This window comes from Gossypium arboreum, chromosome 8 (assembly GCF_025698485.1).
Source record: "Gossypium arboreum isolate Shixiya-1 chromosome 8, ASM2569848v2, whole genome shotgun sequence".
NCBI lineage: Eukaryota > Viridiplantae > Streptophyta > Magnoliopsida > Malvales > Malvaceae > Gossypium > Gossypium arboreum.
This window is the reverse complement of record NC_069077.1, coordinates 135133993-135203035: the sequence shown is the minus strand read 5'-3', so window position 1 is coordinate 135203035 and position 69043 is coordinate 135133993. Positions and strand designations below refer to the sequence as shown.

Genomic DNA, 69043 nt, shown 5'->3' with positions numbered 1-69043 from the left:
AAGTAGTTGTGGAGAAAATGCCATTCTTGTAGAAAAATAGAAATTAATGAAAAACCCAATTAGAGCCATAGGAATAGACGGTAAAGAAATCATAATCCAATTTAAGGCTAGAAATATACCAATTTACATAAATAATGTAAGATTTGTAATTCCTAAAATATTGTGTTTTCATGAAATGTATGGAGACATATTATTAGGAAATAATTTTATATATCATCATTTACCGTTTTCTATAGATAAAAATTTAGTAATATTGTCAATGAAAAAACTTCGTAGAAATACCTTTAATAGAAAACCATAAATTTATATGTGATAAAGGATTTAGACCAATAAGAAAGGAACAAATTAAACAACTAGAAACAAATCATTAGTTGTTTAAAATTCTAAAAATAATTTTAGTGAAGAACCATTAAAATTATGGGAAAATAGTCCAAGATATTGTGAAATAAAATTATTAGAATTAAACCCATGAACTATACTAGACAAGATATAGATGAATTTGATATACAAAAAAAGGAACTATTGGAAAAATGATTAATAGAAAAAACTAATAATCCACACTCAAGCCCAACTTTTATGGTAAGAAACCATGCAGAAATAAAAAAGGGGAAAAGGTAGGATGGTAATTAATTATAAAAGATTAAACCAAGATATTATTTTTGATGGATACTTTATTCCAAAAAAAGATGTTTTGATTAATCAAGCTAAACAAGCAAAATTTTTTAGTAAATTTGATTGTAAATCAGGATTTTGGCAAATAATGCTAACTGATGAATCTAAACCATTAACAGCCTTTAGTGCACCTAATGGTTATTATCAATGGAGAGTAATGTCATTCGGGTTATGTAATGCACCTAAAATCTTCCAAAGATGGATGGATTCTATATTTAATAAATATAAAAAATTTTGTGTAATTTATACAGATGATATTTTAATATTTTCAAAAACTCGGAAAAACATAGAAAACATTTAAATATTATCTCTCAAGAATTCATAAAACATGAAATTATTTTGAGTCCTAAGAAAATAGAATTAGAAAAAATAGAAATAGAATTTTTGGATTAAATTTATCTGGCGATGGTCTTAAACTACAAGATCATATTATAGTAAAAATAAAAGAATTTCTGAAGAAATTAGAGATGAAAAACAACTTCAACAATTGTTAGGAATAGTTAATTATGGAAGAAACTTCTTTCCTAACTTATCTCAAAAAATAGGTGACTTATATGAAAAATTAAAAAAAGATAAAACTTTTAGCTGGTCTAAAAGAGACTCGGAAATTATTAAAAATGTAAAATCAGAAATAAATAATACCCCAAAAGTCTATTTACCAAAACAACGTGATAGATTAATTTTAGAAACAGATGCATCACAAAATTATTGGGGATGTATTTTAAAGGCTAAAACAGCAAAAAATAAAGAACTAATATGTGGATATAGTTCGGAAAATTTAAACCAAATGAAATTAATTATGCTATATATGAAAAAGAATTCTTAACTATTAAAAGAAATAAAAACTTTTCTCATATATATAGCATCTGAAAATTTTATTATAAAAAGTGACAATCAGGCAGTTAAACAATTTCTTATTAATAATAGTTTAGAAACTGTACCTAGAAGAATTAAATGGTATAATGAATTATGTAGTTTTAATTTTGAAGTTCTATATATAAAAGGCACTGATAATATTATTGCTGATTATCTTAGCAGGCCTTATGGATAGAGATAAAAAAACCTCTAGAACAAGTCGGGGAATGGACTACTGTCCATAAAAAACCCAACAAAGGAAAGCAAATAAATCCTAATCAAGGATTTACTCCTATATTAACATCATTCTATCCTAACCAAGGATATTATCTTCCTTATCCAATGGCAAGACAACCAACTGGATCTCCTTCATCATATGCATCAAGAATGGTAAGCCAATACCATCCAAGAACAATAAGCCAATCTTCTTGGTCTCAGGATCCGAATTTAGCATTTCAGGCTAGCTATTTTGAAGTTATAAAAAGAGCAAAAAATTTGTTGAAACAACAGCAAATTCTAGAGATAAAAGATTTTTATAATCCAGGATTATCAAGTGAAATTTATAAATTCATCAATGAAATATGGAAAACCCATATTTTAGAACAAAGAGCAAACTTTAGACGAGCTCTTACAAAGTTTTTGCAATTTTTAGTTGAAAAATAATTAAAGAAAACGAAGCACATGATTTATTATTAAAAGCTATTTTATACATAGATTGGGAAGAACTCGAAATAGAGTATATAAATATCAATGAGATAAATAATCTTATTGATATATTCTAATATTTTATTCATAAAGGAACAAATAGTCCCATTATGAATAGAATGTTCAGAATATGTTTATATAATAAAGCTAAGAAAATATTGCCAGCAGAAATTTTTGAAAAAATCAATAGAACTATCTGCAACCAGCAGGCTCAATTTAAAAAAGTCTTTTCCGAATACTTTTTACAAACATATGTTTATCTAAATGAAATAGGAAAAGAAATTCCTACTATAAAATTCAGACTAGATCATGAACCATTTGATATAAATAGTATTGAATGGGGTTTTGTTAGAGAAATAGTAGTACAAAAGTTTTCTTTTCATCTATTAAAAAATTTTCCTGCTATTATAAAAGCTCTATTATCACTTTTAGTACATGAAGATGATTTTTATTACTTTTTTTATCCAAATAAGTAGTCTTATTGGCATTACTGAAAAAGAGCGATTTTATCAACTATATCAAATTTGGATTATTCAAAGAATGATTGATAGTCATTATTTATCAGCAGTCAAAGAAGATAAAAAACACTTGAAAGAAACCATTGACAAGTGTTATAATAATCCAAAATATTTTCAAATTCAAGCCGGAATTGATTTAATGTCAACAGCTCAACATGTACTTCATAAACAAACATACAAATTATCCACTGATGAAAAAAAGAATAGTAGCTGATGACACTGAAGTAGTTCAGAAAATAAGAGATGAAGAATCCATACAACTGCTAAAGAAAATAGCAGATATGGAGATAGAAGATTTTCCTTCAGAAATAATCGAGGAAATCAAAAACACATGGGAGACTTGGAATTCACCAAGACTATCACCAGAATCTCTACACTTGGATGAGATAGAAACTTGGAACCTTGACAATATCCAATAAGGATAAAGACAAAATAATGACTACGTGGAGATTCAAGAAGACTTTCAAGAAGATTTTCAAGATTGGCAGTAAATTGAAAATCAAGGCATCCATACGTGGAAGCAACAATAAATTCATCCTTATCAGAATTACTGTTCGGGATTGAAGAAAAAATTAAATAGAGCCTAGAAATTCTACTATAAAGAGCAATGTAAAGAGCCTAAATAAGGCATCGAAAAATAGCTTAGAAATTTTTCCTTTTACTTTCAGTATTCTCTCTTTGTAAACACTCTCTCTTTGTAAAACCCTTCTTTTTACTTTTAATAAAATAACGATCTAATACCAATTGTCAATACCTATTGGTGTTGTCGAATTTGTACTAATATTATCTTCTTCTTCCTCTATTTGAGAATTAGAAGGTAAAACTAAATTATCATTTGTATTTGTTATAGCATTATTTTTAAAATATAGTCTATCTCCAGATGACATATATTCTATAATACATACAGGTTTTGAAGTACTAGCACTACTTATTCTATCAATCATCCAATCTTTTGGTATTGACAGATCTTTTAGATGTAGTAATTTTGGTTGTATTTCTGTAGTAAATTTATTGGGTTCAAATAACTCAATTATTTTATTATTAATTTCTTTAATTTCTACTTCTGCCGTGTTGGTATATTCATTAATAGAAGTCCAACTTATTGCCAGATCTTATGCTAAATCACTAATTTCAGAGTTTTTTGTCTGAATTCTTAAACATAAACACTCTTCTATTAGAGGATCTGTAATGGATATAAAATAGTTTGGTTTAACTTTAAATCCTATTACCTTAGTGTGTAAATTAGACTGAATACCACCAATAAGTGCTTTTATCGAGTTTTCAAATCTTTTATCTAATAGAACTGCTAATATAGATATATCATGACCTTTTCTAAATAAAGCTTTAATTGTTATCATAATTATACCTAAATGTATATATCTAACTTGAGGGTATTTCTTTTAATTCTCTTAATTTTTCTTTAGTAAATAATGGGATTTCATTAATCCACCTCTAGTATCTTTAGCGATTGTGTTGCCACTAATTTTCTCTATGTGTCTTTGACTCTATATTTTAAATTTAGATATTTTATATATTTCTTCTTTAGAAATATGATTTTATTTATTTTTCTATCATTTCATCGAAAAGTCTTTTCTTCTCTAATCAAATTTCCTAATTTTATATCTTGTTGTTCGACTTAGGAATTTCTTCTAATTGATTTTTAGAACTACTTCCTATATTTAACATAAATATATATTCCTCTTCTTCTGAATCGGAATCTGTTTCTGATATTAACTCATATAATATTTTCTTAAGATTTATTTCCTCTTCATAACAGATTTCTAAATCTTGTTCTTCAAAACTTTTAATCATTTTTTTAGTACTTTTTCCTTTAGTAGGGGAGTTTGGTGCTATATGACATTCTTCATCACATATGAAACATTTACGTATTTGTTTTTTAGATTTTTAGAAGTTTTTCTTCTAACAAATTTTTTCTTTTCTTATTATTACTAGTATATCTTTTATTTCCTGGTTTCCATCTAATAAATTTATATTTTCTATTTTTCTTTCTATGTTTTTGTAAGTATTAGGACGTATTATTTTACATCTAAATTCCCATTCATTTTCTAGAATTTTTGTACAGTGACTATAACTTAATTTATTTTTTACTTGTTTAGCATCTTTAGTTTGTAAACAATGTAAAGTTATTATTTCTTTTGCAACATTGATCCTATTTCCTATAGAGTCTATATTTTCTTTTACTATGCCTGCTTCTTTACTATGTTTATCTAAATAGGATACATATTTCTTTATACATATCTCGTCCCATGGTGGGGGTAGTTTATGAAAATATTGATTTTTTCAAAATTCTATGTTTTCATTTTTTTAACTTTTGATATTCATGCAAAAATTTTTTAGAAAATTCTTCTAGATATCTAATATCACATAGTTTAATTTTTGACAAAGTATAACTGGCTATACTATCTTGATCTTTTTTATCAAAATAACCACAAAATTTTATTTTTAGAATATTTGTTAATCCCTTTAAAAGATCTTTATGAGTACCTATTTGATTAATTAGTTGTCCTTTTTGGACTTTTCCTACTTCTGATTCTTCCCAACGTCTTAAAAATTGTAAAACATCTCCTTGAAAAGTTCCTACAAAATAATTTAAGAATTTTTCTTTTGACCAAGTACCGTTGTTGTTTACAATGATTGTCATTGACTGTGCCCAATTGTCTATAATTTTTTCATAGTCTGATATTGAAATATTAGTTAAGTCTAAATATATTCCACCTTGAGTCACATTTCTTTTATTTAAATCATCTATCCTATGTGGTATAGTTATAGTTTGACTTGATTGTTGATTAGAAGATTCTCCCGTATATTCGGTTTTAATTTCATTAGTAGCTATATTTTCGGTTTGATTACCAAAAATTCTAGTTGTATTTTCAACTGTCTCAAAGTCTTTATTTAAAGCTCTCAGATAATCATCTGTTTGAATATCTGATTCTAGTTTTCTTTTACCATAAGGATCTGTTTGATCAGTATCCATTGGTTCTGGAACTTTTATATTTTCATCTTCATCTATTGAAGTATTTTCTTCATCAGATTTATAACTAGTTACTTTTAAATCTTCTTGATTATCGAATTACTAGAACTACTATTTTCGTAGTATCATAATTTAACATATAATGATAATTAAATCGAGTAAATAGATCTTTATGTTTTCATAAAGTTCTTACGTTAATTTTAAGTATTTTATTCTTTTATTTTTATCATTACTTTTAGTAAATCTGATTTTCCAATGTTCTATTAATTCTTTATAAGATTGAAAATCATATTTTTGTTGAGTAATATTTTTCTTTTCATTTTTCAAATTTTTATTTCTATTAACAGAGAAGATGACTCTTCGAAGAAGTTTCTTCTTCATCGATAAAGTTAAAATTATATTGCTATTACCATAATACAAAGGTCCTAAATCTATATCGATTCTATATTATTATTATTAATAACCTGTTCTAATTTATTATTAACTTCGATAAAATTTCTTTAGATTTGTTGTTCAAATCTAATTCTTTGATATCTCCCATATAATTTACCTTTTCTTCTATATTACTAACTTTATTATATAATTTATTATAATATATAGAGGTTATATCCATTAAACTATTAAATCCTTTACCGAGGGCGAAAGATTATTTTTTTGCTTAGAATCTATATGCATAATATGATTGCAGATTTTATTTTTATATAAACAATTTGTTTCTTCCATGTTATTTATCTTTGGTACCTAAAACCGTCTGTTGTATTATTTTGTCTTATCACACAAAGGCCTAACATCTCTCACTTAGACTTAAAAAGGCAAAAGTAATACAAAATAATAGATATATGGGTTTTAAGATAAATAACCACAGAATTAACTGAATTGTAAATTAAAGATAAGAACTTACAATGGATATTATGATATCAATTCTTCCTAGAATCGTTACTTTGGGGGCCTCTGATACTAATTGTCAATACAAGTGCGGAAGGTCGTTATTTTATTAAAAGTAAAAGGAAGGTTTTTACAAAGAGAGTGTTTACAAAGAGAGAATACTAAAAGTAAAAGAAAAGATTTCTAAGCTATTTTTCGATGCCTTATTTAGGCTCTTTACATTGCTCTTCATAGTAGAATTTCTAAGCTCTATTTAATTTTTTCTTCAATCCTGAACAGTGATTCTGATAAGGATGAATTTATTGTTGCTTCCACGTATATTATCAGTTGTCTCATCATATCTTTGTCCGTACATGAATGCCTTAATTTTCAATTTACTGCTGAAAATCTTCTTAAAAATCTTTTTGAATCTCCACGTATGTTATAATATTTAGTGTTTTGTCCTTATGCAGATTCATTGTTCACGTGAATAGTGTATAGTTTCATCTTTAGCTTAGGAATTTGTCTATAAATAGGCAACAGTCTTTGACATCTTTTAGAGACACAAGTTTTCTTTTGTAGAAAAAAACACTCTCAAGCTATGTAATTTCTTTTTTCTTTTGACTGATTAAAAAAAAAGGAATCTTGTAAGAGAAAAATATAAGTTTCTAATTTCTTTCTCTTGCTCTTCTAATTTTTAGTTATGATCTTATCTAATTTTCACTCAAATTAATAATAACATGAGATATATACTCTGCAGCTGCTACGTAGGTGAATTTTCTGCATAAAAAATCTCATTGCATTGGTTATCAACTATGAATATGAAAGCTGCAGCCAAGCATCGTAGCCAGGTAGACCATAGTTTGTTAATGCAATGAAATTTGATCGCTGACTACTTAGTGATACCATCGACCCTGTATCATAAAGCTTGAGTGAATTTAACTTATATTTGACTCAATTCAACTTCTAAAAATTTGATGAAAAGACTATTCAATCAGCCTTATTCTAATAATAAAAAAATAAACACATTATTAAAAATTGAATGAATCGAAGTTCGAGATTTTTTGTCACCTCTTGCAATGGAAAGCATGGTAATTGTTATTTCCTTTTATATCGAAAATTTAAATCTACCGTGCTTTGACTACTTTTCTCCTCCATTACAGTAACCGGTGGGGTGCCATTTTTAACTTGATAAAGCTTCTTTCGTCTGAATTTTTTGTTAGGTAAGTGTTCGATCGAATCAAATTAAATAAAATAAAATTTTTCGAATTAATCGAATTGACAAATCTCGTTTTATCAACTTAATTTGATTTAAATTTTTAATCAAATCGAGTAAAAAGAATTCAAATTGAATCGAGTAAAATTTTTAAGTTAAATTAAAAATAAAACATATCAAATTAAAATTTATTATAATATAATCAATTTCATGTTAGAACATATAAACTTGAAACCATATATATTTGAAAACTCTTTCAAGATAAAAAAAATACATAATATTTTAATATGATAAACTTAGATTGTTGGTTTATTTATTTAGGTCTAAAATTATTGTTTTAAAATCTTAACTCTTTTTATATGTCGTTTAGAATTTTTAAAATTTTTAGTTTACATATGTTAGAATATAATTTTTCACAAATATTTTGAATTTTTTTATAATTTTGTTAAAAATAAACTAATTTACTCGTTTTTAAAATTGACAAGGACCAAATAAATAATTACACCAACTTATTATTTAAGCTGTAAAATTCAACTCGACTTGCTTATTTGGGTTGACTTAAAAACCAGATAACTTAATTGGATTAACTTGAAACTCAAAAAGATTTTTTATTTTCTCTAATCAAATCGAGTCTTACTCTTCTCTAAGAAAAAAAAAATGTTCAGCACATTGAACCGAAGAGTTGCCTGTTTCTTGTGCTTTCTTTCGTTATTTGGGAACCAGCTTTTACTCTAAATGAGAAATAGGGTGGCGCGTGGACTCCTGTTTTTATATGTTTGGGTGTAATCTTTGACTGAAAATGTACTCCATCAGAGCTAATATCGAATCTTTTACAAAATAGAAAGTGATTCCCAAAAACCTAATATCAACGCTAAACAGTTTTTGACCCCTCTTTCATCTTCACTCATGCTATTGCTGCAAAACAAGAATCCGTCCATTTGAAAAATAAACAACAGTAAAGTCGAAGATCATGTGTTCTAAAAGTATGGAGAATACTTGTATTATTTTCTATTTAGATCTAAAAGAAGATACTTTTGGATATAATATGAACAAATATATTTTTTTCAAAAACGAAAAAAGAGTGTTTACTTTCATAACAATGACCTGAATGTTCCGCGGCCGTCTGATTTTGTGGGCAGTGGATCCAGTCTAATAGAGAGAGCCCCACCTTGAGCACTAAACACAAATAAAAGATTAAAACCCTGTTATACTCAAGAAAGCCGAATTTCCGAATTAATAATTATATCATTTGAATTGAATATATATATGAAAAGACCATGAAATATTAAGGTTCAATAGTTAAAATATAAACCATATAAAAGGTTATGCAAGTACAAAAATTTTATACTAATGCAAATTTATCTCTCTCTCTCTATATAAATGTACGTACGTGCGTGTATATATATTGCAAATGACGTTAGAGACAACCACCATTAGAGCTAGAGTTCAAAATGCATGTGCTGTTATAGAAGATCGTACCCTTAAGATGCAAGTCTACACTTCATACTAAGTTAATCCCCTCTAACACTAGGCTATATCTGAGAGATCACTGCCGGTTTTTGACTATTTTGCCCATTTTCTTTCACGAGATAATAAGCATACCTTGCAGTCATCACTTTAGCAGATGCCATGATAGTTTCAGCCTTCATCTAAATGGCACCCGTACATAGCATTCTGTGTTGCAAAGAGCCTGGCAATGGATATTTCAAAATGAATCCACCTTCCATCCATTTTAAATGTATTCTTTGCAGTGACTTTCGAAAATCAAACTTCCAACTTCCTCAGCCTTCATGTATTAGGTAATAACCTGGAAAATCAGAAATGAACATAACTAACTACCGAGACTTTTCTATGAACAATCTTTAACTTTGAGAAAAATGGTTGACCTTGCGTTCTTCAACTTTTGTGAGGTTGGAAATACGGATGCCTCAAAGCATCGCCAACACTTAATCGATCGTCCTACAAAATAAAAAATGCATTTCAAGCCCCAACACGTCATATTTATGATCAATTATATATAACTCTCTTTTGTACATAAGCGGATAGTAAAATCAAGGAAAAGGACAAATTGCATAGACACATCATTTGTCAATCTAATAGCTATACAACATTCAACACCTTACCAATTTGTGAAGGAGATACAAAAGCAAACGATGTGATGGAAAAAGCTTATTTATCTAAATAAGGTTGAAAGAACCACTCAACTACTGCCTTTTATGGCTAAAATAACCAAACCTCTCAATCGGTCGAGTCAAGTGTTTTAAACAGTAATTTGAGGTCAATTTGGATTTGGACCATTTTGAGTTTGGATTACTTTGGTTTCAAGATTCAGGTCCAGTTTGACACTGCAATTATTAAGGTCAGATGGGTTCAAGTTTTTAAAATCAAATCAAACTATATTTGACATATCTAAATAATGCTCTTATATAATTTGAAATGATTACATAAGACTGTTAAAAAGAAATTACCCGCATTTACAGAGAAATTATAGTTTTTTTTATTATCTTCAAAATTCTCAAAAACTACTTTTATCATGTTTTTTTCTTGTAACAAATGAATTGAAACTTGATGCTATTCTCAAGCGAACAAACAAAAATAGCTGACAAAAAAACAATTCTCATGCTCTTGACTACTTCAAAGAACAATGAAAGTTTTATGGAGGCATTTTCCCCTTAAAAAGTCACTTGAGCCTATGAATATTACAAAGAAAAAGTTAATGATTTGTAGTTGAGCATGAAGTTTCTACTAAACTGAAAGAAAAAAAAACATTTTGTACAGTTCCCCACCAAAAGCATTTTTGAATAGAAGCATAACTGCACAAGTAACATATTAAAGTTTCATTTATTATCTATCATTAGATTTTAAAAAGCAAATGCATTAATAATTTTCCCCTGAAGTTGTAAATATGAAAACTTACAGGGTCCCAGCGTAACAAGTCACGCACTAACCGCAAAGCCCAAACATTTGGAAATCTGCACAAAATTTTGAAACAAAAATATAAGCAGGCAGAAATATTAAGACGTAGTGAAATCAGATAATCATATATTACAGAAAGAACCTACCCAAGCTTCAGAGGGTCTCTACTCCTTATTTGACGGGAGAAAAATTCTTCAGAGCATTTCCAAGAAGCAGGTGACATGCCAGCCTATATCAAATGAGAAGGTAAACTACTAAACATAGGAAATCAATTTCATGACAGGGATACGAACATTAATAAAGGCATCCATGGAGCACCATCCATTTTAGGATGCATCGTTTGTCTTAACTATGACTTAAAATTTCATCTCTAGGCCTTTGTTAACTGTCTTCTGAAGAAATAAGAATGGCATACCATAGGAAGTAGCACTGAGCATCTAAATGAGTTCAATACAATTTTTATTCATTTGAACATTTTCTTACTATCTAGTATGCAAGATAAGCCTCAAATTAGATGGTGTAAAATATTTTCAATATTTGGATTAATTTTCTGCAAAGTGATATCAAGTATTTAGGTTGGAGGATATATCAGTCATTTGAACTATTTAATGTTCTAATATAGATACATAAGAAACTGCAACGTTCGGAGACTACTTTTCCCAAATAACATGGTCATACATTCTTGGAGGCAAATTTATGATTATTAAACCCTAACCTTTTTTCCCTTTCCCAAACAAATACAAAAGAACATAAAACCATCAAACAGTGTCTTTACCTATTGATCCAAAACCCATGTCCAGTTTTTGTTATTCAGTGATGAGACAGTTTTAATATGTTAAAATTCAAAAATTCTATTCTTCGTGTCAGACTTGAACAGATCTGATTTCCAATAAAGAAAACTCAATTTAAAGTTGTGTAGTTTGCTACAGGCAAGCTCTCTCACACTGTCTTTAAAGAGTAAAAGATAAGACAGTGGTTGCAAGATAAAGGGCTGAATCGGTACACTGCCCTGGCAATACTACTTGTGAATTGGTTTGGTTGAAACATCAGATGTTGTATTTAAGCAATAAGAGACTGTGACTCTTATTCGTGATAATATGAAGCTTCTCTTATAGCCTCAAATCCAGTGTGCATGAAAGAATCAAACAGACTGAGGTGGATTGTCATCTAAAGGCAAACTTATGCAGATGTGTTTCATGCACAGTTAATGAATTCTACCAACCAATAAGCAGAACTTGTTTATAAAATCCTTATCTGGTTCCAAAATACGATAAATTTGTAACAGCTGGGTACACATAGAGATGCTCCAGCTTAGGGAAGAGTGTTAAGTATTCTGTATTTGGGATTAAGGGCATATTCGGGATTTGCACTATTTAATGTTCCAGTATAAGTTCATAGGAGACTACCACATTGTGAGACTACTTTTTCTCAAATAACAAGTGACAGACTAACTTATAATGAACTACTAATTTACCTACTAATTCAGTTAACCATTGCTTTATTTTTATTTTTATTATTCCGTCACATGAAAATATATTACACCCTAAATGCATGAATCACACCTTCATACTTACTAGCTTAGACATATCGACAATATCTAATTGTGGTATTGCAATTTAATTCATAATCTACAGTGAAAACCTCAAACCAGATTAAGAGGATTCTACCAAGAAATGGTTTAATCACCGATGAGATGACAAAAAGGAAATATAATGCTCAGAATGGTTGAGAAATTGAGCAAGGAAATTGTCAATCACAGAAATTGGCTTCTACTCGATTCACAGCCTGTACAACAAGAAAAATTCAAACCATGGGGAACGGTAACTGAAGGTGAAACATCAACCAAATATATTACTGTGCAATATTCTAACATGTTCTTGCAATAACATACATATGGATTCTTTTAGCAATGAGGATTGGAACTTACTTGGTTCATCGCATGATGATGTTTGGAGGAACTCCCAGTGATTAGAATGCACAATTCCATGAAGGATCTAAGCCTGAAACCAAGACTTAAGGAATTATAAGGATACTAGACACCATTTCTTCCAAGTAGAACATAGTCTATTATTTGACAAATCCTCTCACAAACGTTAAAAGCCTAGATGATATGTTTGAGCATAAAATTTGTTGGCTGTTTCAAATAAACCATTGAGTTATATAAATAAGAGCCTATTTGCTATATCAGTTGGCTGAAACACTGAAGAATAAATATTAGAGATCCATAGGTTCTTTAAACATAATAGCTCATCTACTTCTCTCCTAGGGGTGAGCAGTAGTCAGATTAACCAACTAAACCAACTGAAATCGACTATAACAGCTCCATTAAGTTTGGTTTGGGTTTAAGTCAGTGGGAGTGATTGGTTTGAATATGTTTATTAAATCGGTTTGCCATTTTATATTTTCAAACCAAACTGATTAAGTAAACTGACACTTGGTTAACTTGTCTTATTTATAAGACCAAATACCCATACCCATACCCAGTTATCCTATGATAACCATGTCAACACTATTTCATAAAATAAATGAAAAATCCCCAACTTCAGTCTTCAAATCAGGTTCATTCTATTCTTCTCTTTTCTTCCTCAAGTTCCTCTGTGCCCACTCCCTCACCCACACCATTCAGCAGCTGACCAGTCAGGTCCAGGCCACAACCCTCACAGCTCTCAATGTTGTACGGCCAACACAAACAAGCTACACCAATCACCCTTCACCTCCAGCCTCTGCAATGCAGTCCATCACCTTAAAGGCCTTAAGTCGGTCAGTTTACTTTGAAAGGTCAAGTTGATTTTATTTGTTTTCAATACTTGTAAACCAAATAAAGTGAACCGACAGAACTCACTGCTGGTCAACAAAAAACCATTGAAGTGGCATAAAAAGTAAAGGACAAGAACGCAACAACAATAAGCAGAATGTTTCTAGACAGTACAGTGTATGCTCCATGCATGCCACAGAAGCCTGAAATATCTTCAAACTTTTGTTCTTTTCTTTCCAAAAGTTCTAACCTTGTATATATACATATCAAATGAAACCCCACATTAGAATTCATCTAAGGTACTAACACAGCCAGCACTAACCTCCCAAATCCAAAGAATTTGCATCTAATAGTATCAGATTTCAGAATATTTGAGTATATCAAATACGATTCTAAAAATATTCTATCCCTAACTTTTAAGGCTGTACAGTATCCCTGCAATTATTCTGTTTTCCTAACATAAAGTTACCTTAGTTAGGCTAACTATGTGTATAAATATGTATGTAATCTCTTGTGGAAAATAAATAAAAAATATCCTGTTTTTTTTTCACATGGTATCAGAGCTTGTTATTTAGCCCGATTTTTGGGTTTTTTTTAGCCGGTTTCTTTAGCCTATTTTTTTTCTGACTCCCAGTCCTCAAGTCTATAGAACTTGTTCAGACACAACATGACTGAAATTGTCAAGACCAGTAACACTAGGGAGGGCTCAGAAATTTCTGTAAACAACTCAAACCCAATGAGTGAGTTTCAGAATATCCAAGTAGCCTACAGGCTAAATGAAAAAAATTATCTGAAATGGTCCCAACTGGTTCGTACCTTCTTGAAAGGAAGAGGAAAGCTGAGTCACTTACTCGGAATTGGACCTAAAGAAGGGGACCCTAAGTTTGATGCTTGGGATGAACAAGACTATGGTAATGTCTTGGTTATGGAACTCTATGATGCCAGAAATCAGTGATACATGCATGTTTCTTAGCACATCCAAAGAAATATGGGAAGCTGTGAAGCAGACTTATTCTAAAGTTCGAGATGCTGCTCAAATCTATGAAATCAAGACTAAGATTTCATCCACCAAGCAAGGAAGTCGATCAATCACGGAGTATTCCAATCTGTTGCAAAGTTTGTGGCAAGAGATGGATCATTACCAGTGCATTCAGATGAAATGCAGTGAAGATGCAGCACTTCTAAAAAGGTTTGTTGAAAAGGATCGAATTTATGATTTTCTTGCTGGATTGAATGTTGAGTTTGATGCAGTAAGAGTTCAAATACTTGGAAAAGAGGAACTACCATCACTAAATGAAACAATTGCAATTGTTCTTGCTGAGGAAGGAAGAAGAGGAGTTATGGTGGAGAACAATCAAGTGGATAGTTCAGCCTTGGTTACTAATGCAGTAAATGAGAGGAGATTTGGCCTGGAGCAGCCAACTAGTGAAGATAATAGACAGATAGAACGTACAAAGTCTTTTAACAAGGATTCCGTATGGTGCACCTACTGCAAAAAGGCTCGTCACACTAAAGACAGATGCTGGAAACTCCATGGGAAGCCACAGACAACAAACAAAAATTTTTCAGAGAAAGGTGAACAATCAAAGGGACAAGGATGAGCAAATACAGTTAGACAGCTAGATGAAAAAAACAATTCTCAGGAATTACCTATTGAATTCAATAAAGAAGAAATTGAGAAGTTAAAAAATTTGCTGGGATCATTGGAAAAAATTTCTTCAACAGGTACTTGTAGTTTGGCCTTTTCAGGTATATCCTCTCCTCAAAGTTCTAAAGTCTCAAATGCAGATACCAAAAGTTCTTAGGTCATTGACTCAGGAGCTACAGACCACATGACCCACTCCTCACAAAAATTTGTTTCATATACACTTTGTTCTAGTAGTAGAAAAATATCAGTAGCTGATGGTTCTGTGATCACAGTTGCTGGTCAAGGTGATATTGTTATAAACAAAAACCTTACACTTAAAAATGTCCTTCATGTTCCAAAATTATTTACCAATCTTTTATCCATTAAAAAAATTACCAAAGACTCTAACTGTAAAGTGGTTTTCTATCACAATCGACGTCTTTTTCAGGAACAGAATACGAAGAGGATGATTGGACATGCTAAGGAAATAAATGGCCTATACTATCTTGAAGAATCCAGTGAAGAAGTTAGTGTTCTGAATTCCTCACATTTATCTCTCATATCCGAGTCTATTAAAACCAATAAAGACCAAATTTGGCTCTATCACCTTCGCCTTGGTCACCCATCGTTTAGAGTCCTTAAAATTATGTTTCCTTCACTATTCAAAGAATTAACTGTTGAAAAATTTCATTGTGATATCTGTGAACTTGCAAAACATAAACGTACCTCTTTTCCAGTAAGCAATAAAAGAACATCCACTCCTTTTACTCTTGTTCATAATGATGTTTGGGGGCCATCCAATATTTCAAATATTTCTGGAGCTCGGTGGTTTGTATCCTTTATTGATGATTGTACTCGTGTGTCTTGGATTTTTCTTTTAAAACAAAAATCTGATGTTAGGTCTGTCTTTCCAATTTTTTACAACATGATCAAAACACAATTTGGGGTCGAAATAAAAAGGTTTAGGTCAGACAATGCCAAGGATTATTTCAATCAATTCCTCTCAGCATATTTTCAAGAAAAGTCATCTTGTGTTAGTACACCCCAACAAAATGGTGTAGCCGAAAGAAAGGTATTTCCTTGGTATTGAAGTGGCACTCTCGGGAAGGAATATTCATATCTCAGCAAAAATACATAGTTGATTTGTTGACAGAAACAGGCAAGTTGGGCTGTAAACCAGCAGAGACACCCATAGAGGTGAACCACAGACTCGGAGATGTATTAGAAGATACAGCAGTTGATAGAAGGTCATATCAAAAACTTGTGGGGAAGCTTATTTATTTGTCCCATACCAAATCAGATATTGCCTATGCAGTAGGTGTTGTAAGTCAGTTTATGCACAATCCTAAGGAATCACATCTTAGTGCTGTATATCAGATTCTACAGTACTTAAAAGGTACGCCAGGCAAAGGAATCTTATTTAAAAAAGGAGAAAATTTAACCCTTGAAGCCTATACTGATGCAGATTATGCAGGATCTATGGTTGATAGAAGATTAACCTCTGGTTACTGCACTTTCCTAAGAGGCAACCTTGTGACTTGGAGGAGTAAAAAACAAAACGTTGTGGCTAGATCTAGTGCAGAAGCTGAATTTAGGGCAATGGCTCTTGGAGTTTGTGAGTTGTTATGGCTAAATATTATATTGGAAGACTTGAAGATCAAGTGGGAAGGTCCAATGAAGTTGTATTGCGATAATAAGTCTGCTATCAATATCGCACATAATCCAGTTCAACATGATCGAACGAAGCACGTTGAGGTGGACAGACATTTCATAAAGGAAAAACTGGACAGTGGCTTAATTTGCACTCCATTTGTGTTCACCGATGAACAACTAGCAGATATACTTACCAAAGGATTGTCTGGGAAGTTGTTTCAGAAATTAATAAGCAAGCTGAGAATGGATGATATCCACTTCCCAGCTTGAGGGGGAGTGTCAGATTTCAGAATATTTGAGCATATCAAATATGATTCTAAAAATATTCTATCCCTAACTTTAAGGCTGTACAGTATCCCTGCAATTATTCTGTTTTCCTAACGTAAAGTTACCTTAGTTAGGCTAACTATGTGTATAAATATGTATGTAATCTCTTGTGGAAAATAAATAGAAAATATCCTGTTTTTTTTCACAAATAGGTTCCTAATAAAAGCCCTCACTATTTCACAGACACGGCTACAACTAAGATTTTAACTGTCCGATTAAAGTTTCGACAGGAGAGAAGCTCAAATCACAGCGTAATTTCATAAACTTCGTTAAATACACTTGTTCTGCTAACACAACATTGGTCCCATCTAACAAGCCTGTGTCCAAAACAACCTGGTCAGTGTATTTCTTTTTCCTTAAGGACCAAAAACTGAGAAATGATTCTTCCCGACCTCATTTAACAAAGAAAAAGGGAGATAAAGAAATTAGAAATTAGAAAATAGTTAATATCCTTTCAAATTCATCCTACAAAAAGAGATGCAAGTAAGCTACATGACATTCATGAAGGATGCATTAAAGAGGAGGGTAGTATATTAATTGGCTTATCCATGTAAAGAGAAGCAGAAAATTAAAGGAAGGTCATTTCTTATAATTTTCTAAGATAAAAAATGTCACTGAAACGTACTTATAAGCAAGCTCCTTCAAGTCTTCGTTCCAACCCTCGATATGATGATCTAGAAGAGTGCGTGTCAGAGCACTTATCTGAAATACATTTGGTGTCCCCAAGATCATCTCTAAGATCACAACACCTACGCTCCACATATCATATCTGTCAACATATTTGAAAAGCACTCTAGGTTTAATAAAAAAATGTAATAGAATTTGATCAAGAACTTGAAAAAAAAAAAAAGTAAAATAAAATCAAAGTCTAGGAGAAGAACAATTGATATAGAAAAATGATGAAAAGGATCTTGACATACTTCAAAGAAGTGCTTGTGGGCCCTTGATACCAACTAGCATTAAGAAAAGCTTCAGGTGGACTATAATCATGAGTTTGCTCAGATCTGAAAAGATAAGAGTAGTTATCTGTCATAAGTTCTTTTTCTCTTGGGAGCCAAACTCATGGATAAGGAAAAACACAGAAATATCTTAAATAGAAACCCCACCTAGAAGGTCCAGCTGATCCGTATAAATGCTTCATTGTAAACCCATCTATTGAACTTCCAAAGTCAATGATGCGCCTAACAATTTGCAGAAAGGACATTAATAACATTAACTCAGATGGCTTTTAATGCACTTGTTTCTTACAAGACCTAAGCTTTTCCACGATTGCAAATGTAAATCATTTTATAAAAAATTCTTTCCTGTTAGTTAACTCATTCTAAAATACAAAATTACTAAATCTGAAATTACATGACAGAGTAACAAATTTGTGCTATTTTTTGTTGTAAAAAGTTCACTTGAAGTATTCAAAACTAGGTGCATGTTAGCCAATAGACAGACACGTACAAACAAAGAGATCAAACATGGCTTACAAGTCTCATTGATTGACATGTAAAGCACTAGAACTTAGTAGTCGAGAAGTCTCAAAGAAGAGAGAAGTTGGGACAGAAGTATAGTAACAGAGAAATTTTGAAGCATGCACAGTGCAACTGAAAATTGCAGCAATAAAACCTTAACAAGAATATGAAAGCAATAAGTTATTGCTGAATCCATTTTGAGCTTGCACAGTCTGGCAGAAAGACTCAAGAAGGTAAGAAGTCTTCATGAAATAAAAGAAACGAGAAGAGCACTTCTAATATGGATGAACCACTTACTATATGCATCACACCTTCAGGACCTTGGAGTTTCAAATGAATGAGTAAAAGCGTAAAACATGCATACTAACGGCAAAGAGAAGCAAATTTAACATTTACAACAGTTTTAATAAGATAAGAAGAAAATTACATTCTAGTGGTAAAATTCTTATCTTCATTTGGAATTTCTCTCAAGCATCTTCCAGTTTTTTGGTCCTCAAAGCATATAACCATGTTCTCTTCCAATAGGAAAAATGAAAAGCATACCAATTAGCAGTAAGTCAGAATAATATTCTAAAAACTAGATAGGAAAACTAAAGAAACAAAGGAATCATTATGTATCAACTTATCCCTATGAACTGCAGATATGGTTATAGAATGTTTCACAAGCGAACTTCTAAATGTTTTCAAACAGTATCTAACAATGAAGCCAGCATTTATAGGCTTACAAAGATAAACAAAAAGTGGAATGAATATAATGCCATTTGCTATCTCATTAACAAAATCATATCATTCACAGAAGTTGACAAGATCTTTAGGTTAATTAAGCAAATTTCTTTCACCTACTGTTAGTACAACTTTCCAAGAAGGATAGAATTCTCGTGCTCCCAATATGCGACTTATCAGGTTGATGAATCCAAAATCAAAGTTGTATAGATACAAAATAATAGCAGAAAAGAAAAAGTAAAACATTATAGTACTCTCATATGTCATCAAATCCCTTCCATCCCCAACCCACCAGGCTGGCAGTCTAGTTATCAAGATCAATGCTATTCACATGCATAGCTCTCATCTAGACCCCAACTCCTTAACCAGCACATACCATAGAAACATACTCAGGTACCCCAACATGATAGACTATTAAAAGCAAAGCATCACAATTAGGTAGAATTGTACTCATGTAGTATATCTCAACAGAAAATCCAAGAGGTGAGTGTATAACAGGGATAACCCAAATATAATCATTTAAGCTAATGGAAACAAATAGTAAAGCTTGGACCTAGCAAAGGCATTTTCAGAAATATGCCAAGGTTCTTATTTTTCTTTTTCTTTTTTTAAATTTAACACACAGTTAACAACACATCTATAGAAGGCATTGCCATCCTCACCAGGTTTGATATCCCTGTGGGTAATATTGCGATCGTGACAGGACTTCAGTGCAACCAACTGAGCAAATGAAAAGCGAAAGCATACAAGAAATCAGCAGTTAAATTAAGATAACAATAGCAGATACAATATTATTAGAACATGAGAAACTCCTAGAAGGAAACAAATATAAGCCAAAATATGTTACTAAGATGAGATTTGAAACAAGTTTTGCTAAAACTTGAATTACAGAACTGTTCACTAAAGTCAAGCTAGGATGGGTTAACATACCATTTGGTACTTGAGTTTAGCTTCAATGTTCAATTTGGTACACAGACCAGAAAGTATCATGTGGCCTAATGAATATTCGACATGTGTGCTTTGGTAAAAAAACATAGGTACTTAATTGGGATAAATAACTCAGGTACCAAATTGAACATTAAAGCCAAATTCAGGTACTTAATTGGGACAAAAAACAACTCAAGTATCAAATTGACAAAACTTAGGTACCAAATTGAACATTGAAGCCAAACTCATGAACCAAATAGTATATTATCCTAGCTAGGATTTCGGGATATAGCCAATAGCGTTTGAAATGAGTTGAAGGATTCTAGTATAAGAAAGAGAGAAAGAAACTTAACTCGTTTGTTTAGTTGAAAGAAGAGAATAAGAAATATGAGAGCTGAAAAAGAATATATAAAAAAAGAAAAAAAAAAACTTAAATCTGAAATCTTTAATTGGAAGATGATGTACCAATTGCCAAATAAGATCGCGCATTTCTTCTTGTCCTTCTTCTGTTGTCCTCAACCAATGCCACCATTTTGATGGACGCAATACGCGAACTTGTTTTACTTCTTCAACCCTTTCTTCAGCTGCATTATGTACGGCTTCTTCCATGGTATACATAAGCTTCGATAGTGACATGCCCTCGTAATGAAATACAAGCCATATTTCATTAGACCGTGATTCAAATGACTCAACATATCTTGCAATATGGTTCAAACCTTCTTCAGAAGCAGCCCCGTGAAATCCAGATTTGTTCAGATATATATTTTCAGGACTCAAAGTGATTCCTAATTCTAAATTTGCATCTAATGTGTCACCATAACCAGATTGTGATTCCTCTAAGAAAGGTTCCGATACTTCACCCGATGGAAAACTTCCAAGGTTTCTAGAAGCATTTAAGAAGACTTCACCAAAGTACTTCTCTCTTAGACCACTTAAGTAAACAGAAGCCCCTCTCTCCACCTGTGATAGGGAAGATAATGGCATAAGATGATCCAGACAAAACAGTAACAAACAAGATAGAACTAAACACTCATTTAAGGAAGATAAAAATGAGGTCAACATAAAAAACTTGAGAAAGATTTACCATTATGCGTTTCAGAATAAACAGGTTGCCATCAGAACCAACATGACTATCATTCCTAGATGTATTACAACGTGAACTACTGCCATATGTATCAAAATGAATATCACCAAAATCGGTAGTCTTGTTTTCTTCACCCCATCTTGAAGCATCACTGCCATGATGACAATTCCAACTAAACGACAACCATACCTCACCGTAAGAACCACGACCAAATCTTTTCTTTAGAATATACCTGATAAAAGAGAGGTACAAGACTGTCATAATGGTGAAATGATGATAAACAACCACCAAATTTCTATTTTTAACCTTTGTTTTCTAATTGGAGAAAACCTAATCATCTTAACCATACAAAATTGCACTTCAGTTCAAAATTTATCTATTGTTTGCATTAAAGATAACAAAATTTTGATCTCTAGGGAAATAAGGTAAAAAGATATATTCTAATTTCCACCACTTATGTTCTCCTAAAACATTTAGCAACAATCGATATCCATTTTCCTTGCAGATGGGGCATCTAGTGCCCGTCAATGGTGATTGTCTATCACCTTGTTAGGAACAAAATTGTAGGACTAGAATATCATCCACAAAAGAAATAGTCCACATCTTTTTCAATGACAGAAGTGTCTCTAGTTTAATGTAAACCAAATTATATTTCATATTGAGAAAACATAAAATAAAGAAGCAACAATGTATATGTGGATATATATGAATATAAACATATAAATATCTATTTATATTACTTTACATATTTTAACATGAATCAGAGGCAATTTTTCCAAAGATCACTACTAAGGAGGTGATCCAAGATAATGAAGTTTTTGGAGGAGATCAATGCATTTAAACTCAGTGATGAGGAGGATCGATGCCATGGAAGATAACCAAGGTTAATGCCAAATGGGGGAGTAAAGCATTAAGCAAAGAATAGAATAAACCTAGAGTCTGGCATTGGATACTCTTCTGTCCCATAACTTGAACTAGTATCATGGAAGGGTATGGATTCAAGCAAACCAAGGAAACTAGCGAAGCCCTCAGGATTTACACATTGATCATTAGCTCCATCAACAGTCATCCCAAAGTTTAAGCATAAACTCCGGTCATTGTACACATTTAAAGGTCCACCTGACATGGTTTAAAGAAAAATTACCGCAATACTCCAGTCATTGTACACATTAAGGAAGTCAATGTGCTTCAATTCCTACCAATGAATCAAACAGGAAAACCATAGTGAATCTAAGGACTAACAAACCCAGCCGGCCAGATAAAAAGAATAGATAGAACTTTACATACCACAGGGTCGTTCAAAGGCATTAGGTAAAGCCTGGGGTAGGTCATGCACATAATCTTCCTTTTGAGTCTGAATTGTATCATCCACATCATCATTGAGATTCTCAGATAAATAGAAACAGCTATAACTGCTACGTTTTCCTTGAACCTATATGGCAAAAGAGAAACAAAATCACAAAAAAATTCCTACAATAGGGTGCCAACACCTACAAGAGTTTCTATCATCTCAATCAACTCCAATGACTATAATGCCAAATTACCTTTATGCCACAGGCATGGTACAACTCAAAGTCTAACATGACAGTAAAGACAACTAAACGGGAATTTGATTTTAGTTCCAAACACCTTGTAAGTTGTAAGAGAATAATGTTGCACAAAGCAAAGGAACATTACAGTCAGCATCATAATAATTGGCCTTCAACTGGGAAAACAGGGAGAACCTAACATATAGTTGGCATATTGTGATTTTGATAAAATCAACTTTTTTCATTCAAACCTGACAAAAATATAACAGCAGGAGTCACTCAGAAGAGAGGGAATGAAGCAACAAAAAAAAATAAAAAATGCATGCTTAGATCAAAGCAGAGTTTCCCAAATTACTATCTAGTTTTCTTTTCCTCTCAGGTTATAAATTTTCCTTTAAAACGAACAGCCCTAGTTCTTGCCACAATGGAAAGTTAAGGCCCATGTCAGAGTTCATAGATACAAAAAGAAAAAAAAAAAAAAAAAACAAGAAATGCCTTGCAGTTCCCCAAATCCATGTTTAACAGTAGAAAGGTCTTCACATCTTCCGAATTGAAAAGCCATACAGCTGGACAGGGTAGAACTGAGTCTTTTCTAAAAAATTCAACACTCCCTAGATATATCTCTTGGATTGGGGAAAAAACTGGAAATACATCTCCATAACAAATTAGCCTCTCAGCCTTACCAATAGCCTGTTAAACTTAGTCGTGATTGGATGAGTAGATTCCAACTGCAGTAGGTCTGGACTAATATCATCACCTGATCATGATAGCAAAAAGGAATCAATCCTATTAAAAATTTGAAAATAATTATTTAACAAAGTAGCAAACATTTAAAATAAATAAATGAATTTAAATAACTAAGATGCATCATCAAACTACAGGTCAAAACCTACAGCTAAAAATGCCAAAAAATATAGCACATAAACAACATTTTGCAAGAGAACAGAAAAGATACATGACAAATGCACTTAAATGGGGGCATGCATACCCATGTTACGCCAGTGAATGAAAACTTACCTAAACAACGCCCAGAACATCAATAAGCCTACACCTTGCGGAGGAAACAACAAATGCAAAGAAAGATTATAGCACTACAATGGAATTTTCTCCACCAATGAAGATGGCTATTTCAAGCAAACATATGGCTCTGAGTTTTAATTGATTTGTGCATTCATGAAGCTAAGAAGAAGAACACATATTTAAGACAGCTTAGGTCTATTTTGAACGAAGCAGTGAAGGTCAAATTTATTAAACTTCCTTATTTGCAATTTCTTCCAATTATAAGTGAATTCAATCAGCGCATGTTCCATTCAAAGAACATTCACAAGAAAGTCTACCAAGAGATTCTTACTTGATCGTCCATGAATGAATTTTTGTAGTCTATTAGCTGGGAATTCCTTGGCCCCTTTCCTTCCACATCTTTCAGTCAGCAAGTTTTGAGATAGAAAAGCAGATCCCAGTGGAACCACTATAGCTGCCATATTGTCCATGCTGCCCCTCTCGAAAGCAGTATTCACTAAGCAATCAGCTAGTGAGAGTGCGCATGAAGAAGATAGTCTTGATCCAACAGTATCATGATTCTTTACTTCCCAAAGTAAATCACATACATCCTGCAAGCTCAGCTTTTCAAAAATGCCATCAGAGCCAACCACCAAATAGCTATCATTAGCAGTCAGAGATTGCCAATCTGTCACCTCTGGTGCAGCGATAACACCATAACTGGAGAAACATGCACATAATAACTTTAATATTCTTAAAAAAAAAAAAAATGCTTTTCAAAATATAAGAAGCAAGATGGAAATTGTTGATTGGAAAAACAAACAAAATGTAGAAGTGGAGAAGAAAGCACAGACATATCTTAGAAAATGTTAGTACCATCTAAATAATAGTTATCAAAAGTAATCTTTGCATAGTTCAATCAGGGTATTCAAGATTTCATAGTAAAATGTGAGTTTTAATAGTTTTTTTTTTAATGAAAAAAATTCTATATTATCAAACAACGGTACAACACATTGCAAGGGAAGAGGGTAGGGCTCCTTTCCTTGTCTGCACTCAAATGAAGCAGTGCTAGGTCCAATCACAACTATAAAAAGCAAGATGGAAATTTGGAGATTGATGATTGAGAAAACAAATAGAATGTAAAAGTAAAACAGAAAGCACAGACAGAGAAAAAATAGAAAATGTTTTTTTAAAGTGATAAATTAGATAACGTTAGTACCAAACAATAGATTCCAAAAGATTAATCTTTGTTTGTCTAATAAAGATATTTTCCATTCTTATTAATAAATTATTTTTTTAGATTCCTTTAAAAAAAAAAAAAAAAACAAAAACAAACTGTTCTATATTTTATCTAAAAACAGAACTGCTTTCACAAAAAAAAGAAAAGAAAAAGAAAAAAACAGTACACAAGCTGCCAGGGAAGTGGGTACTGGGTAGGGCTCCTTTCTTTACATGCCCTCACATGGAGCAGTGCAAGACCCAAGCACAACTATAATAGGCAAGATGAGAACTTTTTAATTGGAAAAACAAACAGAATGTAAAGCTAAAGGACATGGATAACTGATAAAATGTTAGTACAATCTTTAAATAATGGATAGCAAAATATGAATCCTCGCATATCTCAAATCAGAATATTTCCCATTTCTTGTAATATGTGAATATTAATAATTATTTTGTAAATAAAGCAAACCATTCTATATGATCTAAAAACAACAAACTGCCAGGGTAGAAGGTAGGGCTCCTTTATCTGTCTGCTCCAACATGAAGCAGTGCAGAATCCAATCACAACTATAAGATGACATTAAGGCAGAGCCTGCTGCTAGACACGCTCCATCAGGAATTCACAGTCACATACTTGAGGAAGGACATATCGAATTTATAGATTTCTAGTAGGAAAAAGAAAAGAAAAGCCTAAAGAACCTACCTACTTCCAATTTTAGACTACCCCAATCCACATGCCTTAACATATAAATGAGAATCATCAAAGAAACCAATATATGCATGATAGAACACCTTTTTATGAACATAGAGCCATGCTCTGAATAAAATAACTCCATCCTTTCAAAAAGGTTACTACGATGTCTGTAGATTTGACCAGCAAGTTCAGTTTTACTTTGAACATTTTACACTGAACCAAGCGATGAGAATTGTAGTCTCAAAATTTTCAGAAGGCTATAGCCAAAGAAGAAGATAAATGGAGGGAAGCTAGATGAACACGATGCAGAGACTGACTCTTCCAATTTAGAACATCACCTTTTGTATGATACATCACCAATAGAACGGGAGATCGCCAGCTGACCATTCACACGTGATACACCACCCCATTCAACAACATAGCCACCAGCTGCTTCTACTCGAGACCTTTCATCATCTCGATCAGGGTGATGATCTCTAGTTAGTTCCTTGACAATATAACGTACCAATCCACTGGATGCAGCCACTTTAAAGTTGGAACTTCTAAAAGGTGAAACAGCACCGTTGCGCCTCCGCTCCCTGTACAATTGTAACAAAGTTTCTGCAATATGCAAGTTACAAGAGATGAATGTACGTTGCCATGTTCTTGTAGATATGGTGAATATATATATATCTAACTGTCATACTCTGACATGCAATGATGTAATTCGGCAGATAAAACTCAATGAGAAACACTTTCTACAGGAAGGAGGTGGAGAAAAAATATTTTAATTTGGCTGTGGAAATATTTGAGTCCAGGAAAATTTTAGGTCAATTCAAGTGGCAACCAAATATTCATCTGACCTCTAGCCTCAGAAGGAGAATGGAATTTTTCGGAACACAGAATGGCTTTGGAATCTCCAATATTAGCAACTAAAATTTGACCATCTGCTATCAGTATAATTGTAGCTGTTGAACCCGAAGCAAGGTTATTTCTAGATGCTTCCTTCACAGATTAAAATCACATCAATACAAAGAAAGTTTAATGCACATAGTTCTGAATAAGGAAAGATAAAACTAATTGACGATACCTTAGAAAATGTTGCATCTATGTCATGGATTGCCCTTAACAAAGCTTCCTTCAATATACCCAAGTGAAAAGAATCATCAAGATTTTCTGGGATTGAAAACTTAAATCTGAGCAAGCATTAATACTTTGGTTTAAGAATTGTCAACAGCAAGCAACAGCTATATCCATTTTTCTAAAACAAGGAACTCAAACATAAATATGGTGTGAGTTACAAATGATATCACCTTTCAAAGTTCAAGCCATGCTTTCCAATCTCTTTGTCCCAATTAAGCACTTGGAAAACAATATCCCCTTTTCCCACATTTGGCAACCTACTTGACTGCTTCTTCAATACAAAGGAAAAAGTTGCATCCAAAAGGAAATATGTATGTAAAGCAAAATACTCCAGTAAAAGTTTTGAAGCCATCTCACTAGCTTCAGCACCATTATGACCATCAAAAACTGCAACAACTCCGACTGAAACTTCCTTAACCCCTATTTTGCCTGCTCCAATGTATCAAAAATTTATATATTAAAAATAAAACATAGCATGAGTCGTAAGACAAAGTTATTAAATCATTGATACGTACAAACTTCTTCAACCATCACAAAATAAGCAAAAATACCAAATCTTACATTATTTTGAAAGATCCTTTTCAAACAAAATTACCTCTATAAGACCACTAAGTCAGAAGTAAACTATTGAAGTTTATCTGTCCACTTTTATAATTCAACCTTCTTTGGTTACGTTAATATCATTGCTACATTGGTTACAGTCATTAGAAAAGAGCTAAGCATTTAATTAACCGACAAAACATCATAACTTCAATCTTATAAGAAGGATTTTTTTTTTCTTAAACAAAGTGATAAAGTTTGTTAGTAAACAACCAAAAGCAAATTCATTCAATGAAAAACCCTAGAATCTCATTCTCAAACCATAGCATAAAAACTGTCATTAAATTGCAACATCAATTTATCCTTTCTACAAAAAAAAAATATTAATAGTAAGACTAATTCGAACGCATTCTAATAAAACCACGAAGCCGCATAAAAAAAAAATAGATATGAAGAAAGAGAGATACTCGGGAAGGGAATGTGGAGATCGAGCATGCAGACAGTGCGATCTTCCATGTGCTTCCTTCGACCCTGAAGCACAGCTGATTGACAGCGCCCCGTCGCGGTAGTGGGGGAGCGTTCACCGGAATGATTCGGAATTTTCCAGCGAGGGCATTTAGGGGATTGGAACACCGCAGGCGCACCGCCTTCTTTGTAAACCGTCAAACAGGTGGAAGATTCTCCAAGATTGCTTCTCGGAGAGTACACCAGGAACCCTAAAACGAGAAGCAATAGTTTCAACGACATGGTGAATTAACAGAATCTCTGATTTTCCTTGATGGAATGGAACCGCGCTGCGCGAAGATGAACAGTTGACAAAAATTGGCGAGGAAATAAAGAAAGGAAATGAAATTAGCGCGCAAACTTCGTGAGGCAAAATACGTCTGCACTATTTTGCCGGTGGCTGTGTTGCTGAAGAAACCAACAATATTGAAAATAGAACTTGAAATGTAGTTGCTCAGTTGGATTTTGAGTCGGCTGTTAACTGCACAATCAAGGTTGAAGAGTATCCTTTTATTCTGTATTAGGAGTTATTAATACATGGTATATTTGCAATATAGCCCTTTAACAAATGATGTTTCCTTTTTCTAACCCAATACTTTTAAACCGCCATCGTCATCTTATAAAATAGCATTACGAGAGTTAGGAACTTCAAAAAAATCTGATTTCTTTAAGCTTTCCTTCTTCTCAAGTTTAAACTTATTCTGGTTGCTTTAAAGCTTTCTTGTTTCTGAAGTTTTTCTTAATGGCTTCAACTCCATACGAGTATGATATCATTCACCAGCAAACTTTTGAAGACAACATCATCTCACAATCTCATGATATTGCTTCCCAGTTCATCAATATTGAATTAACCATTGACTTTTTTTTCATATCCGTCCACCATGATTGCTTAGCAGACATCTCCACCATCACCAACCATGCGTCCTTACGAGAAACCTTTCGTTTCAAGCTCGACATTATGGAAAACCAATACCTGTTTGACCAAGTTCTGTTTCCCACGTTTAGAAGACTCCGAATCAAGACGGCCTCCCTTGCTTATCACAACTTCGTTCATGAAATTTTTGTACGTGGGATTTGTAGCATAGGAACTAATCGTGAAGTCTTGCCCTTGCGATCGGTGATACAAGCTTCCGTTGTGGAACACCTTCACGTTCACAGTGACGGGGTTTTGATGGGAAGAGCTTTGGCTGAATCGGCATTGGAGTTTGAAAGCAGTAACTATGGTATGGTTCCGACTAAAGAGTCATTGGTTAAGGAGATGGTAAAGATGGTCAAAGTAGAAGCTGGAGGTGAAGAAGATTGCATGATATGTTTGGAGGAGCTGGAGGTTGGGTTTTATGCTTCTCGGATGCCTTGTTCTCATACTTTTCATGGCGATTGCATCGAGAAGTGGTTGAAGCAGAGCCATTATTGTCCTCTTTGCCGGTTCCAGATGCCAACGAATTAGGTTTAGATATCAACTTTTCATTGGCCTTCATTTATTTCCTATGTTATTGTGTAACTTCTGTTAAGATTTAGTAATTTGTTGGAGCCATTAATGAAACAATTTAATAAAGAAAAAAATGAGATGAACTAATGAAAAATAAAATTATTTTATGAAAATAACATGAAAACACAAAATAATACATTAAACAAAATAAAAATATGCAAAATTAAATCACTATGATAAAATATGCAGCATAGGAGATTAATTGAGACATAGCAACAACCAAATGCAATCATAAATATTTTTGTTTAAAGTTTATCACTAACAAATGCAAAAAATAAATAAATGATAAAACCAATACAAATTAGTATGAAGACAATGCGGATACACAAATACAACAAATTAACATAAAGAAATTATTAATATATGTAACTTAAATAAAATTATAATTTTTAAATAAAAATAGTTAAGACATAAAAAAACTCTATTTTAGTATTATTTATGTCCATTTTACGACCTTTGTTCGATGCTGTCCTTCCCAATAATAACGTATCTATGATTTGAACTTACGTTTTTTTTTCTTGAAAGTGTAAGGTGTCTTACCATAATTATTCCCTTAGCAATATTAAGAGTATTGTTGATTTAGGTGAAAATTAACTAAGCTTAATGTTGAATAAGCTATTTCATGTATCAGGATAGTTTTTATAATTTATGGAATAATATTTGATGTAATAACATAATAAATTATCATTAAATTAAACAAAAAATATCTTATAAATTATGGAATAATATTTTTGTAATAACATGATAAATCATCATTAAATTAAAAAATTGAAGAATTATAAATAAAATCATCATTAAATTTTCATGCAACAGTTATGTTGTGATGTTGACATGGAATATAGTACTACTTTCGATCTCAAGAAATAAAATGATTATCCTATCATATAATATATTTATAATAATACAAAATTTAATAAAGTTCTTATTCGTTTAATTTCCATGAAAATCATATTATTTAAACAAAATTAGATTATTTGACATTCACAAGAGTGAAAAATATATTTAAAGATTTGATTTCTTTTCTTTGAATTATATTTTAAGAAATAATGAAAAATTTAGCCTATAATAATTTATTTATTTTTATCAAATTGGCTCATATTTTTTATTACATTAAGTTTTAATCTTTAAAATTTAGTTAATTATTATTTTTGAGATGGAAAGAATAAATTGAATTATTAAAATTTAATGATATTGACATGATTATTCATATGACAATTATGTATAATTCATAATAATTCAAAAATTATAAAAATATTTAAAATTTAACAAAATTTTAAAAGTTAATAAATTTTTAGAAAATAAAGTATTTATGTTACTATATTAGCCGTACATGAGCTATTATGTTAATTTTATTAATATTTTAATAATTTATTAGTTTTTCCATAAAAAACAATTTAATTAAAATTTAAAAGTTATTGTGGTAAAAAGTAAGGATAAAAATAAAATAAATATTAGAGGTAAAACTATTTTTATGCTTATTTTAAAATAATGTCTTTAAAAAACATAAATACTTTTTAAACTTTATGCAGTGGTGATGATTAAACCGATTTTATTTTGATTTTTTAATCATTTAAAGAGAATATATAAAGCAGATTTAATTTGAACGAACGTAATCAGCGTTTATTTATGTTAACGAAAGACCCGTTTTATTGCTATCGCTCCTCTATTTTAGGATTCGAAAAAGAAAAGAAAAGAAAAAGAAAAAGAAAAAATTAAATTTTCTTCGGAAAAAATAAAAAATAAATAAAAATTCGGAAAATAGAAGAAAAAATTAAGACGAGAAAAAGGAAAAACAGAAGAAAAAAAAAAGGGACAGATTAATCGCAGATCCCTTTCCACTTTCAGGCTTCATCCTAACTCCTATCAATCTGCTAATTACAAATTATATATTTTTTTCAGCTAACTGGATTTTCTTTTAAAATTTATAATTAATTTTCCTTTTCCAATTTGAATTTTTTGATTTGATTTTTTGTGGTTGTGGCGTTTTTGCAATTCTGTTGTTGCTTGGAGGAATCGAGACGGAGGTGGAATGCGGTCCTTCTAGACGAAATTTCTAGAAGGTAAGGACCTGGTGCTTGTGGCGGATTAGTCGACGGAGACGCATATAAGTGTTTTAAGGATCGAAAGGGAAAACGATGAAATGGATATCATTGCTTAAGGACATCAAAGAAAAGGTCGGTTTAACTCAAGCTCCTGCTGCTTCCTCTGCTGCCACTGCTTCTTCATCGTCGTCATCATCATCATCTTCCAATCGCGATGCCCGTGCTTCGTATCTCTTCGACTACATTCCCTCTCCTTCGAGGTTCGATTTATTATTTTCATTAGTTAATGTTTCTATTTAAAATTAATTTTAGTTTTTCCTTGCTTGCATTTCCTCCAGTTAATGATGATTCAATTTATCAGATGAACTGTTAAGAGTCATAGTTGCGCACTCTTTTTTAAGGAAAAAAAAAAATCCTTCCATCTTGCAGTTGTCTTGATTTCAAATTTGTTTTCGTGAATTAGAAGTTAACTTCCGTTATAGTGCCTGCCTTTCTCTGTCCATTTATGTTTTTGATAAAATAATCTTCGATGAGATATGCTCTTAAGATTTGTTGCCTTTCTTTACAAGAAATTGGATTTTAAAGGTTTAAATTCAGTTATGAATAGCTTTTTGATTCTGTTTGATGTGCTATTATGCATGAAGTTAATTTCAGTTGGCAATGTGTAGTTTTGAGGCAAGCATTGGTGATTTTACTCTATTTGTATAAGGTTGGACACGAAAAAGGAAAATCAAGCAAGGTTAGTTCTGGATGGCTTTTTCCACTAAATGAGCATAAGAAAACGAAAACATAGAAGCAAACAAAAGGGAAAAGAATAGCAAAAAGAGGTGAGTTAAAAATGATCCTTCAGGAGTCTCTAAAGCTAGGTAGGGGTTCTATCTGCAAAATGAGTTGATAAGTGAACTTCCTTTTGCTAGAATATAGGAATTCTAAATAATCCATAAAATCTTTAACAAATTCACAATGATCTACTAGACCAATTACCTTAGCATAATGGAATTTCAGATTTGTAGAAATAATCGTGCATCCTCCCTTATCCAAGACCCGTTTAATTTATGCTTTGTGATCCTAAACATAACTGAGATCATCTCAGTCACAGAAACTTTTGATTCAGTCTTTTATTTATTAACAAAAAAAGGAAAACCCACGTGCAAAACCCGAAATTGGACTAGACAGCCCACCAAATGCAGGGGCCCAAATGAGAAGACAGCCCACAGGACTTAAAAAAGCCCACATAATTGAAATAAAACAAAAGTCTCAGTAAAGCAAAAGTGAAATAAAAAGATACCTGTACTAAAATGAAATGGTAACTAGCAACCTCACCCCTGCTTTCTAAGAGTCATGGGAAAGTCCTTTCACTTCAATGCATCAGAAGCATTGAAGACATTCATGTATACTTTATATTGGACAAATGTTTTGAAGGGTCTTTAGTCCCATCACATCTTTCCTTTGGCAGTTTGAAATTGGTAGTGAAGAAGTCTTTAAAGCTTAGATGGGGCTTCAGCACTTACTGTACCAACATTGCAAACAAACAACAACAACTACTTGGCACCATCAACTGGTTAGCAACTAACGACAGTAGTGAAAAGTAGCAAGATTGCAGTGATCACACAGCAGCGAACAACAGAGTTGACAACAGCACTAATTACCATCAGGGTTAGGATAAATGAAATACTCACATTTATATGGAATTAAGCAAGGATAAATGAAATATTGGCTTTTCCAGAAAATCCATTCATTTTCCAGAAATCATTTTCTGAAAGCTGTTTTTAGTGAAACAGACACAAGCTTAGTATTAGCTATTTTTACACATTACAATAGATTACATGGCGGAGTGGAATTAATTCCTAATGTTACGCATGGTTAAAGTTGTACCTGTACAGCTGTCAACAACCTACAATAGGAATAATGCGACCTCTCTATCAATTGGGTGGGGATCTTTTCGTCGTTTGAGTTCCTGAGATCTGAAGTTTTGTTGTGTGTTGCTTTATTTCTTCTTTTTAAGTGTTTCACTTCTGAAATCCTTGTTTGTGAACTTCCTTCCCTCGCAATTTTGGGATGAGATGAAACCTGTTGTGTAATGATCTAATGGGATGCAATTTTGAAATCAGTCTTAGGTGTGAGTTTGTGTTTACAGATTGGAATAGTGTGGAGGATTGGTTTAGCAATGCATAGGTGTTATGTTTCCTGAAATTGTAGGTTTGGATTGTAATAAATAGCACATTAATATCATATTTAACGGGGATAACAAATTTTGGAATGCTTTTTAGTTACAATCAAGTTCTGAAATTTCCCCCTATTCCTTTTTCCCTCTATGGAAAATGTGTGACAGTGCAAAACAGAAAGCTAATTCCTTTTGTTAATCCGTTGTGCTAATGTGTTGGATATGAGACAAAATATTTGATGTTTAAAATAAGGTTTCAACTTTTGCTTATTGTACCATAACTTTATTTTTGTCATTTTACAATATCTAGTCATATGATTATACTCATAATTCCCGTCTGTTTTATTGTAATTTAAGTGACTAGATTTGATTTTATGTTTGCTTGTTTCCATTTATTTGTAATACATTTCTAAACTTAAAAACTATGGCGAAGAGCCTTATTTTCTCTGCCTCCCGTTCTTTTGCTCTATGTATGGATGAGACATTTCTTTTGAGCGACTCTACTTTTATTTCTTCTTGTGACAACAGAGATAAACATGAATTGGAAGTGGACTTCAAGAGATTCTGGGAAGAGTTCCGATCATCGAATTCTGAAAAGGTTCTTTCTCATCTATATTTTAGTTCCTGGCACTCTTTTATGTACCATATTGATTTTCAGTGATGTTTGTATTGTCTTTGCAGGAGAAAGAAGCGGCCTTGAATTTAACTGTAGATGCCTTTTGTAGATTAGTCAAGCAGCATGCTAGTGTAGCTCAATTAGTCACCCAGTATGAATGCTGATCCTTGATTCTGTTTTCTTAATATTACATAGTTTATTTTGTCTGAAATATTTTTTCTGGGATTTTCAGTCTTTTCTGATATAAGCAAGAACTTTTTGTATCCTTTCACATTGTTAAGTATTGCTGCCATCAGTGGCTCTGTTCTGTCCAATCTCCTCCTACTTGTTCAAGTGTTTAGAAACTCTGCTTCAGTAATACTATAACTTTTTTGTCATGTTTCAAAGTAGAGTTAGTTGTATTCTGAAATATGTGTATCAAGATACTTTCTCCCAATATTTATGTTCAATGCATCTCTTGATATTTAGTCATGCTTTTTGTTTCATTCTTGTAATCTTGTTGTGACTTGATCTGGTATTAGAATGGTTTTCATCTTCCATTTTCTTCAATTTTTTAAATTTATGATGCGGTTGGCTTTATTATTAGCCAAGATCCATACCACGTAACTGAATTCTGATTGGACTACTTAAACTATGCTGACACTGGCTGTTTAGTTGATATAATTTTCTTCTTCCAAACATTAACTTCCTGTGAGGATTGTTGTAATTATAGTTAGTTTTTTGAAGTATTTGAAAATTTCATCAGCCTTTGCCTTAAATTCATAAAAGAATAGTCAATTAATCAATTTCTTCGTGCCATTTGAATTATTTATCATTTTTGTATGAATTATTTAGATCATTCCTGCCCTTACTGTTTGCCATAGAGTTATTATCTCAGAAATTGCTTGTCTTTTTTCACATGTTTGCTGGTTTTTGTCTTTCTCCAGCTTCAGCTTGTTGATAAATATTAAGAAAATTTTTTAATTACAGGTTAGTAGAAACACATGTATTCTCTTTTGTTGTGGGAAGAGCATTTGTAACAGATATTGAAAAGTTAAAAATTAGCAGCAAAACAAGATCTTTGGATATACCGAAGGTTTTACAGTTTTTCTCTGAAGATAACAAGGTTTGCCTCTGGGATCCAAGCGCTTTATGTCTCAATATATTTATGACCGTATTGTTTGTGGGTTTCTTTTTGGAGTTACATTCATGTGTGCTGATCTGCAGGGTGGCTTCTGTCCAGGTTCAAATTTGTTGGCTGTTGTTGAATTCCTTGTTTCTGGGGTATATCTCATTAATCTTTATTGACTTAATTGGTGTTCTATAGATGGAATCATGTCATCGTATTTCTTACTTGGAACAAATTTGTCTCATTTCTCCCACCACAAGATAGATACTATAACCTGTAATGATATTTGAATTTATTACTTTTGAATTTTAAGTGATATGATTAATTTGAATGGTACTTCTATAATTTTACATCACACTTGGCATTCTAAAATCTGTTCTTTCTGATATTTAAACACCATTAATTGTTATTCTGTTGTTGCTGTTGTTTGCAGCCTACTGATAAACAATCTCTCCTTGATTCTGGGATATTTTGTTGTCTTATACATATACTGAATGCTCTTTTGAGTCCCGATGAAGCCAATCAGGGGTGGAAAATTACTGATTCTGAGGAATCAATGCTAGCTGGAAAGGATTCAGTTGCTGATGTTGGGCCAGCCCGTCGACTTGAGGTAGTTTTCTTTCTTGGCTTCCTTGAACTTCTAATTGCTTTTTTACATATGTTGAATTTATATTTATGTGTATGTGATGCGTGTGTTTAGGCATATGCATGTTAGTGCTTCTCCCTGTTGTCACTGCTTAACATTGAAAAAAAGAAGAGTTATTATTGCACGCTATTCACCTGTTTTTTTGTTATGACTATTTTATACTTCTAAAATTTCATTTGATTAGGCATCTGTTCTTTCCTATTTGGGGATCTCAACTTTATTTCTATCTTACTTTATTGTACACAAGTCGGATATTTTGTTCAGGTTATAAACTTATTGCTACTCATTCAGGTAGAAGGAAGTGTGGTGCATATTATGAAAGCATTAGCAAGCCATCCTTCAGCAGCACAGAGTTTGATTGAGGATGATTCTCTGATGTTGCTATTTCAGATGGTTGCCAGTGGATCTGTAACTGTCTTCTCTAGGTATAAGGAAGGCCTAGTTTCGCTGCATACCATACAACTTCATAGACATGCCATGCAGGTAGCTTGTTTGGCTTTACTATATAAATGTTAATAACCAGTTTGAAGGAGGTTCTTATGAGCTTCATGTGTTGTTTGTTAATTGTTGTTCTCATAATTTGTTTTTTCTTCCAGATCCTTGGACTTCTTTTGGCCAATGATAATGGAAGTACTGCCAAATACATACACAAACACCATCTGGTATGCGTTCATAGATAATTTTAAGAGCATATATGAAAAACATGGGTTGCTTGCTGGATGTCTTTTTTTTTTTTTTTCCTTCTTTGAAATTTAGATTCCTGTGCTTTAGTGATTAGGACATGTTTTTTTTCTTTTCCTTTGAGGTTTGTTTACAGTTGATTTGAGGTGGAACAGTGAAGAATTATATAGGCAGCATGATAGGAATCTACAAATAAGTTGGGCTGTCCATGTGGCACCCCAATTTGGCTTCCATTCTTTTATTGTTTTTTCCTTTTTTTTTTTCTGGACAACCAATTTTCCCTTTTTCTTTGCCTACTTTTACCAAAATCTTGCTTGGTTTAACTTTATTAGAGAAATGCCAAGGGACCAAGGAAAGAGCCCTAGAAAAAAAAGCTCATTTTTTTCATTTTCTTTCTTTCTCTACTTTGCTGCTTCTCTCCCTTTTCTTTCTAAAAAAAATACCTAGAAAGCGGGAGAATTATGTTGTGTGTTTGACTAGATCAATTAGTTGGAGACTAATTCCAGTTGGATCTTGCCTACAGTCTGTACTTTTCTTTTTGATTTGAAAAGATATTATATTGTCAAATTTTAATGTAATTTGATATATATGTTCCCTTTATGATGTCCGTAATTGTAAATGGATAGCCTAGTCTCGCTCATATTGTCTCATTTAAAAAAAACTGTTAATTTTTATTTAATATATAACAATTTAATCTTTTTCTTTTTCAACTTTTTAGAACATGGGCAACTTATGTACTTTACACTATAATATTGTTACATGTTTGTTTATATGATATGATTATATAAAAACATAACAATAATACATAATTGAAAAACAAGTTGGTCTAGGTTTGAGCCTTGAATGTTGGAACCAAGGCCCTGACTGTTTTTATAGTCCAAACCTGTTTTTCAGGTCTAATTTTTTTGTCCAAGTGCTTCCAAATATGAGGTGAGCCTTTGGGTTGGGATGCGTAGCCTAGCTTGTGGGTAGGTCTTGTGCTTGTCTATTGCTTTTTTAAAAATAGACATGCTGTTTGTTTTTAAAAGAAAAGAAAGATAACCTTGTCATTAAATTGTATGTTCCTCAAATTTGAAACATAAACTAAAACAAGGCACTAAAAAATAAAATCTGTGGCAAAGCAAAGGCGGAAGTCTAGTTATGTTTAAGTTGGAGATTTGTGCATTAATTTAGGCCAAATATCTGGGAGTACATTTTAGTGAGGGTAGACTCCTGTTTCAGCTGAGATTGCAGAAGTTATGGTAACTTTTTTCGGGAGTTCGAAGGATGGTTTGAGTATTAAAATAATGTGGAATTGTGCATATAAAATAATATAATGCTTCCTCAAGTGTTTTCCTCTGGACATCAAACTCGAGTCCAGTAATGGTGATAATTCAATCAAGTAGCTACTTCATTGCTTTAGTGTTTAAGCTTCCTTGTTAGTTGGCTTCTTTTCAGTTTAATGGTGGTTCAGACATTGACTCATTGGGGAGATACCTTCTGGGCAAAATAATAATGACTGGATCAACTCCCACTGTTGTTGTGGTCTATTTGAACACAGGACTTTATAGAACTTAAGGAGTTAAACCTTCAGTAACTATTTGAAAATGTCCTTTTCTCTTGAGAAGATCTTACAGTTGGAGGGCCTATCTCTTTCTCTTTGGTTACTTCCTTTCTGAACCTTATTTGCATGGTTTCAGACTTTCAGTAGTATAGTCGTTAAATGTCATTCTCTTATTGCATGCTTACTGTTTTATAGCTGCACCTTGTTGCATAAATTTTATTAAATGATATGGAGAATTTCTTGATCATGATATCTTAGATGATGGCTTTGGTTCATTAGTTACTCTGTTCTGCACTTGAACGGAGTTTTTGATAAGATGCCGTGAGTGAACTATGTGAGAGAGATTTTTACTTTGAGGAGCCTTTGCACTGAGTGTGAAGTTTCTTTTCTATTTTGCTTTTTGTGGATTCTTTTATATGATCTATAGATGGAAACAGTCCAAATTCATCTCACCTGGAGCCTGGAGTATATCATCTGCCTTTCTGCATTTAAGACGCTAGTTAAGGCATGCCTTTTGAAGCCTAAGTTTACCTTTAGTTCGCAATGTAAATCTCTTATGCTCACCACACAACCATGCTTCTAATTGTCATTTTGTGTTTTTTTTCTTGTAGCAAATCTAATTTTCCAAGTATCTCTTTAATCTATTATTTCCTTTTGCCTTGTCATTGCTCAAATATGTCCTACATTTGTTTCACATGCTGTTCATCTGTGCAGATCAAAGTTCTTCTAATGGCTGTGAAAGATTTTAATCCAGATTGTGGGGACCCTGCCTATACTGTTGGGATTGTGGACTTGTTACTTCAATGTGTGGAATTGTCCTATAGACCAGGTTATTTTTTCATAATTTCCCCTTGTTGAATTATAAAATTTTTAAGAAGACAATGATTAGTGAACGGATTTTGTTAATGTATCATAAGTTCTGTGTTCTTGACTTTTGAGTCAGTTATTGTTTTAGCTGTTTTTCTATTTGATGATTCTTTATTTTCCTTGTCTTGTGTTATTGCTGATATCTTGCAACTTTGACTTGTAGAGGCTGGTGGTATCAGGCTTAGGGAAGATATACATAATGCCCATGGTTATCACTTTTTTGTTCAATTTGCTCTAGTTCTTTCCTCAATGCCACAAAATCAAGGCATTCAATCTATTCATTTGGAGCATCAGGATGACGAAGATAGTGGTCCAAATAGTACTCAAGCTTTTGATGTTGTACAAGAAATCGATTTCAGGGGAAAAGAGAACCCATCTTCTGAACATCTCTCTCCCACTTTGAGTAGGCTACTTGATGTTCTTGTTAGCCTAGCTCAAACAGGTCCTGCTGAAGACAAAGATTTTAAATATTCTCACACCAAGGCCAGTGGCCATAGCAGAAGCCGAACATCATCTATTGACAGGCTTGGTGATGAAATTTGGGAACTGGGAAATAATAAAGTTAAAGACCTTGAAGCTATTCAGATGTTGCAGGACCTTTTTCTCAAAGCAGACAGCAGGGATCTGCAGGCAGAAGTGCTAAACAGAATGTTTAAAATATTTTCAAGTCATCTTGAAAACTATATGTTGTGCCAGCAACTGAGGACTGTTCCTCTCTTTATCTTAAATATGGCTGGATTTCCTTATTCTTTGCAAGAGATAATTTTGAAAATTCTTGAATATGCTGTGACTGTGGTGAATTGTATTCCTGAGCAAGAACTGCTGTCCCTATGTTGCTTATTACAGCAACCAATCACATCAGAATTAAAGCTAACGATCCTTTCTTTTTTTGTAAAGCTCCTGTCCTTTGATCAACAATACAAGAGAGTCCTACGAGAAGTAGGTGTGTTGGAGGTGCTGTTAGATGACTTGGGGCACCATAAGTTTCTTTTGGGTCCAGACCAACATGGAGGTCATGATGGCCAGTTGGAGAGGAAATCTCTCAAGAAAAACTTGGACAATAAGGATGTCATTATTGCTTCACCCAAGCTTATGGAATCTAATTCAGAGAAATTTCCTATTTTTGAAGTTGACAGTACAGTTACTGTTGCCTGGGATTGCATGGTTTCATTACTAAAGAAAGCTGAAGCCAACCAAGCTTCATTCCGATCTTCAAATGGTGTGACCATTATTCTTCCCTTCCTGGTCTCCAATATTCATCGTCCTGGGGTCCTCCGGACATTGTCATGTTTGATCACTGAAGATACCATGCAGGTATATTAAGATGTGTCTTCTTCAGTTTGATCAGTTTAATCTTGGATATATCTTATATCCAATAATACTTTTCTTCTCTCCTTTTTACATTTTACATTAGTGAACTGCATATGTGGAGCTGTTATTTTGCTTTTTTCATCAAAAGTTGGATGCTTGTTTCTATCCAGGAACATCCCGAAGAATTAGGAGTACTTGTTGAAGTTTTGAAGAGTGGAATGATTACAAGTGTTTCAGGATACTCGTACAAGCTTCCAAGTGATGCAAAATGTGATGTGATGGGAGCCTTGTGGCGCATTTTGGGAGTAAATAATGCAGCTCAGAGAGTCTTTGGTGATGCCACTGCATTTTCTCTTCTTCTGACCACCCTTTATAGTTTTCAGGGTGATGAAAGGCTCTCAGAAGAATCTTCTTTGTTAGTTTACATAAAACTGTTCACGTATTTATTGCGCCTTATGACAGCTGGGGTGTGTGGTAATGCCATTAATAGGACAAAATTGCATGCTATTATATCATCACATACATTTTATGATCTTCTCTCTGAATCTGGCTTGCTGTGTGTGGATCATGAGAAGCAAGCGATACATTTATTGTTGGAACTTGCTCTTGAAATTGTTCTTCCACCTTTCATGACATCAGAGGGTGTCATGTCAGCAGATGTGGCTGGGAATGAGTCTACTGGTTTTCTTTTTACCACTCCATCTGGCTTGGTTAATCTTGATAAGGGAAGAGTATATAATGCTGGTGCTGTTAAAGTTCTGATTCGTTCACTGTTGCTTTTTACTTCTAAGGTGCAGTTAGAAGTGCTGGACCTCATAGGGAAGCTTGCTCATTCTGGTCCCTTCAATCAAGAGAATCTCACTTCTGCTGGTGAGATAGAATATACTATATCCTTTATGCCCTTTCCATGTTAGACATTGATTTTACTAATTGCTTTTCCAATGCAATTAGGTTGTGTTGAGCTTCTACTGGAGATGATTCACTCCTTCCTTTCAAGTTCATCACCGCTACTCTCTTGTGCTTTGAAGATTGTAGAGGTTTTGGGGGCATATAGGTAGGCCCTCTGGTCACCTCTAGGAATAACTTTACTTCCTCAATTGATGTGAGTTTTGATCATTTAATATTATTTCTGAAATGAAATTTGTGTTTCTGGTGTCAGATTGTCCACATCTGAACTCCGAGCACTTGTGAGATGTATTCTGCAAATGAGGCGGATGAAATGTGGTCTTGCAATTATTGATATGATGGAGAGATTAATTCTCATGGAAGATATGGCCTTGGAAAATGTTTCTTTGGCTCCATTTGTTGAGATGGACATGAGCAAGGTAGGGCATGCTTCTGTTCAGGTGTCTCTGGGAGAAAGATCTTGGCCTCCCGCTGCTGGTTATTCATTTGTTTGTTGGTTTCAGTTTCAAAACTTTTTGAGAAAACAAGCAAAAGAAACTGATCCTGCCAAAGTTGGTTCTTCAAAGAGGAAAAGTGGCTCAAATGGGCAGCATCATAACCAACATAATCTCCAGATATTTTCTGTTAGTGCATTAAATGATGAGAATACTTTCTTTGCGGAGCTTTATCTCCAAGAGGATGGTGTTCTTACCCTCTCTACCAGCAATTCTTGCTCTTTGTCATTTCCTGGATTAGAACTGGAAGAAGGTCGGTGGCATCACCTTGCCGTTGTTCATAGCAAACCAAATGCTCTTGCTGGACTATTCCAAGCTAGTGTTGCTTATGTTTATCTTGATGGGAAACTCAGGCACACGGGAAAATTAGGATATTCACCCTCTCCCATCGGAAAACCTTTGCTGGCAACTATCGGAACACTAGTTACTTGTGCAAGGGATAGTGACTTGACATGGAGACTCCGCTCTTGCTATCTTTTTGATGAAGTGCTCATGCCAGGTGCTATTTGTTTCATGTACATCCTTGGTAGAGCATATAGAGGGCTTTTCCATGATGCAGATATTCTTCGTTTTGTCCCCAACCAGGCCTGTGGTGGTGGTAGCATGGCTATTTTAGATTCATTAGATACCGACTTGTCTTTACCTCTTGGCACACAGAAGATTGACAGTACAATTAAGCAGGGCGACTCTAAGGCTGATGGAAGTGGGATTGTTTGGAATTTGGACAGAATACGAAACCTTTCATTTCAGCTGTATGGTAAAAAACTCATATTTGCATTTGATGGAACATATACTGAGGCTGTTCAATCATCTGGGACATCTTTCATGATCAATCTGGTTGATCCCCAGTCAACTGCTGCTTCTCCCATTGGAGGTGAATATTATTTTCTCTTTTATTTCCAATTGTCATGAAAATTTCATCTTAGCTGAATTGCTCGTCCTTTTGTTATCTATCCAGGTATACCACGTTTTGGGCATCTTCACGGGGATATTTATATTTGTAGGCAATGTGTGATTGGTGATACAATCCGCCCTATTGGTGGGATGGCTGTCATTTTGGCCCTAGTTCAGGCTGCTGATACCAGGGATATGCTCCATATGGCCCTTTCATTGCTTGCCTGTGCACTTCATCACAATCCTCAAAATGTAAGAGACATGCAAACACACAGGGGATACCATTTACTAGCTCTATTCCTGCACCGAAGGATGTCATTATTTGATATGCAGTGTCTTGAGATATTTTTCCAGATTGCTGCTTGTGAAGCTTCATTTTCTGAACCAAAAAAATTGGAACGTACTCAAACTTTTACATCACCTACTGCAACTATCCATGAAACTAGCTTTGAGGATCTTAATTTCTCAAAGTTCCAGGATGAAACATCTTCAGTTGGATCTCATGTTGAGATGGATTATTTCACTGCCCCAAAAGATTCATTCAGTCATATTTCAGAGCTGGAAAATCCAGATATCCCAGAGGAAACTTCAAACTGCATTGTCTTGTCAAATGCAGATATGGTAGAACATATTTTGTTGGACTGGACACTGTGGGTAACTGCCCAGGTTTCCATTCAAATTGCACTGTTAAATTTTCTAGAGCATCTTGTGTCTATGCATTGGTACAGGAATCACAACCTTACTGTTCTTCGCCGAATCAACCTTGTTCAACATTTACTGGCAACTTTGCAGCGTGGTGATGTTGAAGTGCCTGTTTTGGAAAAATTAGTTTCACTCCTTGGGGTCATACTGGAAGATGGGTTCCTGCATTCTGAACTAGACAATGTTGTTAGGTTTGTTATTATGACATTTGATCCACCTGAGCTGAAACCGCAGCATCAAATAATGCGAGAGTCTATGGGAAAGCATGTGATCGTTAGGAATATGCTTTTGGAGATGCTTATTGATCTTCAAGTAACCATCAAATCAGAAGAGATGCTTGAACAGTGGCATAGAATTGTCTCCTCTAAAATAATAACATATTTTCTTGATGGAGCTGTTTATCCTACAAGTATGAGATGGATTATGACTCTTCTTGGTGTGTGTCTGGCTTCTTCTCCCACTTTTGTTCTTAAATTTCGCACAAGTGGAGGTTATCAAGGTCTGATGCATGTGCTTCCAAGTGTATATGATTGCCCTGATATATATTATATCTTGTTCTGCCTCATATTTGGGAAGCCTGTTTATCCAAGATTGCCAGAAGTCCGTATGCTGGATTTTCATGCGCTAATGCCAAGTGATGTAGGCCATGTGGAGTTGAAATTTGTGGAAGTATTGGAATCTATAATTGCTATGGCAAAATCCACCTTTGATAGGCTGAGCTGGCAGTCAATACTTGCCAGCCAAACTGGAAATCTTTCCCAACTTGTTGCGGAACTGGTGGAGGAAAATGCAGACACAGCTGGGGAGTTGCAGGGTGAAGCTCTCATGCACAAGACATATGCGGCACGTTTAATGGCTGGCGAGGCATCTGCTCCTGCTACTGCTACCTCGGTTCTGAGATTCTTGGTTGATTTGGCAAAGATGTGCCCTACCTTCTCTGCTGTTTGCAGACGAGCAGAGTTTCTAGAAAGCTGTGTTGATCTCTATTTTTCTTGTGTTAGGTTTGTTGTGAGAGCATTCCTCTTTTATGCCTAAATTATTTGTTTGCTTAATTGCAAGTCTAATATTTGCATAATGATCATTATGCATATAATGCTTAATTTGATTCACAAGTAATCTTATTTCAGTTTGAATTTTGTCTTGCAGGTCTGCTCACGCCGTGAAGATGGCAAGAGAGCTCTCTGCAAAGACAGAAGAGAAGATTTTGAATGATTGTGATGATGATATTTCACAAAACACATTCTCTAGCTTTGTTGCGGAGCAGGAACAGCCTGCAAAGACTACTATCAGTGCTGGAAGCTTCCCTCAAGCACAGATCAGTTCAATCTCTGAAGAAATGCCTATTTCTTCAAATATCCCAGCTGAATATAAAGAAGCGATTAAGCCTAGTACATCCCAGAAGGAATTGGAGAAATCGTTCCAGGAAGACGTCCAAGTTATTCAGGGAGCAGATGGTGATAGTGTGGATCAGGTTTCTGCTGCTTCAAGCACAAATGAATTCGGCTTCAATGGTATCAAAGACAATCTGGTGGCTGTTCAACCACCAGATTCTCAGGGTTCTGTATCGCTTGCTATTCCAGATTCTCCTAGTTTATCTGAGAAATCCAATTCCAAAATCTCCCTCACGCCCTCATCATCTCCTGTTATTTCTGCAACTTCATGGTCAAGTGCAAACCATAGTGAATCCAAAAATCCCATAATTGCTGCACCTTCCATGGAGTCTTCTATGTCTTTTAGTGCTTCTGATCAATCCTCAGACTTGAAGGCTGGTTCAGGGCCAACATCTGCAAATACAACTTTTTCTGTCAGTCCAAAGCTGCTTCTTGAAGTGGATGATTCTAGTTACAGTGGTGGCCCTTGTTCTGCTGGGGCATCTGCTATGTTGGATTTTATGGCTGAGGTGCTGGCAGACTTTTTGACAGAACAAATTAAAGCCGCCCAAGTTGTGGAGAGCCTCTTGGAAATCGTTCCACTATATGTTGAAGCTGAATCTGTGTTGGTTTTCCAAGGTTTATTTCTCGGCAGACTAATGAATTTTGTTGAAAGACGTCTCTTGCGTGATGATGAAGAAGATGAGAAAAAGCTAGACAAGACCAAATGGTCCTCAAACTTAGATGCTTTATGCTCGATGATTGTTGACCGTATTTACATGGGAGCTTTTCCCCAACCTGGTAGTGTACTGAAAACTCTAGAATTCTTATTATCAATGTTGCAATTAGCAAACAAAGATGGCCGTGTTGAAGAAGCAGCTCCCGCTGGCAAGGGTCTTTTGTCTATCACAAGAGGAAGCAGACAACTTGATGCTTATGTACATTCAATTCTGAAGAACACAAATAGGATGATACTCTACTGCTTCTTACCATCATTCCTGGTTACCATAGGAGAAGATGATCCTCTTTCCTCCTTGGGTCTGCTTATGGAACCCAAGAAACCATCACCCACGAGCTCTTCGCAAGAAGATTCAGGGATTGATATCTGCTATGTTTTGCAGTTATTAGTTGCTCATCGACAAGTCATATTCTGTCCTAGCAATCTTGATCCTGAACTAAATAGCTGTCTTTGTGTAAATTTAATTTCTCTTCTTCGTGACCAAAGGCAAAATGTACAGAACATGGCAATCGATGTGGTTAAGTATTTATTGGTTCATCGAAAAGCTTCTCTGGAGGACTTGCTTGTCTCTAAACCTAACCAAGGACAGCATCTAGATGTACTGCATGGTGGGTTTGACAAATTGTTGACTGGAAGTTTATCTGCTTTCTTTGACTGGTTTCAGAGCTCTGAACATATAGTAAATAAAGTAGTGGAGCAATCTGCAGCAATAATGTGGATGCAGCATATTGCTGTCTCTGCAAAATTTCCTGGGATAAGAATTAAAGGCATTGAGGGTCGTCGTAAGAGGGAAATGGGTAGAAGATCACGAGATACTTCAAGGTTAGACCTAAAACACCGGGAGCAAGTGAATGAAAGGAGATATGCATTGGAAGTGGTTCGTGATACAATGTCTACTGAACTGAGAGTTGTCCGTCAGGAGAAGTATGGATGGGTTCTCCATGCTGAAAGTGAATGGCAAACCCATCTCCAACAACTTGTACATGAACGGGGAATATTCCCAATCCATAAATCCACTGTGCCTGAAGAACCTGAATGGCAACTTTGCCCCATTGAGGGTCCTTATAGGATGCGTAAAAAGCTTGAGCGCTGTAAATTGAGAATCAATAGTATCGAAAATGTTCTTGATGGGCAGTTGGAATTAGCTGAGGCTGAGCTCTTCAAAGGCAAACATGAGGATGGTCCTTATGATTCTGATTCTGAAGCAATATTCAATCCCTTGGATGATAGTTCTAAGCAGAATGGTGTTGACACTGAGCTATATGATGAACCATTGTACAAAGAGGCAGGTGATGCGAAGGATGTAACTTCTGTTAGAAATGACTGGATTGATGACATAGCTAGCAGTGTAAATGAAGCTAGTCTTCACTCAGCCGTTGAATTTGGTGGAAAATCTAGTGCATTCTCCGTCCCTCTATCAGAAAGCATACCTGGAAAATCTGAATACGGATCTCCTATGCAGTTTATTAAAACTGATGAAGTCAAAGCTACAGAGGATAAATCAGATAAGGAACTGCATGATAATGGTGAATATTTAGTTAGGCCTTATCTGGAACCTCGTGAAAAGATACGGTTCAGATATAACTGTGAGCGAGTGGTAGGACTTGATAAACATGATGGCATATTTCTTATAGGGGAACTTTGTTTGTATGTAATAGAGAACTTTTACATTGATGATTCTGCGTGCATATGTGAGAAGGAATTTGAAGATGATCTCTCTGTTATTGATCGGGCATTGGGTGTAACGAAGGACAGTATGACATTCCAATCAAAATCAACTTCATCTTGGGCCACAGCACCAAAGACATTAGTAGGGGGAAGGGCCTGGGCCTACAACGGCGGTGCATGGGGAAAGGAGAAAGTGAGTAGCATTGGTAATTTACCTCATCCTTGGCGTATGTGGAAGCTTGATAATGTTCATGAACTTCTGAAGCGAGATTACCAGCTACGTCCTGTTGCTGTTGAGTTATTCAGCATGGATGGATGTAATGATCTCCTGGTGTTTCACAAAAGAGAGAGAGATGAAGTATTCAAAAATTTGGTTGGAATGAATCTACCTAGGAACAGCATGTATGTAACTTTCATACAATTTATTGTCCTTTTCCCTTTAATTTTGCTTTTTATTGTGTGCATTAACTGATTTCCAAAAATGAGCTGTGATATCATGATAGTGAAGAAAACACACACACACCCCCATGGATATGCATGTGTCTTTCTGTTTACTCCAAATTTATTTGCTGTTTAACTTGACCTAATCATTTACCTTTTGTCCAATTTTTTTTTAATATACTGTCCTTTGGTGTGCTTATGCTTCAATATTAAAGTGTTTGTTTTGCTTATCTTCTGAATTTTGGAGAAGCTTAACTTGGTAGTTTTTTGCCTTGCATCAGGTTGGACACTACCATTTCAGGATCTACAAAACAGGAAAGCAATGAGGGCTCTGTTATTTTTAAAATAATAGCCAATTCTTTCTCAAAGAGGTGGCAAAATGGAGAAATCACCAATTTCCAGTACCTCATGCATCTCAATACCTTGGCCGGACGTGGATACAGTGATCTTACCCAATACCCAGTCTTTCCATGGGTTCTTGCTGATTATGAGAGTGAAAATCTGGACTTGTCAGATCCCAAAACCTTCCGCAAACTTGACAAACCTATGGGATGTCAGACACCAGAAGGGGAACAGGAATTTAAGAAAAGGTCAATGTTAATATTTACTATAAATCCTTTTTAATTAAAAGAAAAAGTGTTTCAGAAATGCCTATCTTTGTCACACGTGTAGTGTGTGCCCCATAGATGAATAGTTATTCTCTGAATGCTTGCTGTTTTATGTACAATCATATCCTGTGATGCTTGTTTCTTTAACATGGTCTCTAAAATGAATGTATGAAATTGTATGCCTATATTACTGCTAAACATTCCAGTATTCTTGTTATTTTTCAGATACGAGGGCTGGGATGATCCAGAGGTCCCAAAATTTCATTATGGTTCTCATTATTCTAGTGCTGGCATTGTTCTTTATTTTCTGATTCGCTTACCGCCATTTAGTGCGGAAAATCAGAAGCTACAGGGTGGCCAGTTTGATCATGCTGATCGTCTTTTCAATAGCATAAGGGAAACTTGGTTGAGTGCTTCTGGGAAGGGTAACACGTCAGATGTGAAAGAACTGATTCCAGAATTTTACTACATGCCTGAGTTTTTGGAAAATAGATGCAGTTTTGACTTGGGGGAGAAACAGTCTGGTGAAAAGGTCTAACTTGATTAAAATTTAAAGTTTGAGTTGTGTAATATGATCCTTAATATCTTGTTTGATAATATGATGTAGTAAAATTTCATCAAGACAGAATTCTCATTTCCTGTGTATCTGTTTGTTTTTCCCAGGTCAGTAATGTTCTCCTACCTCCTTGGGCCAAAGGCAGTGCTAGGCAGTTCATCCAGAGGCACAGAGAAGCTCTAGAATCTGATTTTGTCTCAGAAAATCTGCACCATTGGATAGACCTCATTTTTGGATATAAACAAAGGGGAAAGGTTGGTAATGGCATATTCTCCGTGAAGCATTATTTGACCAATGTTTCTTGAATTTTCTAATAATTGCTACTCACTATAACACTCAGACTCACGTACTTGAGAAATGTGTCAAAAATTCTTAAGTTTTCAGAGGTATGATTTTCCTGCTAATATAATTTGCTGTAATTCTTTCTGGATGAGCTGTCATACCTGGTGGCATCTTCTTCTTTTTTTCTCTTTTTTGTTTTTGAATGAATAATGTCTTATTTTGTTGGCAATACTCTCCTTTCCGAACCCTCTTTCATCTTCATAGTTTGACTTTACGTACTGCCCCCTATAGAGTCAATCCTAAATCCATGTCATTCCGAGAATATATGTCTTAAATCTTCCATTTTTCTGCTTGTGATTCTGCAATTGACAGGCGGCTGAACAAGCTGTCAACGTTTTCTACCACTACACATATGAAGGGAGTGTTGACATAGATGCAATTACAGATCCTTTAATGAAAGCCTCCATTCTAGCTCAGATCAATCATTTCGGACAGACTCCTAAGCAACTATTTCTCAAACCCCATGCGAAAAGGCGGTCTGACAGAAAGCTTCCTCCTCACCCGCTGAAGCATTCAACACTTCTTGTTGCACATGAAATACGGAAAAGCTCTTCTTCCATTACTCAGATTGCCAATTTCCATGAGAAGATTCTTGTTGCTGGGGCAAACACTTTGCTAAAACCTAGAACATTCACCAAATATGTTGCATGGGGTTTTCCTGATCGGAGCTTGAGATTTATAAGCTATGACCAAGACCGACTCCTTTCAACGCATGAGAATCTTCATTGGGGAAACCAGATTCGATGTGCTGGTGTTAGCCATGATGGTCAAATTTTGGTCACTGGTGCTGATGATGGTTCAGTTTCTGTTTGGAGAATCAGTACGGAAGGGCCACGTGCCTCGATACGGTTGCTCTTGGAGAATGTGCTTTGTGCTCATACAGCCAAAATCACTCGTCTTCATGTCAGTCAGCCTTATATGCTGATTGTAAGTGGATCGGATGATTGCACCGTTATCATATGGGACCTGAGCTCCTTTGGATTCATTAGGCAGCTTCCCAACTTCCCAGTACCAGTTTCTGCAGTCCATGTGAATGATTTAACTGGTGAAATTTTGACGGCTGCTGGAATTCTGTTTGCTGTGTGGAGCATCAATGGGGACTGTCTAGCAGTAATTAACACATCTCAGCTGCCTTCTGATACTATACACTGTGTGACAAGCTGTACGTTCTCGGATTGGCTGGATACAAACTGGTACGTAACAGGTCACCAGAGTGGGGCCGTTAAGGTCTGGCATATGGTTCACCACACTGAGCAAGGGAACACTGAAAGCAAGACCGCAAGCAGTGGAGCAGGAGTATTGGATTTGTGTAAGCCACCAGAATACAGATTGGTGCTCCACAAAGTACTGAAGTCTCATTCGCATCCAGTTACTGCCCTTCACATAACTTCTGACTTGAAGCAATTGCTGAGCGGCGATTCCAATGGACATTTGCTGTCGTGGACATTACCAGATATGCACTTGAAATCTTTTAAGAATCTGGGGTGATACCATTAAAACAATCATCATGTACTTTTCAGCTATAGGACCAGCTACCAGTTCTGTCCAAAGCATTTGTTGCGAGAGAAGCTGTGGTTCTCTCTCTGTCCATGGTAACACGAAAAGGAAAACCGAGACAACAGGGCTGGCCAGGTAACTTTATAAGAGAAAGAGAAAGAGGATGGGAAATTTCTCCCAATCTTCTATATAAATGTTGAAAATTACAAGCCATTTGCCTGGCAGCTTGAGCTCTCCGTTGTGAAAGCGGGAATTAGGGTGACGAGTTTGTTGTAATTTTGACAGTGGAGGATATTGCTTTTGAAAATATATCACTCTACTGGTATTTTTGAATGTAAATAGATATGGAATTGCCTAGCGTCAAATGAAGTTGTATATCAGGAAAATAAGAAAATAACGGGAGACGACAAGTGCTTGGGCATGGTTATTGTGGACCAATACCATTACAACATGCATGATTATTATGGTATTCCATTTTTAGTGACATTAAGTGGCAAATTTGCATGGATTAAATTGTGCCATAAAGTTTAAGGTTTGAATCTTGTATTTGTATTTAATTGTAACATATTTGTTTATTTGTAGTAAAAATGTAAACACTAAACTTAATTCCTAAAATTCAATGATTATTAATCAAGTTTCATCATCCTAAATAACGTGTGAATCAGACACTTGTGAACTTTGAGACTTTGGATTGTTTTAAAATTGTCCTCGTAAAGTGTTATCTAGTATTTTAAAGGTTGAATATGACTGTTCTTTAATTGTTATTAAAAGGGTTAAATTCTGTTATTAGTCTATATACTTTGCGAATGTTTTGAATTTAATCCTTGTATTTTAATTTGGTCATTTTTAGTGCATGTATTTTTTTAACTTTAAAATTCCAGTCCTCACCAAATGGTAACTGTTAAAATTATCAAGTTCTGCTACTTTCAAATCTGATGTAGTAAACATATTAACATATGTGTAATGCCATGTTAGCTTATTATTTCCACATATTACTCACTAAAAATCCAGGATTAACGATTGTCATTTGTATCAAGACTGAAATTTTAAAATTTGAGAAGTATAGAGAGTTAGAAGGATCCAATTAGAGAATATGGGTTAAATCTACAGTTGTACGCATAATATATGACTAATGATTGAATTTAGCTAAATTGATTTAACTTCTATTGTTTGGATCAAGATTAAAATTTCCAAATTCTAAAAGTATAGGGACCAAAAATTAATCAAATTAAAGTATAAGGACTAAATCCATAACTTTTGCAAAGTACAAAGACTGATAGCTGAATTTAACCTATTAAAAAGATTCAATTACACGAAGAAAAAAAAAATGGAGCTTGAAATGTAAATGTTTAGCTCAAAGTCTCGAATTCTAAGTCAAGTCCGAGCTCATAACTGCTTAAGCTTGATTTGGCTAGGATTATAAGCTACTGTTTGGTATTTTAACAACTCATCTTGGCAGAACAAAAACTGCTTCTTTACGGCAAATACTATTGCTGCTGCTGCTGCTTCTTTTTCAATTTTGATTTCTCATTTCTCTCCATTTTTATTTCCTTTTGCTTAATTGTGAAATGTCAAGTTAAACCTATGGCTGATGTTTTCTTTTTTAAAAATTTCTTTAGGCAAAGATCCCATGACCAAATTCACTTACTGCTGCATTCTGACATGTTGGATGTTTCCTCACCATTACTGTCAAATGCCAGTTTCTAAGGTTACTTCGTTAGAGTGTCAGCTATGGTATGTATTCGATTTGCGTAGAATAAATTAATTTGCAGTTTTTTTCATATATTTAAAGCATTATAGCTCATATCTATGTTATCCTGGCTTGGGTGGTATGTTCAAAATGAATTTAAATGTATCTATTTAGAGGATCATATTCTTGTCTTTAAATATGAATGTATCTAACATAAGTGCTTTAAGAAAAATAAAGAATTCGAATAATATAGTCCTTCATGTGATGAACTCTGAATTCAGGTCAGTCATTTTGTTATATTAGATTTTTGAGATCAAACTCTCTATGTTGCTTTGATTTTTTTTTTTTTTTTGAAGTACCCCTTTTTGGCACTCGTGTTTGACATGGGTATAGGATATGATCATCCTTGGACGCTTACACCGGAGTCCAAGTAACATAGCTAACTGAGCATCCTTTGTTGAAAACATTGGCATTCGGTTCTTAAAGCATCAATGGAGACTGTAGACTTCTACATAAGATTTTGGCAGCCCTTAAGCTGTTCTAGTTGTTCTGCAGGATGTTAATATTACAAGCTTGACAAGTAGTGGAATTCTTGAAGACCCTCTTAGTTAGATACATATATGGAACTTTCCTTATACAACTACAAATTATATATGTTACAAGCCCAATTTGCCCGGGGCCCAATAAAACTAAACCCAAATTAAACCTAATCCCATTACACTAGCCCAACCCGAACACACAAAAAAAAAAACTTTAGCCACCTAGTGCCACCCCTATTGTTTGCCACTAGCACACCTCCTCCACTTACACCTGCAAAAGCCAAAAGAAGAAAAAAGAAACAAAAAGGGGCAGAAAAGAAGCAAGAAAACAAGGAAATAGACAATAGCAAATCCATTGTATTTCGGTTATAAAGCCTGAAATCCCGGATTTTTTGGAAAAAAAAAACACGAATATGGAAATAAAAGAGAGGGAAGAGACTGTACTAAAAAAAAAAAAGAAAAAAGAGGGAGGAGATCCAAAAATTATATCACACGCATATTTTTCAAGGAATCAAACAGAAAAAACACACCGAAGGTTGATCTCCGATTTTATTCTCTTTATTTTCATTTTTCGTTTTCTTGCTTCTTTAATATTTCTTTTATTTTTTATACAAATCTAATTAAACAAAGATATACAAAAAAAAATAGAGGAGGGATTCTCACCAGATCCGGCCCCGTCGCTGCGTTGTCGGAGCCCTCCCCTCCGTTCGGCGTAGTTGAGTCAAAAAGGGGGGATCGATTGTATTTTGAAAAAAAAAACGTTTGTAAATAGGGGGCATTTTCTTTTAAAAAAAGAAAAAAAAACAGAGAAAAAAAAAGCTTCAAAGTTTTCGACTTTTGTTTTAAGTTCTTGTTCATTTTGTTTTTATTTTATTTTACTCTTATTTCATATTTATATACATATGCGACAAATGAAAAGAAAGAAAAAGACTCACCAGAGTCGTTTGGCCTTCTCGTTGTAGGAAGAGCTCCTCCCCAATGTTACAACCGTTCTAAGGAGAGGACAAAGTTTTTTTTAAAACATTTTTGGGCTAGGAGGGCTTGATCCTTAAATCCATCTGAAAAGGGGTAAAAAATGGGCCTTTTCGCATTCTCCGGCTCTGGAGTGGGCGCCGCCGTCGCATGACCGACCGGCCGCTCTGGTGGTCAGTGACCGGACCTTGGCCGGATGTTTAGAGGGTGAGAGAGTTAAGAGCCTTCTCTCTATTTTAAAAAATGAATGTAGGATGGTAAGGTGGTGTTTTAACTTTTTTTTTTGTTTTTTAAAAAAAAGGTTTTTTTTTATATTATAAAAGAGAAATAAAATGGTTTTAATTAATAATAAAACAAAGTGGCATAGGGGAGTGAGATTAATTAATAATAAAACAAAGTAGCATGGGGGAGTGAGATCAGCTTTTTTGCTTGGGACCATGCGCATGTTACCTTTAATTGGGTAACTTGTGCAATTGGTCCCCTCCTTTCTCTTAACTTTCAATCGGGTCATATTTAAGTTTTTATATTATTTTAAATTGGCCTGCATCATGTGCTATTGCAATTTGCCCCTTTGGCGGTATTTTAAGATTTGGGGCATTTTCAATTTTAGACCTCGGACATTTATCATAATTAATTTTAGCCCAAAATTACATTTCAATAATTTGTTTTACTTGTAAGTTATCTCTTGGATTTTGTTACTTCTCTCAATTAAGTTTCAATTATTCTTTTTAGAATAAACATGATTCTACATATTATTTTGATTTCATACTTTTGTGATTTTTTTTCTTTTCTTTTTTCACGTGCATATCATTTATATGAAATACCTTTATATTATTATTACTATTATATGTATATATTTATATAATATTACTAATAGTTTATTTTTACATTATTATGTATATACCATGTAAATATTTTAATATTATATAAATATATATATATCTCTTTTAATATTGTATTTTTATTGTTTTGTATATGCCCTAATACTATATCTTTTATATATTTTTATTTCCCATATTATCTTACGTTTATATATTTTTAACTATATCATGTATATAATACTACTATATATCTATTTATGTAGTATTATTAATAGTTATTTTAATATTATGATTATTTCTAACATGTATATATTATATATTTAACTTCAATATTATATATCGTATATTTCTAATACTATTACGTTATTACTACTATTATATTATTATTATATTTTTACCCATTACTCTTTAAATACACTTATTTTACCTTTTACTCTTCACTCACTATATATATTGTTTACTTGTCTATATGTTCACATACGTATATATAATTTCACACATCATTCCAAAATTATTACTTGTATTATTACTATTAATATTATTATCTTCATTGTACTATCATTCTTTAGTCTTACAAAATGATTGTTTATTTATTACTAGTTCTTTTTAATCTCGAATATTTCCTAGCTTATTTGTTATTGTCTTTTTATTCGTTTTATTCATTTATTTGTTACCTCGAAATAAGATTTTTCGCAAATAAAGGTAGTATTAGGTGTTTGGCAATTCGGGGAATCGTGCCCTATCGTGCTGGGTTGCAATTTCCGTTTGTTCAAACAATTGAATATTCCTTGATGTTCCACTCATGTCTTTCAAAAATTTCATTAAAAGCGAAAGAGATGTTCGATATTTAGCAATTCATGGAATCGTGCCCTAACGTGTTGGGTTGCAATTTCTCGTTTGCTCAAAATAATCGAATGTCCCTTTAGAATTTCATTCATGTTTTCTAAAAAAACTTATAAAGGAAATGTTAGGTATTTAGCAATTGGGGAATAGTACCTATCGTGTTGGGTTGCAATTTCCTATTTGCTCAAAATAATCGAATATCTCTTGAATTTCACTCGTATCTTCCAAGGTGAGGCAATGGTCAATGTTTGGAAATTAGAGAATCGTGCCCTCTTGTCTTTGGGTATCGATTTTTCGTTGGACCAAATAGTTGGGCATCCTTTTGTTATTTTCGAATTACAAATTTTCGAACATCGAAACAAGAAGATTTTTGGCAATGGACTCGGGTTATTCAAATGTTATTAACAAGAACCACATTTTAAAAACATTTTAATTTTAGACAAAAGGACGATATTTAATCGATTTGGTACCAATTTTGGGCGTAATGAGGTGCTAATCCTTCCTCGTATGTGCTGACTCCGAGCCTATTTTTTCATATTTTAGTAGACCAAAATCATTGTTTTAGTAAACCAAAATGTTTTATTAAAACAACCCAAATTTCTAGGTGATCCGATCACACCTAAACAAGAAAAGATTGGTGGCGACTCCATTTTCGCTTTCCAAAAAGTCGATCTATCATTTTTAAATCGAAGAAATAAAAAAATGGTTTCGACAGCTTGGCGACTCCAATAGGGACAATAAGAGAGTCAAGCCGCAAAATAGATTATTTTCTGTCCTTTTGTTGAAAATTTAAAATTTGGTTTTAATAGGCGATCCTTTTACTTCATTCGTTTGGTTCAAGTCCCATAGAATAATATTGCATGGCATTGCATGACCTTTGTGGTCACACCTTCTAAGTTGGGAGTAAAAACTATGCTTTCGTGAGGTTTTCACCTCGCATGGGCTAGTGGATTGCTTCCGGGTATATCCGTACCTATGATTTCGTGAGATTTTCATCTCCGCATGGTCATAGGGAAATGTATCCCCCCGAGCCGAACTCGATCTATATGAGCCTATAATGGGTGAGGATTGAGGAATCTGCTGGTTCGGGTACCTTATCTCTAGAATTAAACCGCATATAGTGAACCTTAGGAACCATCCTTGGGTTAAGCCGCGCCGAACCTTAGTAGTTACCCGTATATGCGTCATAATATCTATTATTGACACTAACCGGTGTTTTGTTTTGTTTTGTCTTTTTTGCATAACATTGCATACTAAAGGAGGCGTTAATCCGTATTCAATTACTAAGTTAGAAAATTTGACATGGAGAATGAATTTCTTAGTAAAGTCGAGGATAATGCGGTCGTTCGTGCATGGTTGGAGAGGCTGCAATCGGAGAGAGGGGATAGCTTGGCAGAAGGGTATGTATCGGAGCTGCAAGATTTCACTCCGTCAATGTAGTCTGAGAATGAGCTGCAAGAGTTGAGAGACATTTGGGCTAGTTGGAATGAAGGAATCAAGCAATTGTTTTACCAAAATTATGGTGACGTATCCTACCTGCTAGACATTAGAGTGGATAAGAATTTGTTCCGAGTACGTATCCCCGACCTTCTTTTTGAGTACGTGGCGGAGGTAACTCTTGTATGGCTTTAACTTTATCTGGGTCAATCTCAATCCCTTTTTCATTAACTACGAATCCTAGCAGTTTCCCTGACCTAGCCCCAAAGGTACATTTTGCTGGATTGAGTTTCAGTTGGAACTTCTTCAACCTCAAAAATAATTTTCTCAAGACTTGCACATGCTCTTCTTCTGTACGGGATTTAGCGATCATGTCGTCAACATAGACTTCAATTTCTTTGTGCATCATATCATGGAACAGGGTTACCATGGCTCTCTGATATGTTGCTCCCGCATTCTTCAATCCGAAAGGCATCACCTTATAACAAAAAGTTCCCCACATGGTCACAAATGTGGTTTTACTCATGTCTTCGGGATGCATCTTGATCTGATTGTACCCTGAAAAACCATCCATAAAGGAGAACAATGAGTAACCTGCCGTATTATCCACTAAGGTGTCAATATGAGGCAGCGGGAAATTATCCTTCGGGCTGGCTCTGTTCAGATCTCTGTAGTCTACACACATCCGTACCTTTCTATCTTTTTTAGGGAAAGGGACGATATTGACTACCCATTCCGAGTACTTAACCACTTGTAAGAAACCAGCATCGAATTGCTTCTTGACTTCCTCTTTTATTTTCAACAAAACATCTGGCCTCATCCTTCAGAGTTTCTGTTGAACTGGCTTGCATGCTTCTTTAATGGGAAGCCTGTGTACCACGATATCCGTACTTAGCCCAGGCATATCTTAATACGACTATGCAAAGACATCCTTGAACTCTTTGAGTAACTCAATAAGCTCCCGCTTTATTTCCATGGTAATGCCAACTCCGATCTTTACTTCTTTCTTTTCTAGTTCATCTCCTAAATTCACGACTTCTAATGACTCTCTGTGAGGTGGAATCTGTTTCTCTTCCTGTTCTACCATTCTTAACAAATTAGGGGATAGGTTACAGTCTCTGTCATCTTTAAAGTCCTGAGATCCCTCTAAACACATATCCCGCTCAAAAGAAGACTCTGAATTAGTAGCAGCCTCGTTCATATCGTTGATATCTGGAGACCTGTTGTAGGTGTGAAGGAAGATACAAAGAACAAAAGAATCTAAGAGCAATGACGTGTATAGTATGATCATGAATGAAAGAATAAAAAAATATTTGTACGAGATAAGACAAAATGATGCATTTTATTGAAAAACGATTTTGGACACAAAAGGACACTTATTACTCCTAAGCCTGAAGTAATAGGCGTGTTTTGGGCATTACTCTGTATTGGTTCTAAAAACTATAGGAATCTCTTCCGCAGTCCAATTATTTAGAACACTTTCTGGCTCATAAGGGCGGATGCCCGACAAATTCTCTACTCTAGCTCCTTCCTCATATGTGGCGTTAATGCTTAAGTCTTCCAACATCTCTTCAGAAAATCCTTTATTTGTCGCTCTTTCTTCAGCGTAAATAATTCCTCCCGACACGAATGTTCTGGATATGTGAGGAAAGGTCATCGGCTTCCACTTAACATCTTCCCCACTCAAACGCGCTATTCTCCTTTCTTGTTTCTTCTCTTGCTCTTTTTTCTTCTGTCTCGCATCTGGCTTGAATCCTAAGCCAAAGTGGTCTCGTTTGTCTATGAGCATAGATGATTCAACCCTCCCTTGTAGGCTTATTCCAATCCCTTTCCCTGGCAAAGCTCATTTCCCAACCGTCCGTTATAGGCCCATTCTTGTATTTTTAGAGATTCGGGACATCGGGATCTTCTTTCCTTCGACAACAAAGGTCGCATTTACAAAATTTAACAACCGAAAAGAACACTCTATGGCTTCATCATCTGTCCCCACATACGGTGCATTGCTGGTAACGGATGCAATGATATCTTCTTCCGCATTCACGGTCACCAATCGACCTTCAGTTATAAATTTTAGCTTTTGATGTAACGATGACGGTACTGCCCCCGCTGAGTGAATCTAGGGCCTTCCCAACAAGCAATTGTAAGAGGGCCTGATGTCCATTACCAAGAAGTCTATCTCGTACGTGCTAGGGCCAATTAAAAGGGGTATTTCGATCCTTCCCATTACTTTCCTTTCGGTACCATTGAACACCCTCACCACATTTTAACATGCTTTTATATGGGAACTATCTACGGGCAACTTATTTAATGTGGATAGAGGTAAGACGTTTAGTGCCGATCCATTATCAATCAATACCCCCGGCAATGTGAATCCCTTGCAACGTGTGGTAATGTGCAGAGCCTTTGTGGACCTCATACCTCCCGGTGGTATTTCATCGTCGTTAAAGAAAATAAAATTATCAGCGCTGATGTTGTTAACTAGACGATCTAGTTTGTTAACTGAGATGTCATTCGCGACATAAGTCTCATTCAATACTTTCATTAACGCGTTCGATCGTTTACGAGCTTAGCGATGAGGCTAGTACTAAGATCTTGTTGGTTGCTTACGTGGTATTTTAACGACGACTGTACTCACTGTGTTTTAAAATTTTTAAAAATTCCCTAGCTTCATTCTCGATTACCGACTCATTGACTGGCGATTCGAACCTGACCGTCTTCTCCTTCCTTTGCTCAGCCGTAGGGGCCTTTTCTTTAACGATTTCATTTTTTGTATTCGCAGAATCATAACGTTTCCCACTGCGTGTATAGAAACCTACATCTTGGTTCTCCTGTGAAGAACTTGCCGGGCTTTCCCCCCCGGGGTTGTCATGTTGCAGTCGTAATTCCAAGGAACCTTTTTGCTATCCTTGTATGGGAAGGATATTGGTTTTTGGATTATAACTTTTGGTGCCAGTTGTACTCCAGCTTCATTGATCTTGGGTCGCGAAATGATCACTACAGGATAATTAACTCTTTGGACCTCTTCTGTTGTTCCCTCCTCTGTAGCGTACACTTCTTCTTCCTCTGATCCTCTGGTTTCTTCATAAAATTCCATCTCCTTATTGTCCATCAGATTTTGCACTATGGACCTGAACTTGTTGCACTCTTGTATGTCATGGCCTTCATCAACATGAAACTCGCAGTATCTTCTCACTTCTCTAGGCCTTTCCTTTGGATGTCGTGTGACTAAACCTTCTTCCACCATCTCCTCCCAAACTCGTTTAAGCGGGGTTTTTACCTCTGATACATCCATCTTGATTCTTTTGCTCCCACTTTTGACTATCGCGTTTACCCCTTTATTAGCATGGTCGGGTAACGGATTTCCTGCCACATTGGGTCCTGGTGAGTCATCAAACTTTATGACACCTATTTCGATGAGTTTTTCCACTAACTTTTTGAACACGGTACAATTCTCGATCGAGTGCCCCATTATTCCTGCGTGGTACTCACATTGGGCGTTTGTGTCGTACCATTTTGGAAACGGAGGTTGTAAAGGCTTCAAGTAGAAAGGTGACACCACGTGGGCATCAAATAAGCTCTGATACAATTCCTTGTAGGAAATTGGGATAGGCGTAAACTAAACTCTTTCTGTGTTAGGCCTTGAGTTGGACTCTTGTCTCGGGGAGCCCTGATGGCTAGTAGTCACTGTCCTCGGTTGGCTCACAGTGACAGGCTTGTTATAACTCTTATTGTATACACTCGTGTTATTCACCTCATTTTCTTTTCTCCTCGGAATTGATTTTTTGGTATTTTCTCCTGCTTCAATCTTCCCACATCTTATCGTGTTCTCTATCATCTTTCTTGACATTACTATGTCCGAGAAGCTCTTAGTAGCACTTCCCAGTATGTGGTTGATAAATGGAGCTTTCAGAGTGTTGATAAAGAGCATAGTCGTTTCTTTCTCCAGAAGAGGTGGTTGGACTTGCGTCGCAACCTCTCTCCATCTTTGGGCGTACTGCCTGAAACTTTCCTTCTGTTTCTTCTCCATATTTTGTAACGTGATTCGATCGGGTGCTATGTCTGTCACATGGCCATATTACTTCATGAAAGCTTGTGCCAAGTCTTTCCACGAATGGATTTGAGCACGGCTTAGTTGGTTGTACCATTTGGCCGCAGACACGACCAAATTGTCCTGAAAGCAGTAGATCAATAGTTGATCATTATGAACGTATCCTGCTATTCTTCGACAAAACATAGTGATGTGAGCCTCTGGACGCTAGTTCCATTGTATTTTCAAATTACGGCGTTTTGAACTTGGGGAAGCACCAAGTTGAACTAAACAACTCCTTAGCATCAATTCCACCACGATAGTCGGCGTTTTCTATTTCTTTAAATTTTCTTCCAACCATCTACACTCTTGAGTTCTTTGGAGCTCCACCCTTGTCTTTTTCGCTTCTACTACATCATTAAGATCGGGGACATCGGGGTTAATTGGGTTATCCCCCAGATTAGAACTTGAACCAGCTTGATAGTTCATCGACATCGAGGTATCAGCCTGTAGTTGTTGGGGCCTGATTGTTATAGACGGCCTTCGCATATGTGGTTCAGGTGCCATTTGAGTATTCATCAGAGTGAAACCAGGGGGGTAGAGAAGATCCTCAGTAACGGCTGGCCTTTCATGTTGCACTTGAGCGTTTTCCAGATTAAAACCAGTGGGGTAAATAGAGTCTTCATTATTATTTCCAACATTGGTCATAGGACCCTTTCCTTTATCTGTCCTACTAGTCAGTAGTCGGGTTAGCTCTTCCATCATACTTCATTGTGATTCCAGCATTTGATCCCTCATTTCCTGCTGGATTTTAGCTAACTGTTCTTGTACTTATGCTTTCATCTGGTCCTGCATCTCTTTCTGCATTTGTTCCAGTCTTTCTAATTTTTTATCCATTGCTTGAGTTTTTCTTCTTGTACTGTAGGGATGTGCACTTGAGAGATTTTCGTTGGTTTCCAGATTACTGAAACATTTTTAATTAATTAGAATCTTTTTATGGCCTTTAATGCATACGAAGTAATGTAATGCAAATGCATGAATGCAAAGGAGGTATCAATTTTAATTCAATTGCCCTTAGAAAATTTCAATTTGAAAATAAAATCTTTTACATAAGGTCGAGTTACAGATAACATCTCGCTCTAATACTCAAAGTCCTAATTTTTCTAAGCAACGAGGCCAGCTCTTGTCCGCGATCTGACTCCAACTCATACTTCACGCTCAGTGTGTCCGTCTAAACCGCTAAAGTTTGCAAGTAGTCTGCTACTTCCCGAATCTGGGTTATGGCTTCCCCCATAAGGTAATCTCTGTTTCTGACTTGGTCTTGCGCATGGTGAAGCTGCTCTTTCCAACGATCCTCTTTTACCTCGAAAAACTGGATCCGCATCTCGCAGTTTTGCAGTGACGCTTCTAACTCTTCTATCATTCCTTTCATTTATTCTATCTTGCTCAAGCTTGTCCTCAACTCTATTGCGGTGTTACGGTTTTGATACTGATGCAGAGACTTCTCGAGTTTTGCCACTCTAGCACTTAATTCCCTTCGCTCATTTCTGCTTACCGACAGACTTTTCTCCAAATCTTCGTTTCGTGATTGAGCTTCTCAAAATTTTCTTTCCCACCGATCGATATTGGCTTTTTCTTCTCGAATTTCGTGGCACTATTGTTCAGAAGTCTTACCTAAACCCGCAGTCCTCATAGATAAGCGCAGTTTCTTGTAGTCTGTCTTCAAGCTGTTTAGGTCTTCTTCGGCCTTAGTTTTTCCTTTTCTCTATTTCTCAGCCTCTGACCTCTGAGCATCAGCGTCTAACCTTAGATGCATCTTCTCTTCTTCTAACTGTTCGATCTTCTTGTCGAGCTCTGAATTCTTCTTCTCGAAATCTTGCCTTATAATTTCCAATCCTGATGGGGCGACATGTAATTGTTCCCTAATAGGTCGAGCATTCTCCAAGCTGGGCCTAAGAATATTATCATTAATCCTCTTCTTAAACCACTCGCTATACTCGGGCGTTACCATGGAACTGACGGCTAACCTCTTCATCCAACAAGTTTGTTTCCAAGCATCCGATAACTCCCGAACTCTCTTCTTATAATGAGCACCTTTAAATGAGAATTCACTCTGAGCAAGCCCATAGGTTGTGGGTACAAACTGCCTCGACTTATATTGCCTCAAGGCTAACAGTGGAGTATACCCGGTAGCTCCCCAAATTCCTAACAATGGCACCCAATCGAAGTTACCACATCGGTACATGATCTCATCAGGAACCATCCAATAAGCTCTCCACTCGATATCCCCCTCTTTGAGGTTCTGAAAAATGTCCATCCACTTCTCCTCTGAGATATCCTCTCTCCTCTGTATAGCTGCTTCTTCTTTTAACGAGAAATAACCCTCAGAGAAGACTCGATAGGAAACTTTGTCTACCTTCTAAAAGTGCCCGTGGAACCATGGCATCAATAATTGTGCACATCCAATGAATCGCCCATTGCCTGTCTTTCGACATGAGCTTAAAGATCTGAACGTTTCTGCCAATATTGCTGGTACAGGTGTGATTCCCTTTTCAAGGCGATCAAACAAGTCAATGACTGCCTCGTCCACGTGTCTCAAAGCCTTAGGAAAGATCACTAATTCGTAAATGCTTAAGGAAAATATATCAACCCTCTTTCTTTCATCTGGATGTGTCAAGATCAAATCTCGCAAATTCTCCCAAGGGATACATTTGCTATCTCCTTTTTGCTGAATCCGAGTAGTGACCCAAGGCTCGCTTATCCCAGAAATGCTCATCAGTTTCTTCATGAAAGTCTGACTATTAAAAACCTTGGCACCAGCTTTTCTAACTTGCACTTTTGGACACCTGAGTAGGGTAGTATATTCTTCCACGATGGCACTAAATCCACTTCCCCAAAAGTGAAACACTTGTCTGTGAATTCCAAAAGCGTACCAAGGCTGGAACAAATTCTTATCCACTCTAATGTCTAGCGGTAGGATCGTCACCATAATTTTGCTAAAACAATTGCTTGATTCCTTCATTCCAACTAGCCCAAATGTCTCTCAACTCTTGCAGCTCGTTACATACTACATTGACGCTGAGTGAAATCTTGCGACTCGATACATACCTATTGCCAAGCTATCCCTCTCTCCGATTAGGCCTCTCCGACCATGCACGAGCAGTGCGCATTATCTGGACTTTACTAAGAAATTCATTCTCCATGTCAAATTTTCTAACTTAGTAATTGAATACGGATTAACGCCTCCTTTAGTATGCAATGTTATGCAAAAAAGACAAAACAAAACAAAACACCGGTTAGTGTCAATAATAGATATTATGACACATATACGGGTAAGTACTAAGGCTCGGCGCGGCTTTACCCAAGGATGGTTCCTAAGGTTCACTATATGCGGTTTAGTTCTAGAGATAAGGTACCCGAACCAGCAGATTCCTCAAATCCTTACCCATTATAGGCTTATATAGATAGAGTTCGGCTCGGGGGGATACATTTCCCTATGACCATGCGGAGATGAAAATCACACGAAATCATAGGTACGGATATACCCTGGAAGCAATCCACTAGCCCATGCGGAGGTGAAAACCTCACGAAAGCATAGTTTCTTACTCCCAACTTAGAAGGTGTGACCACAGTGGTCATGCAATGCCATGCAATATTATTCTATGGTACTTGAACCGAAATGAATGAAGTAAAAGGATCGTCTATTAAAAACCAAATTTTAAATTTTCAACAAAAGGACAGAAAATAATCTATTTTGCACTTGACTCTCTTATTGTCCCTAGTGGAGTCACCAAGCTGTCGAAACTATTTTTTTATTTCTTCGATTTAAAAATAATGGATCTACTTTTTGGAAAGCGAAAATGGAGTCGCCACCAATCTTTTCTTGTTTAGGTGTGATCGGATCACCTAGAAATTTAGGTTGTTTTAATAAAACATTTTGGTTTACTAAAACAATGATTATGGTTTACGAAAATATAAAAAAATAGACTCGAGAGTCGGTTACGTACGAGGAAGGATTAACACCCTTATTACACCCAAAATTGGTACCAAATCGATTAAATATTGTCAACCAATACAGAGTAATGCCCAAAACACGCCTATTACTTCAGGCCTAAGAGTAATAAGTGTCCTTTTGTGTCCAAAATCGTTATTTCAATAAAATGCATCATTTTGTCTTATCTCGTACAAATTTTCTTTTATTATTTCATTCATGATCATACTATACACGTCATTGCTCTTAGATTCTTTTGTTCTTTGTATCTTCCTTCACACTTATAACAGGTCTCTAGATATCAACGATATGAACGAGGCTGCTACTAATTTAGAGTCTCTTTTTGAGCGGGATATGTGTTTAGAGGGATCTCAGGACTTTAAAGATGACAGAGCCTGTAACCTATCCCCTGATTTGTTAAGAATGGTAGAACAAGAAGAGAAACAGATTCTACCTCACAGAGAGTCATTAGAAGTCGTGAATTTGGGAGATGAACTAGAAAAGAAAGAAGTAAAGATCGAAGTTGGCATTACCACGGAGACAAAGCGGGAGCTTATTGAGTTACTCAAAGAGTTCAAGGATGTCTTTGCATGGTCGTATCAAGATATGCCTGGGCTAAGTATGGATATCGTGGTACACAGGCTTCCCATTAAAGAAGAATGCAAGCCAGTTCGACAGAAACTCCGAAGGATGAGGCCAGATGTTTTGTTGAAAATAAAAGAGGAAGTCAAGAAGCAATTCGATGCTGGTTTCTTACAAGTGGTTAAGTACTCGGAATGGGTAGCCAATATCGTCCCTGTCCCTAAAAAAGATAGAAAGGTACGGATGTGTGTAGACTACAGAGATCTGAACAGAGCCAGCCCGAAGGATAATTTCTCGTTGCCTCATATTGACACCTTAGTGGATAATACGGCAGGTTACTCATTATTCTCCTTTAAGGATGGTTTCTTAAGGTACAATCAGATCAAGATGCATCCCAAAGACATGAGTAAAACCACATTTGTGACCATGTGGGGAACTTTTTGTTATAAGGTGATGCCTTTCGGATTGAAGAATGTGGGAGCAACATATCAGAGAGCCATGGTAACCCTGTTCCATGATATGATGCACAAAGAAATTGAAGTCTATGTTGACGATATGATCGCTAAATCCCGTACAGAAGAAAAGCATGTGCAAGTCTTAAGGAAATTATTTTTGAGGTTGAGGAAGTTCCAACTGAAACTCAATCCAGCAAAATGTACCTTTGGGGCCAGGTCAGGGAAACTGCTAGGATTCGTAGTTAGTGAAAAAGGGATTGAGATTGACCCAGATAAAGTCAAAGCCATACAAGAGTTACCTCCACCACGTACTCAAAAAAAAGTTCGAGGATTCTTAGAGAGACTAAATTACATCGCTCGGTTTATTTCACAACTAACCGAGAAATGTGACCCCATATTCCGCCTCCTCAAGAAACATAACCCTGGTGTTTAGAATATGGAGTGCTAGAAGACTTTTGACAAGGTTAAGCAATATTTGTCTAATGCCCCAGTGCTGACACCACCTAGTCCAGATAAACCACTGATACTGTATTTGACAGTATTTGAAAATTCTATGGGATGTGTGCTCGGCCAACACGATGGGTCAGGAAGGAAAGAAAGAGCGATATATTACCTCAGTAAGAAGTTCACTGAATGTGAGACGAGGTGCTTGCCAATTGAAAATTTGTATTGTGCCTTAATTTGGACAACCCGACGACTGAGACAATACATGTTGTATCACACAACTTGGCTGATTTTTAAATTGGATCCTCTGAAGTACTTGATGGAATCAACTGCTTTGAATGGAAGAATTACCCGATGGCAAATTCTGCTTTCCGAATTTGACATCGTCTATGTAAATCAGAAAGCTGTAAAAGAGAGCGCAATAGCAGATTTTCTAGCCAGTAGAGCTCTAGAAGACTACGAGCCTCTGAAATTTGATTTCCAAATGAAGATCTGATGTACGTAGCAACCACTAAAGAAGACCATCAAGAAGGTCATCCTTGGAAACTAAACTTCGATGGAGCATCAAATGCTGTGGGTAACGAAATTGGGGAAGTTTTGGTATCCCCAGATGGAGATCATTATCCCTTCACTAGTAAATTAGATTTTGACTGCACGAACAATATGGCAGAATACGAAGCATGCATCATGGGCATCCGTGCAGCCATAGAACGCAAGATTAAAGCACTAGAAGTATACGGAGATTCTGCGCTAGTGATTTATCAACTCAAAGGTGAATGGGAGACGAGAGATCCCAAGTTGATCAATTACAGAAATCTAGTCCTTGAATTGATTCAAGAATTTGATGATATCGTCTTCTGCTATCTCCTCCGAGAAGAAAATTAGATGGCCGACGCCCTAGAAACTCTAGGCTCTATGATCAAGGTGAACAAACAAGAAGATATGAAACCGATCCAAATAAGTATTTACGAGGCTCCAGCTCATTGTTACAACCTCGAAGAAGAAGTAGAAAATGATGATCATCCTTGGTACCACGATATCCTACGGTATGTGAACAATCGTGAATACCCTGACCAAGCTACTGAAAATGACAAAAGAACATTGAGAAGACTGGCTAGAGACTATGTATTGGACGGGGAGATTCTATACAAAAGAAGTAAGGATCAAGTACTGTTAAGATGTGTAGACGCTACTGAGGCCAGGAAAATCTTGGAAGAAGTTCATGAGGGCGTCTGTGGAACACACGCTAACAGCTTCACAATGGCTAGGCAAATTATGAGATTTGGTTATTATTGGTCCACCATGGAAGGAGACTGTATTAACTATGCCAAAAGATGTCATAAGTGCCAAATCTATGGAGACAAGATTAACGTGCCTCCCTCACCTCTGCATGTTATGACTTCTCCATGGTCTTTTTCGATGTGGGGCATGGATGTGATTGGGCCAATTTCACCAAAAGCTTCCAATAGACATCGATTCATCTTTGTGGTTATCGATTATTTCACCAAGTGGGTGGAGGCCGCTTCATCTGCTAATGTTACAAAATCAGCAGTTAGCAAGTTCCTAAAGATAGAGATTATCTATCGATATGGAATGCCAGAAAAGATCATATCTGACAATGCATTGAATTTGAACAACAGTACAATAGCAGAGGTCTGCAGTCAGTTCAAGATCAGACACCACAACTCGTTGCCCTATCGCCCGAAAATGAATAGTGCAGTCGAAGCAACCAATAAGAATATCAAGAAGATTGTGGGAAAAATGACTGAAACTTACAAAGATTGGCATGAGAAATTACCGTTCGCCCTCTATGCTTATCGAACATCCATCAGGACCTCTACTGGGGCAACTCCTTTCTCATTAGTTTATGGAATGGAAGCGGTTTTACCCATCGAGCTAGATGAGGCAGAGTGGATCCAATCTCGATACGATCAGTTGAATTTGATCGAAGAAAAGAGGCTAAAGGCAATTCGTCATGGTCAAATGTACCAGAAACGGATGATGCGAGCCTACAATAAGAAGATTCGTCTCAGAGAATTCCACGAAGGAGACCTGGTATTAAGAAAGATCTTGCCTATACAAAAGGACTTCAGAGGAAAATGGATGCCAAATTGGGAAGGACCTTATGTGGTGAAGAAAGCTTTTTCTGGAGGAGCATTGATATTGACTGAAATGGATGGCAAGACTTTGCCCAATCCTGTGAATTCAGACTCGGTCAAGAAATACTTTGCCTAAAAAAAAATTAAAAAAAGGAGGAGAGGCCAATGTAAAAACTCACAAAGAGCACTTTGAGTCCAAAGGGATTTTGAATTGAAAACCTGTAAAGGGCGATTCAAACTTGGATCAGAGGTTAAACCTGCGGCACTCTTGTAATATCTGAATTAGCAAAGAGGAGAGATCTTACATCTTAGAATATCGACAACAGTACTCTAGATCCCCTAAACACATATTAAGCTCAAAAAAGGGTCTTCAAGAAGTTCATACAGGGGAGTTCATGCTGCGATATTTGGGGCACCTATCTTCCTTTTGCTTATTTTGTCTTCCAGCAATGCCTATGTTCTGTGATTAATCTATTCCCTTCAAATTTTGTTTCTAATAAATTTCGGTTCTATCCATTGTTACGATCTCTCTTAAGCATTTTTGTATTTAAATAAC

The 69043-nt window shown here is 35.1% G+C and overlaps 3 protein-coding genes across 4 annotated transcripts; 2 read left to right on the top strand and 1 right to left on the bottom strand.

The window, feature by feature from the left end:
- Window positions 1–8405: 8405 nt before the first annotated feature.
- On the bottom strand, window positions 8406–28485 carry LOC108469657 (uncharacterized). Of its 2 annotated transcripts, XM_017770630.2 has the most exons (23): window positions 27867–28485; window positions 27030–27288; window positions 26807–26912; window positions 26580–26721; window positions 26076–26337; window positions 24175–24542; window positions 23507–23580; window positions 22582–22726; window positions 22227–22413; window positions 21295–21526; window positions 20676–21170; window positions 19946–20003; window positions 18988–19075; window positions 18207–18281; window positions 18021–18104; window positions 17726–17869; window positions 12666–12738; window positions 10885–10967; window positions 10740–10794; window positions 9709–9781; window positions 9425–9629; window positions 8927–8998; window positions 8406–8737 (listed from the first exon to the last, which is right to left on the bottom strand). In XM_017770630.2, the coding sequence occupies exons 1-20, from the start codon at window positions 28144–28146 to the stop codon at window positions 9719–9721; spliced, it is 3273 nt and encodes a 1090-aa protein (XP_017626119.1). In that variant the 5' UTR covers window positions 28147–28485; the 3' UTR covers window positions 8406–8737; window positions 8927–8998; window positions 9425–9629; window positions 9709–9718. The 2 variants fall into 2 exon arrangements, with proteins under 2 accessions (XP_017626119.1, XP_017626117.1); XM_017770628.2 differs by having other exon boundaries at window positions 8406–8998.
- Window positions 28486–28685: 200 nt separating this feature from the next.
- On the top strand, window positions 28686–29460 carry LOC108468394 (E3 ubiquitin-protein ligase SIRP1-like). The gene has a single exon (XM_017769280.2). The coding sequence runs from the start codon at window positions 28862–28864 to the stop codon at window positions 29348–29350; it is 489 nt and encodes a 162-aa protein (XP_017624769.2). The 5' UTR covers window positions 28686–28861; the 3' UTR covers window positions 29351–29460.
- Window positions 29461–31054: 1594 nt separating this feature from the next.
- LOC108469607 (protein SPIRRIG) lies at window positions 31055–51240 on the top strand. The gene is made up of 19 exons (XM_053031611.1): window positions 31055–31694; window positions 34127–34196; window positions 34280–34365; window positions 35184–35319; window positions 35421–35477; window positions 35756–35932; window positions 36260–36451; window positions 36565–36630; window positions 38907–39021; window positions 39223–40373; window positions 40541–41240; window positions 41322–41424; window positions 41530–42644; window positions 42729–44367; window positions 44513–47545; window positions 47866–48174; window positions 48418–48724; window positions 48856–49002; window positions 49403–51240. The coding sequence occupies exons 1-19, from the start codon at window positions 31528–31530 to the stop codon at window positions 50576–50578; spliced, it is 10746 nt and encodes a 3581-aa protein (XP_052887571.1). The 5' UTR covers window positions 31055–31527; the 3' UTR covers window positions 50579–51240.
- The last annotated feature ends 17803 nt before the right edge of the window (window positions 51241–69043 follow it).

Coding starts and splice junctions, on each gene's coding strand:
- LOC108469657 (XM_017770628.2), bottom strand. CDS start 28,146: ATGTCGTTGAAACTATTGCTTCTCGTTTTAGGGTTCCTGGTGTACTCT. Junction 23,581..24,174: donor ATTCATTCATGGACGATCAA/GTAAGAATCTCT, acceptor TATCATGATCAG/GTGATGATATTAGTCCAGAC. Junction 9,782..10,739: donor ACTTGTTACGCTGGGACCCT/GTAAGTTTTCAT, acceptor TTTATTTTGTAG/GACGATCGATTAAGTGTTGG.
- LOC108468394 (XM_017769280.2), top strand. CDS start 28,862: ATGGAAAACCAATACCTGTTTGACCAAGTTCTGTTTCCCACGTTTAGA.
- LOC108469607 (XM_053031611.1), top strand. CDS start 31,528: ATGAAATGGATATCATTGCTTAAGGACATCAAAGAAAAGGTCGGTTTA. Junction 31,695..34,126: donor TACATTCCCTCTCCTTCGAG/GTTCGATTTATT, acceptor TTGTGACAACAG/AGATAAACATGAATTGGAAG. Junction 36,631..38,906: donor ACATACACAAACACCATCTG/GTATGCGTTCAT, acceptor TCATCTGTGCAG/ATCAAAGTTCTTCTAATGGC.